The sequence below is a fragment of the Hordeum vulgare genome, chromosome 7H, assembly GCF_904849725.1.
Source record: "Hordeum vulgare subsp. vulgare chromosome 7H, MorexV3_pseudomolecules_assembly, whole genome shotgun sequence".
Taxonomy (NCBI): Eukaryota; Viridiplantae; Streptophyta; class Magnoliopsida; order Poales; family Poaceae; genus Hordeum; species Hordeum vulgare.
This window is the reverse complement of record NC_058524.1, coordinates 307,945,748-308,017,836: the sequence shown is the minus strand read 5'-3', so window position 1 is coordinate 308,017,836 and position 72,089 is coordinate 307,945,748. Positions and strand designations below refer to the sequence as shown.

The 72,089-nt window shown below is 43.9% G+C and overlaps 3 protein-coding genes and 1 pseudogene across 3 annotated transcripts; 2 read left to right on the top strand and 2 right to left on the bottom strand.

Annotated features, from left to right (window-relative positions):
* Positions 1-34,726: 34,726 nt before the first annotated feature.
* LOC123408802 lies at positions 34,727-39,278 on the bottom strand. The gene is made up of 9 exons (XM_045101847.1): positions 39,137-39,278; positions 38,295-38,626; positions 38,150-38,227; positions 36,999-38,000; positions 36,437-36,498; positions 36,255-36,340; positions 35,471-35,567; positions 35,092-35,382; positions 34,727-34,967 (listed from the first exon to the last, which is right to left on the bottom strand). The coding sequence occupies exons 1-9, from the start codon at positions 39,276-39,278 to the stop codon at positions 34,931-34,933; spliced, it is 2,127 nt and encodes a 708-aa protein (XP_044957782.1). The 3' UTR covers positions 34,727-34,930.
* Positions 39,279-40,154: 876 nt separating this feature from the next.
* Positions 40,155-42,144, top strand: LOC123408801 (annotated as a pseudogene).
* Positions 42,145-52,274: 10,130 nt separating this feature from the next.
* Positions 52,275-52,757, top strand: LOC123410677 (nucleosome assembly protein 1;1-like). Its single transcript, XM_045103616.1, has 2 exons — positions 52,275-52,502; positions 52,609-52,757. The coding sequence occupies exons 1-2, from the start codon at positions 52,377-52,379 to the stop codon at positions 52,726-52,728; spliced, it is 246 nt and encodes an 81-aa protein (XP_044959551.1). The 5' UTR covers positions 52,275-52,376; the 3' UTR covers positions 52,729-52,757.
* An 8,771-nt stretch (positions 52,758-61,528) lies between these two features.
* On the bottom strand, positions 61,529-62,197 carry LOC123410676. Its single transcript, XM_045103615.1, has one exon. The coding sequence runs from the start codon at positions 62,080-62,082 to the stop codon at positions 61,588-61,590; it is 495 nt and encodes a 164-aa protein (XP_044959550.1). The 5' UTR covers positions 62,083-62,197; the 3' UTR covers positions 61,529-61,587.
* Positions 62,198-72,089: the final 9,892 nt, after the last annotated feature.

Here is a 72,089-nt window from a genome sequence, read left to right as displayed (position 1 = left end):
GATCGTGCAAGGCGAGGGCCAGTTGCAAATGCGCATCATCAGCATTGCATCGGCATCCCGTTGCCGCTCGTTTTCAAAACTTGCATCCGTTAGTAGTTGCCGGTTCTCGACGTTGTCCGTTCTGAGTCCGACCGCACTCGCACGCGCCCGCGGCACCGTCGAAACCCTGTTTTAAAAGTGTGCGTAAAACTTTCTCTGATCGGGTTGAGATTTGACGTGCGGTCTTATTTTAATATAGGTAGGCCGCCTGTCAAATTTCGTCGCGATCGAAGTTCGTCTGGTAACCGAACGGTCGAGCGTAGCGGCACCGTATTCGGTCTACCGTCGGACGTGTGTCGGTGTTTTAAAATTTGTTGTCGCGCCGCCCATTCTATCTCTCGTCTCCGGATATCCCCTCTACACGTCTTCGTAACCGTTCTTGCGTTCGGGATCGTCCGAATCCGACCGCACGGTTGGATCCGGAACGCAATTCCGGGTTACCCTAGCCCCCTCATTTGCTATATATAGACCCATCCTCCTATTATTTAGACAGCCAACCCCCTGCCTCGGGATCCGCACACCTACCCCTCAAACCCTAGCCTCCCACCAGCCTCCAGCCGCCATGGGCCCGCCCAGGCCCATCTGGAGCCCGCCGGGCCCGAAGCCGGAACCGAGCGCGCCGCCGCCCCGATCCTCGTTCCCTGTAGCCCCGCGCATCCTGCCCGATCTCTCTTCCCGTGCTCCACCCCGCCTCATCACCGGCACCGTGCGCCCTGGCCGTCCTGGGCAGGTCCTCCTCCTCCTCCGCTGCTGGCAGTCCACCGGAGGCCGCCGGGACCAAGCCCCGCCGGATCCAAGGTCGGCCTTGCCGGATCCGACATCCGCTGTGCCGCCACCGGGCACCTTCGCCGCCGGGACCCCTCGTGCGCTGCGCCGCCCCACCGCCCGCAGCTCTGGCCGCAACCGCCTCCAGCTCCAGCCGCTACCCTCACCGGCGCAATCCCCCGCGCCAGATCCCTGCGCCGCCGCCCGTGACACGCTCGGGAGCAGGGCGACGAGAGGATTGACGAGGTGCCAGCGCCAACCGCTCGCGAGATGGGCACCGCACCGGACGAGGCCAGCTCGGCCCACCCCCGCGTCAGCGCCGCCTCGGCCACTCCGCCCCAAGCCGGACTGCCTCCCCGAGCCCATCACCAGGCCGGCATGAGCTAGGCCCAAGGTGAGCCCTGCCTCTATCCGGCGCCCGTGGCACGATTTAGCACTTGCGCCCAAGCTCATGTTGGGCCCTATTCAGATTAGGCATGTTAGCTTCTTTTTTTAGGATTTCGGTTTTAATTAGTTTCAGGAAAATGTTAGATAATAAAACGAGCTTAGATTCCAAACCGTGCGTCGGATCGCGATGGTTTAAATATGAAACTTGTGTAGTTTTCCGTGTAGAATATTATTTTACAACTTGCATGCATATTTGAAGTAGTTGGACTTAATGTACGACTAGATTTGCGTGTTGTCCTAATAGGGGATTATCCCGTATTTATTTTTGCGCGCGTTCGGTTTTTTCATATCTCGTAGGTAAAATGCCCATGTTTTAGGAACCTATTTTCCATGTATTTTAGAACGGTCATTTGTATTTTTACGTGTAGGCATTTACCGCTAGTTTATTTCCCCGTATATAGGTTATTTTCCCGCATTTATGTGTGGCTTTATTATTGTTGTGCAATCCCACATATTTTATATGTTTTCGGGGTAGTTCGCGCGATATTTTGCCATGTTGCCCTCTTTGACGGAGTTGTCAACTAGAGAGTTGTTCTTTGATGTTTAGTCTAGCGGCTAGTATTTTTAGTTGCAATAGAAATGCATGTTTAGGTGTGGTTTGCTTGCTCTCAAGTTGCTAGAAATAGTGCTGATTTGGAGGAGCTGAAATATTTCTAAGTCTGGAATCTGTTATATTTTGTTGCTGTCTTGTCTTGCTTCTATCTTGTGATCTGTAGCTCTTTTGAGGTTGGTCCAATGGAGTTAGTTGTAAACCTTGTGTTTCTATAGCATGCTGTGAATTTTCATGCCATTTGGAGTCCTGTAGCTTATGGTTTTGCTGCTGTCAATATTGCTTCAGATCGAAAACTGCACTTTCATGAGGTGTTATTTTCACCAAGTCTGAAATAGTGTGTGAGATGCCATTTTGTGTCTTCTTTCCCTAGTGATGCATGATGACATGCTAGTTGTTGTTAGTTGTTTGTAGTAGTGCTTCTTGCCCTCTTTCGTGTCATGCCTTGCTTGAGTTTATCGGAGTTGTGTAGCCCGTAGTTGTGGGGTGTAGAAAATGCTATTTGGCTGATTTTGGCAGATTGTAGTGATTTCTTGTTTTGCTCGTATCTTTTGAACCGTAGCTCCGTTTTGATCGAGTCCTACATGAAACCCTCTTAGAATCTCGTGTAGTATATTTTTCTCTTGCAGGTTGTATGTTTTGAAGTGCTCGTAGCCATCGTTGCACACATATTGCATTCATGCCATCATATCTTGTGGTGCTTGTAACTTTTGATCCGTAGCTCCGTTGGAGATGTTCTCTATGTGTAGATTGCTTGAAATGATGCGTAGAATCACGTGAACCTATTTTTTTTGCTGTTTAACAACTAATTAAATGTGTTAGTTCAGATCTGGACAGAATTGTAAATTAACATGTGAGGTCGTTTCGGAGGTGCTATATGTCATTCCCGACCTCATTTAAAATGCCTAGATAGGTAGTTTAATTGTGCTTCACCTCTTGCCATGTTTAACCACATTTAATATTGCCGTGTATCTAATCGGGATAGAACTAAATAAATAAACATGGAGTTTCATCAAGATGCAACTCGTTGCATATTGAACTTCACTTAATGTGTAGTGTTGGATTGTGTGAATTGGCATGCCGTGACTTGCATGTATTCAGCTGCTCATGCATCATTTGTGTTGTGCATCGTGTGGTGAATTCCGTGTGATGATTTGTGTTTCCGGTTTGCTTCGTGTCGATAGAGTTCCGCAGCGTGCCGTATTGTGAGGACCCGTTCGACTACGTCGGTTCGTCTGCTTCACGGAGGCATTCTTCTTCCAAGCGGGATCTCAGACAAGATGACCATTTCCCCAGATACCATTACTATCATTAAACATCTATCAGGCAAGTTCAGGAAAAGCTCCGTTCGAGATTCTCTATGGCAGGAAGTTCGTACCCTGCTCAATTGTTCAGAGACTGGTGAGCGTCAGATTCTTGGGAATGACATGATTGAAGAAGCTGAAGAGATGTGTCGTGTCATTCGGGATAATCTCAAAGCAGCGCAGTCCCGTAAGAAGACCTACTACGATAGCAAGCATGGTGACATGGCTTATCAGCTCGATGACTTCGTCTATCTTAAAGTGTCTCCTATGAAGGGCACTCAGCGCTTTGCCATCAAAGGAAAGCTTGCTCCTCATTTTGTTGGGCCTTTCAAAATTGTTGGCAAGAGAGGCGACCTTGCATATCAATTAGAGCTCCCATCAAACTTCGCAAATGTGCATGCCGTGTTCCATGTCTCTCAGCTCCTGAGATGCTTCAAGACCCCCGAGCGCACAGTTGATCTTCAGGATATCGACCTTCAACCCGACCTATCCTACCGTGAGCATCTAGTTGCAGTTCTTGAGACGACTGAGCGCAAGACCCGCAATAAGTCAATCAAGTTTCTCAAGGTGCAATGGTCACATCATTCCGATAAAGAGGCCACTTAGGAACGCGAGGATCACCTCCGTTCCGAATTTCCAGAGTTCTTTCAATCCTAGATCTCGGGTCGAGATCTTCTTGTAGTGTGGGAGAGTTTGTAACACCCCAGATGTAATCCTTGCCATAATTGGATCATATCCTATGTTGTGGAACCATGTTTTGAATGTTATAAAGTCATCATTTCATGTGGTTCATTTCATGTCATCATCTTGGCATCATGGCATCATTCTTTCTTTTGCATTGTTTCATTCTTATTGGTTTGCTAGCTTGCTTGTGGTGGTGTGTGATGATGTGGAGGTTACCCAAACAATGCTTTCAAACAACATTGCTTTTCTAGCTATGTTAAAGCCTTTCCCCCCTTTGCATTTCAAAACTTGTGTGTCAAACCTTGAGTGAATCTGTTTTAAAAATGTTAAAGTTTCAAAGAATTAACTTGTGGTTGAGGGGGTGATTGACTTGTTGTTTTTAAGCTCTAAGTCAATTGGGATTTTTAATAAAACAATATATTAATTCCTGATTTTAGGTATAATATAATTGCTCCAAAAATCAGGTTTGCATTTTATTTAAATAGGGCATAAATCCCTCATGCCCTAGGTGTTTTTATTTTATTTTCAAAAACCCTGTGTTGCTCTGGGTATTTCCTTTGCTGTTTTGGTTATTTAAAAAGGCAAAACCCTTTCTTTCTGTTTTAGCCGGCTCTAGAGAGAAGCCCAGGTGGGCCGGCCTACTCCTCCTCCACCTGGGCCTCGTCCTTGTCTTTCTTTGCTAGCGCAGCCCATTCCCCTTTCCTTCTCCTCCCCTCCTCACGCCGTTCCTTCTTTCTTCTGTCAGACAGGAGTGTGAGAGCGCGAGAGAGATCGACAGCATCGACGTCGTGAGTACACGGACGTCGAGGGGCTATAAAGCCTCGTCAGCCATGCCCCCTCCTCCTAGGGTTCCACACCTCCCTCTCCTCCGCCGCCAGCCCCCTTCTTCTCCCTCCTTCTTCTCCCTCTTCAGGTAGGTTCAGAGAGAGCATGGAGGGGTTCAGGTTCATAGATCTTCAGAGAAGCCTGGGTCGTCGCAGGCTCTTCCCCTCGTCGCCGGCAAATCCCCGTGGAGGCCAAGATGGGAACAAGGATGCAGGAGGCATCCCCGTTCCATTCCCGTCGCTAAAGGGGCTGCTCCCCCTCCCCTGCGTCTCCTCCACGACGACATCGCCGAAGAAGAGCTTTGGGTCGTCGCAAGCGTTCCTCCCCTTCTTCCTCTTCTCGGTAGCAAGCCCTTCTCTGAGCACACCAGGGTGAGCAGCTCCTCGCCCTCCTTCCTCTTCCCCTCGCCGTAGAGTCTCCGGATGCGCGTAGCCGTCGCCGTAGTCCTTTGCTGCCGCCGTCGTCGCCGTAGTTAGGTGTGTCGTCGTGCCATCACCGTGGGCCTCCTCCTAGGGAGCTATCCCCAGGAATGGAACCCCCAGGGTTCCCTCTTCCCCCGCGAGGCAACCGTCGTAGATTTTGGTCGCCGGAGAGCCATCGGAGAGCTTGCCCTGTTTCGGCCGCCTCCGTGGTAGGATAGAAGCAGAGGGGCTTCTCAATAGAGCACGCGCCCCCTCTCTGGTAAGAATACTTACCGTAGCACACTAGCAGCCTTGCGTGCGCGAGTGTAGGGTGTCGTGGGTTCGATCCCCCGCAGGCGCCTTTCTTTTTTCCTTGTTTTCGTCAGTAGCAGTACCGCGCCAGAGAAGCTTAGACTGCTTCTTTCCCACTCTTTGTCAAGCGCCGAAGCAGTAGCAGAGTGGTGTAACGAGGGGGTTCTGGGTTCGGTCCACACCCAACCCCCCTTTTTTGCTTTCATTTTCTTTATTTCACTCTTTTGTGTGGTTCTTTCTACATTATGTGGTGTGTTGATGTTGTGTAGTATTTTTAGGCCTTGTGTGTGTGTGTACACATGAGTGTGTGTGTGTGCACATGAGTGTATGTGTGTACACATGTGAGTGTGTGTGTGCATGAGGGTGCACATACACATGTGCAAGAGGGCCTAGCCCCTCATGTTGCACCTAGTCATGTAGTGTATGTGTGAGTGTATGCAATTGAGTGTGTGTGTGTGAGCACATGTATGTGTGTGTGTGCTCATGTATGTGAGTGTGTGTGCATGGGTGCATATGCACTTATGCATGAGGGCCTAACCCCTCATGCTTGCCAATATGTAAGTGGTGTTGTTGTGAATAGTGCTTGTGTGTGTGCATGTGTAGGTGTAGATGTTGCAATATGTGCTAGTTTTACATGTGATGTTAGTCATTTGTAGTTATTGGATTCTAGGTGATATTTTCGATCTAGCTTTGTGCCTTGTAGTTACATGCAAGTACCCATGTATTATATATGATTTTGGGGTAGAATCATCCCAGGAATCCATTGGTGCAATCAGATTTCACTTTAGAGCAATTTCATAAAACTGTTATTTTCTGATATGATGCCATGTTTAGTGCCTTGTATTACGTGGTGCCTAGACCCTTTGTGGATGAATCCTTGGTGGAATGGTAGTGGGTGAACCCCTCTACAACATGGGGCCTTTGTTTTGTTCTTAGGAATTTGTATGCATGTATTGTGCCGTGTCAAAGTGGACACTTGGCTGAAACTGACAGATTTGTGAAACCTTGTGATTTTGACTAAGTCTGGGAGCCTGATGTTATTTTCTTCCCCTGTTGTCTTGTGTGAATTAGCTCCTGTGTTGGGAATCATCCCATGCAACAAACTAAAGTTTGTAAGCTTTTTTGTTGTTTAGCTCCCTGTTAAATTTCATGCTTATACACTTCCTGTAGATATCATTTTGGAGGCTGCCAAAATGCTTCAGAGCATAAGCAGATGGTGAAATGGTGTGGTGTGTTCCCATGCACCACCCCACTTATATTTTATTGCTTGATCATGTGACAACCTGGTAACACCAGGGAGTGCCCATTGGAGTGTGTTTGTGGCTGATTTGATCCGTAGGTCTCCATATCTTGTTTTGTAGTTTCCGGTTGATCCGTGGCTCCGTTCTCTACGTTCTTTATATGTTTTTGCATATTTTTCTTGTGATGCACATGTTCATGCCATATTCATGCATGTCAAGATAACTTAATATGTGGTTCTGTCCATAATTCAATTAACTCAACTAATGCATATCAAAGTGACTAGTATAGTGATGCATGCCTCCTTATTCACACATGCATCATATTCCTTGTTGCGTTATGTTGTGTTGGTGTTCATTGGCTGCTATCTTATCTTGGGTAGCATCGGGATCGGAGATCGAGTACGTGGATTCTGGAGAGTACGTGCATGAAGATCAACAACAGTTCCAAGTTGAAGACGTCACATGCAAGATGACCGTGACCTTGACACCGTATCTAGCTTTGTTATGCTTAGAATCACGTTTCCTTTGTTACATGCTCACTGCCTACCACTTGATATAAATGCCACTTTTCTTTGCCATGAACCCCAAACACTTCCGTCTCCTAGCAAATGTTGTTTGGCTAAGTAGGCTTCCTCAACCTCTAATGAGTAGCTTTGCTAGTTGCAGGGGCCAGCTGTCTCATGTGATAACATGAGTATTTTGATATCATTATGTTTAAACTGTTATTAAATTAATGCACCTATATAGTTGGTAAATGACGGAAGGCCTAGCCTTTTGCGGGGTGATTTGTTTCGTTATTGCCGCCTTAGTTTTGGTTACCGGTGTGTGATTCCATAACTGATCGCTCCTAACACGGTCGGGGTTGTTATGGGGACCCCCTTGATAAATCGTGTAGCGTTAAGGCTTGTCTGGCAGGACCCAACATTGGTTTTAATCTGCTAATCACCTAATAATAATTGCATAGGGAATAGCTACCCAGAGGTTTCTAATCAACCCCCGGGCTAGTGCTCCTCATGAGTGTTGGTCCACCCACCTAGCAGTCGGCGATGCCACCTCGTGGCAACCTGAGGCATTTGGTTATCGTCCACTATGCATAGACGGTTTTGTCCTGAGAACGAGATACACGGCTCCTATCGGGTCGTCGACACACCGGGAGGTCCTGCTAGAGTTGTCTTACCTTAGCGACATATCTTGCTTATAGGGATTCCGGTGAAACTTTGGGTCTCCTCAAAGTTGAGGTTTTCCACTAAGGAATCCAAGGAGATCACGAGTTTCGTGACAGAGGATTACTTTGCGGCCCGTGGCAGTTTGTGATGGACTAGTGGGCGCACCCCTGCAGGGTTTAATCTTTCGGAAAGCCGTGCCCGCAGTTATGTGGCAAATGCGGATATTTTTTAACATCCGGTTCTAGAGAACTTGAAGTAACTCTAATCAAACTGCCCACTGTGTGCGTAACCGTGACCGTCTCCTTCGGAGATCGCTCTTCGATCGAGAACATGGTGGGGTTATGTTTGATGTAGGTAGGTGTTCAGGATCACTTAGTGATCAATCTAGTCTTCGATCGCTCGCGTAGACCACCATATGAATACTCTGATCAACGTAAGGTAGCCACCATATATGCTTAGGTTGTTGCAAAACCATACACTAAACCTTCCTCACCTAATAACTTGGCTAGATTCAGTACCAAGGTCATTATATTGCTGAGTCCCCGTGGCTCACAGATTACTACGAACGCCAACAGGTACAGGTACGCGCGACGCAGGAGATCCTGATGACAACCAGTTGAAGTGGGAGTTCGATGAGGAATGTGGCCGTCTGTATGTGAAGTATCCGGAAGACTGAGACCGTGGTCGTGATCGTGGGTCAACATACGGGATGTTTTTTAGTTCATCTGTTTTTTGTTTAAGTCCATAGCTGGACCTTCTGCTACTCTGAATAATGTGTGTCTGTAAGCTATATGCTATATTCTTAACAGAAGGCAAGTGTATGCCCTACTTGTTACTCTTTTAATTATGTATTGTGATGATTATCTTGTTTGCGAAACGCATAGATGCGCCCCTTTCCCCTTTTGAGGCCTCGCCCCCAAATAAGGAAAGGGTCGCATCTGAGTCGTTCAGTCCGGTTTATGTCATACTCTCGCATATATGTGGTGGCATTGTTTTATTTAGATCCCCACATTTTATATATGTTTTAGGGGTATAAAAATCCATAGAATTTATCTGTGCATTTAATTTTGTCTTTTGAGCAAGTTAGAGTGCATGATATTTTTCCATGTTGACCTTTTGTTTATTTTGTGTGATTTATTCCATGCATGATATGAATTACTTGTGAACATGAGATATGCCCTTGGACATGTGTGCTAGCCCCTGGTAATTTTGGTCGCTATAGAAATCCATGTTTAGGTGTTGTTTTCTTCTTGCCAACATGCTAGAAAATAGTGTTGATTTGAGATGCTGAAATATTAAGTGTGGAATCCGTAAGATTTTGTCGCTATCTTTCCATGAGTTTTACTAGTGATCTACAACCCCTTTGGGGTTGGTGCAATGGAGTTATTTGTAGCGCTTAAGATTCTCTCTCATCCTATTAAGTTTCATGCCAATCGGTGCCCTGTAGCATATAGTTTTACTGCTGTCAATATGACATCTCGTTAAAAACTGCATTGTCAAAACTGTTATTTTCACTAAGTCCGAAACTGTGTGCAATTTGCCATTTTGCAAGTTCTTTCCCTAATGATCCATGCTTCCATGCTACTTGCATTTGGTATAGTGTTGTTGTGCATCTTGCCCACTACTTTCACGTGTCTTGCTTGAGCACTTTAGAATTATGTAGCTTGTTGTTCTGGGATGTAGTAAATGCCATGTTGTTGTTTTTGGCAGATTGTAGCTATATCTTGTTTTGCTTGTAATGGTTGAACCGTTGCTCCGTTTGGATCATGTCATATATGAAACTTGCTTAGAATCTCATGTAGTTTCATTATATCTTAATTCCTTCATGGTTTGGAATGCTTGTGACTGTCATTTGCATACATATTGCTTTCATGGTATCATATCTTGCGGTGATCATATCTTTTGAATTGTAGTTCCGTTTGCAATGATCTCTATATGTAAATCGACGGGAATGATGCGTAGAATCACGCGAATATCTTTTTTCTGTTGTTTAACAAACATTAAAACGTGTTAGTTCAGATGTGGACAGATTTCTTAATTAACGTCTGGGGTCATTTCAGAGATGCTATAAGTTGTTTCCGACCTCATTTAAAATGTCTAGATAGGTAGTTTAATTATGCTTCACCTCTTGTCATGTTTAACAACATTTAATATTGATGTGTACCTAAATGGAAGTGAACTAAGTAATTGAAATGTGGAGTTTCGTCAATATGCAACTCGTTGCATATTGAGCTTCATTAATGTGTAGTGTTCTGATTATTGTAAATTGTCGCGCCGTGCCTTGCATAATTAAACCGGACATGCATCATATGTGTTTTGCATCATGTCTCGAATATGTGTGGTGTTATCGTGTGTTGATTGTTATTCCGTTTGTTTCCTCTCGATAGAGTACCGAACCGCTTCAGAGTGTGAGGATTCGTACGACTACATTGGTTCGTCTGCTTCACGGAATCGTTCTTCTAGTTGCTTTCATGTGAAAACACGGGTTCCTTGTTATATCACCATATTAATGCTATTTAATTTAATGCACCTATATACTTGGTAAAAGGTGGAAGGCTCGACCTTTCTAGCTTGGTGTTTTGTTCCATCTTTGCCACCCTAGTTTCGGTTACCGGTCTTATATTCCATAATTGAGCGCTCCTAACACGCTCGGGGTTGTTATAGGGACCCCCTTGATAATTCTTCTTAGATTGAATCTGTTCAGGCAAGGCCCAACTTTGGTACTATATTTGCCTAATTAACTAATGGTCTGCATACGGTTTAATCACCCTGTGGATAATTAGTAAACCCCCGGGCCAGTGCTCCACATGAGTGTTGGTCAAAACTAGAGTTGTGTGTGGGGGCAACCCAGGGCAACTCGGGAGATCTCTATCAGGCCACTGTACACTTTGCTCATCCGGTCGTATCCTGAGAACAAGATACGCGACTCCTATCGGTTTCGTCGACACGTCGTGTGGCCTTGGTGGACTTGTTTTATCTTTTACAAAATATCTTGTGCATCGGGATTTCGGTGATGCTTTGGGCTATCTCAGAGTTGAGGTTGTCCTCTAAGGAATCCGAGGAGATCACGAGTTTCGTGATCGAGGCTTTCTATGCAACTTGTGGTAATTTGTGATGGACTAGTTGGAGCACCCTTCTAGGGTTAAATATTTCGGAAAACCGTGCCCGCGGTTATGTGGAAACTTGGAAATTTTGTTTAACATACGGTTCTAGATAGCTTGAAGTAAGCTTAATTAAAATATGCCAACTTTGTGCGTAATCGTGACTGTCTATTTCGTGAGTTCCTTCTCCGACTAAGGACACAGTGGGGTTATGTCTGATGTAAGTAGGTGTTCAGGATCATTCATTTGATCATTAGTAATTCACGTCCGTTATGCGTAGATCACCCCCTCTTTTGTTCTTGTACTCGTAAGTTAGCCACCTCAAATAAATGCTTAGTCGCTTACTGCAGCCTCACCACTTAACCATACTTCACCCATTAAGCTTTGCTAGTCTAGATACCTTTGGAAATGAGATTGTTGAGTCCCCTGTGGCTCACAAATTACTACAACACATAGTTGCAGGTACATGTAAAGTGATATTAAAACATGAGCGTGACGATTGTGCTATTGGAGTTTCTTCTTCTTCTTCAATGATCTAGGTTGGGTTCCAGGCTGGCAGCCTGAGATAGCAAGGATGGACGTCGTTCTTTGATCGTTTATTTTCGTCCATAGTCGTACCCTGCTCTTTTTCATGATGACTGTATATTGTTGTATTGATGTGAACTTGATGTAGCTTGTGGCGAGTGTAAGCCAATTCCATATACTCATATGTTCATTACATGTACTTGTAACGATATCCGTTCTTGCAAAATAACGAGATGCGCTTCTATCCCTCTCGAGACCCTCGTGCCAAAATATGGATAGGATCACATCTTGGGTGTGACAAGTTTGTATGAGAGCAGTACCGACCTAGGATCCCCCTTGATTGATCAAACTTGACCGAGTCAAGTCTAGTGAAAAACTACTTTGAGTCCAGTTATATAGGAGAGTAGGATTCTTTTTACTCCTCTTCTATGCTCTGGTGAGGTTTACGACTTAGGAATTTTAATTCTCCTCCTCTTCTCACTCAAAATTAAAAAAATAGGATCACGCGGATATTTTTGGAATCTATATGATGTTGATGTGACGGAGTTCTTTCTTGGTGCCTCTTGTCTGACTTGATTTCTTCTGGGGAGCTGAGCTCTAGGGGATTCTTGTGCACACTATTATCATTCAGATTTCTTAGTATCTCAGGACGGAGTATGTTCGAAATTGCTTCAATACTAGTAGTGGCGAGAGGAGTCCGGCATCCCCAGTACTGGTGGAGAGCGTCCGAATGTAGTGCCATACTTAGTATCGTTGTGTTTTCAAGGGTCTGAGATAGATGAGCTCAGAGATCTCTGGTTATGTGTGGACGGATGTGATACACTGGACGTGTTAGTGTTATTGCTAGGAATTGAGTGATGGATTTCACTCCTTGTATCCGTGGACCCGATTGCATGGCCAAAAATTTCGGGAGTTCTTAGGTGGGAATTCAAGTAGTTACTTATAGTACAATCTTCCAACAGATGCATGATGTGAGGTTGGGGTTCGACATCTAGTGGAATACCACAAAAATATTGGACGAAATCTCTGTCATGAATTTGTCCTGGCTTGTGTTGTAATCCTCATCCTTTGTTTGTTGGAATATAGTAATTCGAGTTGCTTCGGTGTCAAGTGGTGTTTTCATATCTTTTCAAAGTGGTGTTCTCATATTTTCATTTGTATCGGTGTAATATCTCTCTTCCTAATCAATTGTTTTTACGGTGTTTCTTTTCAGTGGACCCATAACCCACAGGTTTTCCCAGGATCTTGTCTCGCTCTTCTAATCTTTTCCGGATATCTCAAGCTCTTTTAATATATGACGTAAGTATGGATTCCATCAATCATATACCTTCTCCAAGATCAATCTGAATTATTTTCATCATTGGCTCAACTTAAAGATTCAAGATTCTTGTTGGAGAACCCCAAGTATTCTTTGTCTTGCATAATCAAGTGCAATTCTCCCTACTTTATCCTTTGATGTGGTGTTATAGCATTCCTGTTAGTGGAGGATTCTCGAAGAGAATTTGTTTGAAGAATGAGATAGTTAAACCCACCAATTCGTTCAATCATGAGATATTTCAACCCATGATTTCTTCATTGAGCTATCTTGGTTTAGACTTCACCTAAATCTTTGTCTAACGATTGTTGCTATTATGGTGATTATAGTTGATCCAAGTTCTCAATGTATCCTCTTGGTGTAAGAAGTTGTGCATGTCTTGTTTCTCCCAATCAATCCTTGTTTCTGTTAGTGGCTGGTTGTCACCTCATTATTTTGAAATGGTTCCATAAACCCACAAAAAGCTTGTTCTTCTAGTTGTTGGTTTCCAACAACTCCATTCTGCCCTTCTTGTAGGATTTTCTTCAATTCAAATGTGGTAGAAGTGTCTTTTCTTCTGTGTCCTATTCATTCCAATGATCTAGTTTCTATTCTCTTGTTTCCGGAGTTGTTGTGAGGTTGCTTTGTTTGGGCCATTCATCTGAGTTTGTCAAGATCGTATTCTTTCCTTGCTTCTCATTTTAGTTGTTTTGTTGTGAATCTTTTCAAGATCCTTCCAACTTACCAAAATTTGCCCTATTTACTACAAAAGTGATGCCAAAATTTTGTTTGGATTCTGCTTGTTCTTCATGTCATTCTTAATCTCGTTGCAACCTTCAAGGGTCGTTGGTTTCACTCGTTTGTCAAGAAGAAACTAACCCTTACCATTTGCTCTTTCTCTCCCTCTTCCCCTTTTCATTCTTAGATCTCAGGGCAAGATCTCTTGTTAGTGTAGGAGAGTTGCAACAGCCCGAGATCGACGCTCCAGAAGATTCCCCTTCTAGTCCATTGTCGTTTTTTGATTATTTTAATTGTCGCATCCATCATCGCATCATTCGCATCATATGCATTGCATCGGACCTCCGTTACCGCCAGTTTTCACAACTCGCATCCGTTATTAGTTGCCAGTTCTCTCTTTTATCGACGTTGACTGTTTTGAGACCAACCACACTCGCACGCGCCCGCGACATCATTAAAATATTGTTTTTAAAAGTGTGTATAAAATATTTTGGATTGGGTTGAAACTTAGCTTGCCTTCTTGTTTTAATGTAGGTAGGCCGCCTTCCAAATTTCGTCGCAATCGGAGTTATTTTGATACCCGAACGGTCGACCGTAGCGGCACCGTCATCGGTTTATCATCGCATGTTTTTCGGTGTTAAAAATCTTGTGTCGGGCCGCAAATCCCCCTCTCTTCTCGGCTCAACCTATTCTACACAGCCCAACACCCCCACCTAGCCTACCCCTCAATTTCGAACCGTCCGATCGAGATCCGACGGCCCAAAAACATTGCAAAACCCCCTAACCTAGCCCCCTCCCTATATAAACACCACTTCCCTACCCTAAATTGATCTTCCCCTCCTCCCACCTAAAAATCCGCGCCCACCACCTTGCAGCCGCCACTTGTCACCGTCACCTCCACTAGCGCCGCTAGCCGCAGCCAACCAGGGGCTGCCACGCGCCCCTGGCCGCCCCCAACCGCCATCAGCCCGCCGCAACCCGCGTGTGGCCCTCCGAGGCCCGAACCGGCCCGAGCATGCCCTCGCTCGCCCTACCTACCCCCGAGCGCGCCCGAGCTAGGGCTCCCGAAGCCCCACAGCCGATCCCTCCTTCGGTGGCCGTTCGCCGGAGCTCTACAGCCGCCGGAGCGTCGTCACGTCCCAGCCCGCTCGCAGCCCTGCCGCCCTCCACCGCATGGTGCCGCTCCGTTGTGTGGCCGCCACCGTCGGTGCTCGCGGACCTATCGCGCCGCTGACTCTTCAATCCCAATCGGATCGGGAGGAGGAGAGCGCGTGTTGCCCCGCGTTGACCCGTCGCCGGCCCCGAGCGCCGCGTGGGCCAGGCCGAGTAGCCGGCCCAAGCCAGCTCCGGATCTTCCCTCGCGCAGGCCCAGCCATCAGCCTCCTCTAGCAGGGCGCACCGAGGCCCAGTACAGCCGCTCCACCAGATCCGGCCCGAGGCCATGATGTCAGCTGCCAGACCCGCCTATCCAACACCCCGTGCGTTGTTTTACTATCTAACGCACATAGTTTCGACCTGTGGTATTTTTTTAACGATCCGCGCTTTTATCACTTACCATGTCATTTCATAATTTCATAAAAATTGCATGTTTTAAAATGCTTATACCCTTTCAACCGTGCATCGGATCGAAATAAGTTATATATGTAAAATGTGTATAATTTCATGTAGAATCGCAGTATCATGTTTTCGCAAATGATAGAGATGTTTAACATGTTGTTTTCTATGATGTTGTATAATTGTCGTCTTTTGCATCGCACATAATTATTTTAGCATGCATCCGAAGTAGTCAAACCCAATAGAAAAAATGTGTATGTTGTTTGCAACACATTTTCATGCATGGTAAAAATAGTCATCTCGCTGTTTTCATGTAGGTGGCATAAATAGTGTGCTATGTCCGGTTTATGCCATATTCTCGCATATATGTGGTGGCATTGGTTTTATTTAGAACCACTCATTTTATATATGTTTTCTGGGAAGAAAAATCCATAGAATTTATCTATGCATTTAGTTTTGTCTTTTGAGCAAGTTAGAGTGCATGATATTTTGCCATGTTGCCCTTTTGTTTATTTTTTGTAATTTCTTCCGTGCATGATATGAATTACTTGTGAACATGAGATATGCCCTTGTACATGTGTGCTAGCCCCTGATAATTTTGGCTGCTATAGAAATCCATGTTTAGGTATTGTTTTCTTGTTGCTAACATGATAGAAAATTGTGCTGATTTGAGATGTTGAGATATTTCTAAGTCTGGAATCTGTAAGATTTTGTTGCTGTCTTGCCATTAGTTTCGATAGTGATCTACAACCCATTTGGGGTTGGTGCAATTGATTTAGTTGTAGTGCTTAAGATTCTCTAGCATGCTGTTAAGTTTCATGCCAATCGGTGCCCTGTAGCACATAGTTTTACTGTTGTCAATATGCCATCTCGTTAAAAACTGCACTGTCAAAACTGTTATTTTCACTAAGTCTGAAACTATGTGCAACTTGCCATTTTGTGAGTTCTTTTCCTAGTGATCCATGCTTCCATGATACTTTCCTTTAGTAGAGTGTTGTTGTGCATCTTGCCCACTAATGTCACGTGTCTTGCTTGAGCACTTTAGAATTATGTAGTTTGTTGTTTTGGGGTGTAGTAAATGCCATGTTGCTGTTTTTGGCAGATTGTAGTTATATCTTGTTTTGCTTGTAATGGTTGTACCGTTGCTCCGTTTGGATCGTGTCATATATGAAACTTGCTTAGAATCTCATGTAGTTTCTTTATATCTTGCTGCCTTCATGGTTTGGAATGCTTGTGACTGTCATTTGCATACATATTGCATTCATGGCATCATATCTTGCGGTGATCATATCTTTTAAACCGTAGTTCCATTTGCGATGATCTCTATATGTAAATCGACGAGAATGACGCGTAGAATCACTTGAACCTATTTATTTTGTTGTTTAACAAACATTAAAACATGTTAGTTCAGATCTGGATAGATTTCTTAATTAATGTGTGGGGTCATTTCGGAGATGCTATAAGTTGTTTCCGACCTCATTTAAAATGCCTAGATAGGTAGTTTAATTTTGCTTCACCTCCAGTCATGTTTAACAACATTTAATATAGATGTGTACCTAAACGGGAGTGAACTAAGTAATTCAAATGTGGAGTTTCGTCAATATGCAACTCGTTGCATATTGAGCTACACTTAATGTGTAGTGTTTTGATTGTTGTGAATTGTCGTGTTGTGCCTTGCATAATTAAACCAGACGTGCATCATGTCTTGAATATGTGTGATGTTATCGTGTGTTGATTGTTGTTCCAGTTTGTTTCCTCTCAATAGAGTTCTGAACCGCTTCGGAGTGCGAGGATTCGTACGACTACATTGGTTCATCTGCTTCACGGAATCGTTCTTCTTCCTAGCGGAATCACAGGCAAGATGAACATTTCCCTAGATACCGTTACTATCAATGCCATGCTATTTGTCTCGTTTCTTTCGTCATGTCTCGCTGCCTACCACCTATTAAATGTCAGCCTCCCAACATTGCTATGAAAACGTGTAACCTTTCCACAACATAGCAAACCACCGTTTGGCTATGTTACCGCTTGCTTAACCATTTTATAGCGTCGCTTGTTGCAGGTGTAGTTGCTTCCATGTGAAAACATGTGTTCCTTGTTATATCACCATATTAATGCTATTTAATTTAATGCACCTATATACTTGGTAAAAGGTGGAAGGCTCGGCCTTTCTAGCCTGGTGTTTTGTTCCATCTTTGCCGTCCTAGTTTCGGCTACCGGTGTTATATTCCATAATTAAGTGCTCCTAACACGCTCTGGGTTATTATGGGGACCCCCTTGATAATTCGTCTTAAGTTAAAACTGGTGAGGCAAGGCCCAACTTTGATACTATATTTGCCTAATTAACTAATGGACCACATAGGGTTTTATCACCCCATGGATAACTAATCAACCCCCGGGCCAATGCTCCTCGTGACTGTTGGTCCAAAATAGAGTCGTGTGCGGGGCCAACCTGGGGCAACTCGGGAGATCTTTATCAGGCCACTGTACGCTATGCTCATCCGGTCGTGTCCTGAGAACGAGATACGCGGCTCCTATCGGGTTCATCGAAACGTCGGGCGGCCTTGCTGGACTTGTTTTATCTTTTACAAAATATCTTGTGTATCGGGATTCCGGTGATGCTTTGGGTTATCTCAGAGTTGAGGTTTTCCTCTAAGGAATCCGAGAAGATCACGAGTTTCGTGATCGAGGCTTTCTATGCGGCTTGTGGTAATTTGTGATGGACTAGTTGGAGCACCCTTCTAGGGTTAAATCTTTTGGAAAGCCGTGCCCGTGGTTATGTGGCAACATGGAAATTTTGTTTAACATACAGTTCTAGATAACTTGAAGTAAGCTTAACTAAAATATGCCAACTTTGTGCGTAACAGTGACTGTCTATTTCGTGAGTTCCTTCTCCGACTAAGGACATAATGGGCTTATGTCTGACGTAAGTAGGTGTTCAGGATCATTCATTTGATCATTATTAATTGACGTCCGTTATGCGTAGATCACCCCCCTCTTTTGTTCTTGTACTCGTAAGTTATCCACCTCAAATAAATGCTTAGTCGCTTGTTGCAGCCTCACCAATTAACCATACCTCACCCATTAAGCTTTGCTAGTGTTGATACCTTCGGAAATGAGATTGTTGAGTCCCCTGTGTCTCACATATTACTACAACACCAGTTGAGGTACATGTAAAGTGATATTAAGACGTGAGCGCGATGATTGTGCTATTGGAGTTTCTTCTTCTTCTTCAACGATCTAGGTTGGGTTCTAGGCCGGCAGCCTTGGATAGCAAGGATGGACATCGTTCTTTTATCATTTATTTTCGTTCGTAGTCGGACCCTCCTCTTCTTCATGATGATTGTATATTGTTGTATTGATGTGAACTTGATGTAGCTTGTGGCGAGTGTAAGCCAATTCCATATACTCATCTATTCAGTACATGTATTTGTAACGATATCCATTCTTGCAAAACGACGAGATGCGCTTCTATCCTTGTCGAGGCCCCCGTGCCAAAATAAGGATAGGATCGCATCTTGAGCGTGACATCATGATCCTCGTGCTGTTTGAGCGTGAGTTCTTCTAGGGTTTGAGGTTTGGGCATGACATCATGATCCTCGCGCTGTTTGAGCGTGAGTTCTTCTAGGGTTTATGGCAAGGGCGCCGACGAGAGAGGCGGTGGAGGCGACAAAGACATCGCCGCCGGGATCGACGAGGAAGCTGATACCAAGTTGTCACATGCTGGTGGGTTTGAGTGGAGGTTGTAGTCGTTAGATACGGAGGCCAAGGGCGAACCCCTCGTCGGCCTATCGCGGAAGAAGGAGATGAGGAGAGGCGCCGGGGCGTAGGAGCATAAGGGTGAGAGATTAGATTATTTCTGCTCATGTTTATCGATCCAAGGGCTGAATATATAAAGCCTGATTACAAGATCACATTACACACTCCTACTCAAATTGGGTGTTGGCAGGGTAACCTTCTTCGAGACTAAACCTTTTCAAGTAGTACCCACACTCCTACTTTAACTAGGACTCCATAATTAAATAGGATAGCTTAGGCTGGTGCAGGCCCGGACCTCGTAGGGCCCTTGCTGCACCTATAGGGCTCGCCCCACATGACATGTGGTTATTAGTGCTAATATGCAGCCGTATCCAAGTGCTAATGCCCCGTAGATTGTACAGTAATTAGTTAGTAGTATTAAGGCCCAAGCTCAATTGTTGGTGGCTCTGTATGTCCAAAGCCCAATGGGAGACCATGCACACGTTGTTTAGCCATTCAGAGGTGAGTTGTGTGCGTGTCTGTGCCTCTGCGGATAGGTTAGATCTATTCGACGCCACCGGTCGTCGCTATTCGATGTCGCCTCGCTGCTAGCCGCTACTCCAGTTGCATGGATGCTACATAAGGTCACCACCGCGATGGTGTCATGCTAGGAGTGACGCCGCTATTGCTGCCTCTTTTCCAGTTATCGATACTACAGAAGTTCTAGTCGAATTTGGTAATATGGGTATTTTAGTTAGTATGGGTAACACGTTAGTGTAATAATAGCGTGAAAATGTTGGACAATATGAATAATTTGGGTAGTATGGGTATTTCGGGCTTTCCAGACTAGAATCCGAACCCTAACCCGAAAATGAATAGTCAAGAAATGAGAACCGAACCCTTACCCGATACCCGAATTACCCGACAATACGGGTCATTTGGTTGGGTTTGGGTTCGAGTAACCAAACGCCCAGGGTGATCAGAGCCTGCCTTAGGTGTTTAAACTTATCCATGATGATGACAGTGATGTGACGTTTCCTGGAAGGAATATTCCAAGAATTCTGGACACAGTCAAGGAATCCATCCATCTCCACCCAATAGTTTTCAAACCGAAACAGGTTACATTTGGGAATGAAAGTGTTTATTGTCACACCACAGGGGACATGATCAGGTGCAGATTTGGCTAAAGGAACAACCTGTGTCAATGGATAGGAGGATATCCAATTGGCAGAAGTGAAGAACTAGTCTAATTGTTCCAGCACAGGTGAATCTTGCATATTGGACCAAGTGAAAGACCTGCCCTTGAGTGGTAGTTCTAGTAGACCCAGATGACCAATAATCTCATTAAAGATAAACATATCATTCACATCAGCACCAGGAAGATTTCTATTAGAGGGTGAGCGAATAAAGTTGAAATCTCCAAGAAGGAGCCAATTATCATTGACAGAGATATTTAGGTTATACAACCAGTTGACAAGCTGATCTCTAGCCTCTCCTTGGCAAGTACCATAAACATTGACGAGGGTCCAAGTTTCAGAAATATGATTTGAGGTGAATGACACAATTAAACCAAAGGGTTGAGATTCAATCAAGGTGCCCGTTAAAATGGAGGAATTCCAGAGGGTGATCAATCCACCAGGGGCACCACGCGATGGACTATAAGCAAATTGATCAAACCTTTTGGGGCAAAAACTTCTGACAGTCTGAAAATCAATATGTTGCATTTTTGTTTCCTGGAGGCAAACAACCGAATCCAAACTTCCATCTATTTTGTTACGAACTGCCCTTTGCCGTGAGTCTGAATTTAAACCACACACATTCCAGCAAAGGACCCGCCAATTTCTTGTAGATCGACTATCCATAGCAACAAGATTTAATAACAAAGGTGCAGTTACATAATAACTGATACAACCATAGTTCAAAGAGTTGTGACATACATCAAGCAGTATCACACTACTAGGAAAAGGGCTATAGATGATATAGACACTAATGGCGCACTAGACAAGTAGTGTGCCACTACTATATAGTAGTGGCGCACCATGTGCAGGTGTGCCATTAGTGTGATGGATACTAATGGCGCACCACACACTCGGTGCGCCACTACTATATTTTTTTTTTGCAAAACTACTAATGGCACACCACCAGCTGGTGCGCCATTAGTAACCAGGGTTACTAATGGCGCATCTGTAGGTGGCGCGCCATTACTATAATTTTTTTTTGTTTGCAAAACTACTAATGGCGCACGACCAGCTGGTGCGCCATTAGTAACCAGGGTTACTAATGGCGCATTTGTAGGTGGTGCGCCACTACTATATTTTTTTGCAGAACTACTAATGGCCACCGCTCCACCGCCGCCGCCGACCCCCGCACCCTCCCCCGCTCCACCGCCGCCGCCGACCCCCCGCACCCTCCTCGCTCCACCGCCGCCGATGACCCCCCGCACCCTCCCCGGCCCGCTCCACCGCCGCCGCCGACCCCCCGCACCCTCCCCCGCTCCACCGCCACCGACGACCCCCCGCACCCTCCCCCGCTCCACCGCCGCAGACGACCCCCCGCACCCTCCCCTGTGTCCTCGCTCGGTTCCCCCGAACAGAATCGGCCGAGCGCACCACCCACCCCCTCCCCCCCCGAGCGCCATTGCTATCCAAAAAAATAATATTACTAATGGCGCACCTCTTTGGGGTGCGCCATTGCTATCCAAAAAAAAGATTACTAAGGGCGCACCTCTGTGAAATGAGCCATTGCTATATAAATTTTTTTTACAAATGGCGCATTGCATGGGATGCGCCATTGCTATAAAAAAGAATCTAATGGCGCAACGCTCCGGGGTGCACCATTGCTAACCGGCAGTGCCTGCCCCGGATCCCGTCCCCCGGATCCGCCCCGGATCCCGTCCCCCAGCCCCCCCCCCCCCGCTCCGTTGTGCCTGCGCGCAGCCAGCGCGCAGCCCCGGATCCCGTCCTCCAGATCCGCCCGCCTCTCCGGCCCAAGCTCTCCAGGAGGAGGAGGAGCATCCGTCCTCGGGCAGCGGGATGGAGGGTCACGGAGGAGGAGCACTGCTGCGGGAATCGCTGGGCCGGAGCCAGGCGGCCACGAACGCCGTCGTCTCCATCCTCGGCTCCTTCGACAGCCGCCTCTCCGCGCTCGACGCTGCCATGCGCCCCATCCAGCTCCACACCCACGTCGTCTGCACCGCCCACGAGAACATCGACCGCACCCTCCGCTCCATTACTTGTAGCCATCTCTCGACGCTTCGGCGCCTCCCACCTCGGCGCCCCCGCCTCAGCCGCCAGGACCTTCGCCGCGTCCCGCCGACAAGGATTCGGTGAGTTCCCAGTACCTTGGGTGATGATTGCTCGGCGATCTTTTCTCCAAAATCTCGCTCGTCTTGTGAGATTTGGCGCGTCTGGGTGTTCTTTATGCCGTTCTTGGCATGTTTCTTGTGCCCAGCTGGTGGGGATTTAGAGTTCTTGGTTGTAGGATCTCGGGCACCCCATTTGTGCTGGAGCTGGAAAGAACTTTTTACAAGTAATGCTCTGCCATTTTGCAGGATGAAGGACGGGACGATGAGGATTGGCAGGAGGTGGAAGATGATGAGGTGAAAATTTGTGTTCCCTTGCTGCTAGTTCACTTGAGTTGTCTGTCCAATTGCTCTGAACCTAGAGGATTGAAGGATGCGATGTGTCCTCATTGTCCCCTAGCATCTTCCTCATGTGCAAATGCAGACCTCTTTCAGCAGCAGCTTCTCCATATTTTGACACCTCTTATGCTCCACCTATCCTGCACATTTTCCTGGCTCTTTCATGAAGACCTAGAAATGGAAAAATCTGCTAAAAAACAATTCTCCTTGCCTATAAACAATATGATGTTTTTTATCTATTTCAGGTCGTCTTTTGAATTACATCAGATTGATCTTTGCTATTTATGGGCAATGTGCCAGAAGCCAATCTCTAAAAGAAATATGTATGGGCCATATGATTTTTATTTTTCTACGTATTTAATATTTGTAATGTCAATATATCATATAAAATCATTTTCCCTATGCAGAAGTAGGCCGGTTTATGCAAGTTTTCTTCGAATTTTCTGTATCCAAGCATGTTCTAACATGTAGAAATACCTGGCTTACAACTACAACCGCAGAGAAATAGCATAACAAATTCTGTCTTTTTTCATTGATCATGGTTCATATTCTTGCATCATTCTACTTTTAAGAAAAGGTACACAAGAAGCCCTCAGCTAGTTTGTGATCCAATTAGGACACTTTTGTGTGTGCAGGACAACCCCAACAATCAGTGTTCCCCATTCTATTTGGCAGCGTTTATCTTGAAGAACGGATGAGCCATATAACCTAAGTTGCTGGAGTGTGAGAACTATTAAGATGATTTTAGTTGATAAAGATCACCATGCACGGCTGTACAATGCGCACAACATCATCATGCACACGGGGATGGCAGCCCATAGCTCTACCTCCATGGAAAATGTGCAGGTGAGAGATAACTAATTTATGTGTGTGCTCAGTTGAAGCACGACAATCCAGAAACAACAGCATGAGGTGATGAGTTTTTCAGCTTTGTACTTCTAAATTTGCAAGTCTATTGTATACTGAGCATACCCATTTTGTTCCAACTTCACGTACTCCGGCGCGTCAACAACAACTTTGCTTCCTCCTGCTTGGGCAAGTGTTTTATCAACTTGCTTTTTTGTAGAAAGTGATATCTACTTTTTATTTCTTGCACAACATAATTTGTGGGGTTTTCATAGGGTATGCAAACTTATAATCAGAAAATAAGTGATATCTACTTTTTAGAATGCTGCTACGGAGATCCTAACTGAAGACCAGCCATTTTGGTGGCTACGCTCACTCCATCAGTTATATTATTTAAATCTACTATTGTATTTAGCTCTAAAAAGGTCGAGCGATATGCGATGGAGATACACTGTGCTCAATGCATCTACCTATCTGCTATTTTGCTGTATTTTCTTAAGTGTAGCAGAGGAAAAACTTTTGCCATATCAGTTCACTTTGTTCTAGAATGTTAGTACCCAAATCAACGATTTTCTAGCTCCTCTGCTCTTGCCTATAACTTATTAATCATATTTTGGATCTTAGTTTAGCAGAAGAAAACTTTTCTATGATGGATTAACTGTGCCCATTGTCTGCATACAGAAAATTGTTGTATTCGTAGAAGAGAAAGAAAATATCATCAGTTTTTGCAACACTTACACAAACATTATATAACACCATTTCAGCACCAATTTAATACTAAAGGTTACACAGCCATATGTAATGTATGCCAAGATAGCAATCACAGAACAATATCATATAGATTGCTTTTGCCTCTCTGCTTCATAATGCTAACATAGGGCAATTGAGTTTTTTTTGCTTAAAGTAGGCTGAAAATTGGTTTTCTTGGTTCAACTCAGCATGTTTGTGATATGCGGGTATGTCAGCTGTTCTCATTCCTCCTTTTTCATTTAGATCATTTTTCTCCACCAATTCACATTTTTATGTTCCCGTGTAGTATACACTCTATTTAATTGTTTTATAGCACTGTCAGTACTTTGCACTAGACAAAAATATAAACCGCACACTGAACAAACAAGGGCTGAAGAAATATGTTTATAGCACAACTAGCACATAGCACAACTAGCACTGATCTTCGTCCAAAGAGATTAAAACGACGTATGATCTTTGTCCAATGTATAACTTGAACTAAAAGCACTTCTCGTGTGACAGAACTTGTAAAGCTGTAGCCCTATTTTACTAGGATCAAGGGAAAACTATGGATTATGGTTGCACAACTGAAAACACAACGCAGACTTTAGTTTGTGCAGTTGTGGTGATCATATCCATGATTCAATGGTATAATTATACTTGTAGCTATAGTTGTTTAAGTCAAAGAGATTTCAAATAAGTAACATTTGTAAGCTAATTTTATAGTTGAGCATGTTTCTTTTACCAGTGCTGCATGGAAGTTTGGCACTACTGTAATTATGCAACATGATATTACTTAAATGTTAGGTTCCGGATGTTACCTGAATCTCTGCAGTGTTGCTATAGCTCCCTTGCATGGAATCTGTGTCGCTATATGTTCTGGTCAGTCCTTCACCTTCTATCATCCTCTGATACTCGCCGATGTCATTCATTATCTAACACCACCATACCATTGCTATTACCACCACTACCATTGAAGAATCCTAATTTTGATGCCTCTGTGTTGTAACTCGGGATCATTGCTCCTGTTTGTGGATACAGGGCACTATCCAGGCTCATGTACCCTCTGGTTAGTGCCGTCGTGAGGCACTCTTCATCACACCCTGGAGCAAGAGGCATCGAGATAGGCGTAGTGCTGCTCATTTGCATTGCCAGCAAGGGTTCATCTATGCTCTGGGAAGCCGTGGTTGGCCGAATTGCTCTATGCTAACCTCTCCATTAGCAGCTTGATAGTATCCTGGTGCTGCAAGTGTCTCATTGATTCGGGGAATGAGCTTGGTATCAGGACATACGTTTTGCTCTTCCTCAAGTAGGGCTGAGAGTGTAGAGTCAAAGCAGGGTAACAGGGAGAAGGCCATTTCTAGGATGTCATATATGGATGCCATGGAATTTTGGATGTATGGATGCTATGGAACTATATGTATATATGGATGCTATGGAATTTTGGATGTATGGATGCTATGGAATTTTGATATATGGATCATGAAATTTGTTATGCAACTTTGCATATATGTTATGTGTTGTGTATCAGTAAAACTATTAGGCACATATTATGTATTATATATATATGTTATGTGTTGTTGAATTTGTGGTTTTGAAACAAAACATATGTATGCTAGAATACCAGATACTAATGGAGCACCATGGGCTATACTAATGGCACACCTGGGAGGCATACTAATGGCGCACATGGGAGACATACTAATGGCGCACCTCGGAGGCATACTAATGGCGCACCTCAGAGGCATACTAATGGCACACCTGGGAGGCATACTAATGGCGTACCTGAGAGGCATACTAATGGCGCACCTGGGAGGCATACTAATGGCGCACCTGAGAGGCATACTAATGGCGCACCTGGGAGACATACTAATGGCACACCGTGAGCAATACTAATGGCGCACTGCCTGGTGCACCATTAGTATAACAGATACTAATGGCGCACTTGTGGTGCGCCATTAGTAAAAAATCTAATGGCGTGATGCTAGTGGCGCACCTATAGTGCGCAATTAGTAGCCAAAATAGGTGCGCCATTAGCAAGCCTTTTCCTAGTAGTGTCATGATAAAGGAAACAACAAATAAAGCGTAGGGACATAAACACTTGTCTAATCATCATTGGGCAGAGGCTTGGAAACAACAGGATCTTCCATAAGTCGATCCTCAGAGAGCTTCTCAGGAGCGATGCCAAGGCTTTGGCCAACAACTTGGATCACCCGAACTGGGTCGCCGGTGGGATGGGCTCCTCCTGTGATGGTGGCGGAGCCGCCTGAACCTCCGGTACTGCCATGGGTTTAGCGTGTGGCTTTCTCTTCTTGGGCACGTGCATCGGAAGCTCCTGCAAAATAGGTTTGAAGCCATCCTGCTTGACCGATCCTCTGGTGCATCTGCGGACCGATGAGTCCACAATTGGAGTGGCCTTCTTGCGTCGCACCTTCTTTGTGGTAGCTGGAGATTCAAAGGAGAAAAGATCCCCTGATGGTGCAAAGATGTTGTCAGTTGGTGGCATTACATCAGAGCTGGGGTAGGAGTGTAGTCCTTGTAAACAATGCTGGGCTCCCCACGGTCTTCATCAAATCCAATTGACTAGGAGCGCTCGGGGAGCACAAGAGGCATAGCCGCTGTCATCTAGAGGTGACGAGGGATATGCAGTGAACTGAACACCCCCATCAGAGCTTCAAAAGACCTTGCCCATGAGACAACCGGCGGCAACGGAGGACCATAAGCAACACGGACTGCTCCAATCATCAGATTGACTGGCCTAAAGATAGGCTGCTGATAAGGAACAATTGCTAGTGGATTGAACTCCTCAGGAGCATCAACGACAACATCATCCTCATTGAGGGCATGATCAGCAGTGGCAACATTGGCAGGGACATCATCAACATCGACAACATTGGTAGTGACATCATCAGCAGCTTCAGCATTTTCTGGCTGGGGGTCCACGACCACAATCTCCTGGACGGAATTAGAAGATGTTGCTTGATCGATGACCATGGACTCTTGATCCTGTTCAGGTGCGGCCGGTTCGGCATCAGGAGCTTCAGCGTGCCAACCCCAACCTCCCTCTTCCGGCTGAACTCGAGGCTCTAGCATTGGAGGTGGTGGCGGCACATCGTTCCACCCTAGAGCAGGGTAGGGTGGCATAGCAAAGAGCAGATTATCCTGCTCAAGCTGACCTGGCATCGGGTGGGGGTTGCCATTGAGGGGCATGCAGTCTTCATCGTTGGCATCTGCTCCGCAAAGGCCGCACCCAGGATGAATAGCGGCGCAGACCAAGAAACCCTTACTCCACCCCAAGCAGCATATTCAGAAAAAGTAACACTGCGAGGAACTAGAAAATCGTCCGGGAACGATGCAAACACAATGGAGCGGACAAGATATGGATCATCACTAACCCAATAGTGGAATTCACCAAACGTGTTCACCGCAACACGAAGATCATCAGTGTTACGGAAATCAAGTGGCACGCCCAAACACATCAGGCATCCCTGACGAAACCCAGCAGCACCATGAAAACCTGCGCCCTCATTGTGCCGCATGAATCTAACGAAAGAGTCATTCCCCAAGTCCCGAGGAACCATCTGAACAACAGCAAAGCTCTCTCCAGCATCTCTAAGCTCAAATAAACCTACCCCCGCAATCCAAGGCTGTGCGGAGCAGACATGGAAACCCCGGTTGTGCAAAAGATCAACAACATCCTGTCGTACCTGACCAACTTTATGAGCGGGTGGGGCATGCATCACCTCTGCGATGACGAACTGTTCATGTCTGCGGGCAATGGGGATCACCGGAGTGATGAACGTCCTTGGCAGGCGGTTGGGGCCAATGTCGATGATGTGATGGCCCGGAGGGACATACCGCTCACGGTCCAACTCAAAGTTGGCCATGTCAGGAAGCATAACAGGAGGAGGTGGTATCAATGGCGGTGTCTCAGATGGAGTCCTGGGAGATGATGAGTGCGCTGAGACACGGGAGAACTGTTTGGCAGGTTGCGCGGTTTCCCCAAGATCAGCAGAGGTTCCCAAGAAATCGGCGACAGGGGAGGTGGTGGGGCTCTTACATTTCCAAGTAAGACAATTATCACGCATAAAAGAAGCACAGTTAGATTTCGTATGGCCCACCCTGCCGCAAGAAGAGCATATCAGCGAAGTCGTGTAGTTGGAAGGTAGATGCCCACGATTCAAATAGATCGTGCAAGAAAATATCTCGTGAACCATGCCATTAATTAAATTGTCGAAGAGCCGACGGGCCTCTTGCGAGGAAGGTATATCTGGCCCGTTTGAAGTTGAAGCTAGTGACGGCCCATGATGATCAGAGAAAGCCCCACTGACTAAGCCATCAGACGACGCTAGTTTGAAAGAACCCGAAATCCCGCCCAAAGGGGAGGGGGAAACAGTATCTGCACGAAGAGAGGAAGAAATCCCGTTCATTCCGCTGATATGATTTTGAATGTCGGACAACGCGGAGGATGACACCGGCTAAGAAACTATCCCGAAAGTAATGTGAGGCGTCGCTGTCGTCCATCGGAGTTCAGCCGGCGGTGGTGCACTAATAATAACACGCTCTTGCTGAGGAATAGAATAGCCAGCATTTTGAAGTGTCGTAAGCTCATCTTGGGTGACAGGACACCTGTAACCTTTGCAAACCTCATATTGTTGAAGAGTTGCGGAAGATAGTTTCTTGCGTGTAGATGATCCAGATTTAAAAGAGGACTTGAGAGGTCTGGAATGCAGTGCTATCAGACCTAATGTTGCCCTCCTCTTAGACGGGCTAACCAAAATCCATTCAGCATCACACTGTTTCCTCCATAGGGTAAATTCACGACACCAATTCGGACCACCATTGCCCTAGAGATGAAAGAAACACTTAAAACTGCATCATTTATAAGAAGGCAAGGCCAGAATATGAAAACCAAAGTGCTTGCAAGAAACCCTGAACAAGAAAACCGAGTCCGTGACTTTAGTGACCACAAGATCAATGGTCGAACCCCCGATGGCAGACTCAAGCGTTGCAGCTACAGAATCCTCAGATAAACGGAAAACGTGTCGGCCAAAAGAGACCACCATGATGAAAGGCCGACGATGATCCATCGGGTGCACAGAAAAACCAGAGTGATCGAACACATCATCCGCAAAAGCCGCACCAGGTGAAAAATCCAGATCCAACGTGGAGCCACCCATGCAGGCCATGATGAAGAACACGTACAGGATCGTGAGAGTTCACCTGAGTTGATGAGCGGGGAGAGAGAGATGCACGCCGGCTAGAAATCCAGATCGCCATGGAGTCGCCAGTGTAGGAGGTGGGAGGAGGGAGTCGCCTTCTCGGAGTAATTACCCTCCTATTTGCACAATTCAGGATCCTAGCATCTCTCGAGATATCAATACTTTGTCCATTACCAACCCGCCAGATATAACCATTTTTAAGCGAGTTTACTCCCGCCATTATACTTTGCCAAGTGAAAGAGGAGCCCTTTCTTAATTTTGCATTCATTAGATGTCTATCCGGGAAATATTTAGCTCTTAAAATAGATGCACATAAGGACTCGGGATAATCAATCAGGCGCATGCCTGTTTTGCTAGCAAAGCCAGATTGAAACAATGTATGTCTCTAAAACGCATACCACCTTGATTTTTTGGTACGCACATCTTCCACCATGCCATCCAATGCATTCTCTTCTTATTGTCCTCGTCACCCCACCAAAATTGCGACATCGCATCACTGATTCCTTTACAAATTTTTTAGGAATTTGAAAGACGGACATGGCATAAGCTGGGATAGCTTGTACAACAGATTTGAGCAATATTTCCTTTCCTCCCGCAGATAACAATTTTTCTTTCCATCCACTAATTTTCATAATAATTCAATCGATCAGGAACTGGAAACAATCACTTTTATCCATCCCCACATTCGCAGGCAAACCCAAGTATTTATCATTTAATGCTTCAGTCATAATATTGAGGATTGTACAAATTTGCACCTTGCCTTCCACCTTTGTATCAGAGCTAAAGAAAATACTAGATTTTTGAGGACTTACCCTTTGCCCTAAGTAGGCACAGTAAGAATTCAAGGCTGAATTTAAAGCCTCCACATTCATAGCATTTGCTTTCATAAGAATCAAGGAGTCATCTGCGAATAGAAGGTTTGAAATCGCTGGTGCATCTTTACTGACCTTTATTCCAGATGTTCTTCTATTTTCCTCTGTGTTTTCTAAGAGAGCAGTTAGTACCTCCGTACATAATAAAAATAGATAAGGAGAGAGGGAATCTCCTTGTCTCAGTCCTCTATTGGGTTTAAAACTCACTGTTTCTTCCGTATTAAAACAAACCCGGTATTCCACAGATGAAACACATTGTATAATCAGATTTACCCAGTTCTCTTAAAAACCAAGCTTGAGCATAATTTCCTTCAGAAAAGGCCACTCAACTCGATCATACGCATTGTACATGTCCAATTTTATAGCGCATAGACCCTCTCTACCATTCTTTTTTTCTTTATTTTATGGAAACATTCATACGCCACTAGAATATTGTCAGTAATCATATGTCCGGGCACAAACACACTTTGGGTCGTGCTAATAATTTCTGAAAGGATAACCTTCAATCGTGTTGCAATCATTTTTGAGATTACTTTATAAACCACATTGCACAGACTAATAGGTCTAAACTGAGTAACCTTTTCTGGAGCATTAACCTTTGGAATCATAACTATTGCAGTATCATTCCAACCATCAGGTATAGAGCAAGTGTTTACCGCCTGAAGTACCTCTTTTGTCAGGTCATCCCCTAACATAGACCAGAATCTTTTATAGAAAACAGCATGCAGACCATCTGGTCCTGGTGCTTTTAAATCTCCAATATCAAATAATGCCTTTCGTACATCCTCTTTTGTAAAAGGAGCTAGAAGATCATTATTTATTTCATCCGTCACTTTCTTTTTCACCAGAGATATGACCTCCGGGTCCGGTTGTACAACTTCTGATTTGAATAGGTTTGTAAAATACCTCAAAATATGATTTTTCATATCCGTATCTTGTACCCATACACCATTCTCATCCATATTTTTTTTAAATGATCTATCTTCTTCCTAGCCGTTGCCGCATCTCTACTAATAAAAGCATGAGAGGGCATATCCAAATCACAATCTCAGCCGTCTAATCACTTAATCAAGGGTCTAAAAACATCGTTAACGAAATTAGACAGTTTTCGTTAGCGCTAATCAATCCCTTTGCTCGCACGCTCCACATCTCGCGGTCAGCGCCTCCTCCCCCGCTTGCCTGCCTCCTCCAACCTCCCGCCACCGCGCCGCCGCGACTCCTCCCCCTCCCCCCGCTCGCCCGACTCCTCCCCCCGCCACCGCGCCTCCTCCCCCGCTCGCCCGCCTTCTCCCCCGCTCGCCGCGCCTCCTCCCCCTGCTCGCCGCGCTGCGCCTCCTCCCCCTCGCTCGCACGCTCAACGTCTCGCGCCTCCTCCCTCAACGGTCGCGCACCCACCCTCCCACACCCTTTCTACCTAAGTCGGCCCCTAAATCGAGATCGGTCAGGAGATGCACATGGCGCTCCTGACCACACTGTGCTTCCTGATCGGCGTCGTCGTCAATGTGTTCGCGGTTGCGCATCGGGTGAGGAGGTCGCCGCGTGATATTGCACTGAGGTCAGCGACGGGGGACGCTCGACGTCGTCCTCCTCCTGTGCGTCCATGCCGCTCACCACGGGTGGTACCGCGCGCACCCTCTCGGCCTCTGCCACTGCAAATCCCACTACTTGTATCGATCTCCATGGCTCATGGTTGTCAGTACTCTGTTTGCCTATAGGAGAGGTGTTGCTGGAGCTCTATGTAGCCTTCAATGCAATTGTTTGGCCAACGGCCGCGTATCTTCGTAAGAGGAGGAGAGAGGGAGGAGAACGAGAGGCCTGGCGGTGGCTGAGGAGGTGCTCGCCAGCGAACGTGCTTCGACGGCCGTCTGGCGCGCGATGTTGAATCGGGGCGCTAGAGTTTCCATCCCGCCGCTCCACGACAAAAGGTTGACGGGGAGAAGCAATCGGCCGGCGATGGCTCGGATTATTGTTATGCGGCAACCATGGCTCGGGAGCGGGGAGTGGCTGATTTATCTCCTCCCCATTCCCTCGCCCTTCAAAGGTTCAAGATTTGGCGTCCTCTTCTCCTAGAAGCCGAGAATAAGGGGCCGATCCAGAAAACCAAGCCTGATGGATTGATTCTTCGTGAAGATCCGCGCATACACAAGAAGCAGACACACATCTGGATGGATTTGTGTTTGAGAAGCACACGCACAGAAGGAAACTACAAGCCGCCTGTGAAGACAGCTTCAGCCTCGCCGCCAAGGACGGAATCACGGAAAGGTCTGCTTCATCCGAACCGACCGCGAGGAGCACGCTCATGTACACACATACATATACCAAGATTGATACTGAGGATGAATGTTTTGTAAGTAACCTCTTTGCCCTGCCCCCTCTTATATTTACAGAAAATTAAACTGTGGTACACATGCGAGAATTCTCTGCTTCCCTCTGCTATACACATGTGGTAATTCATTATCACTAATTAAGAATCAAGAGTCGCTACATTCTTGAATATTGAGACTGTGTTAGTTGGTTGAGGTTAAACTTGATAAATGCAATTTAATTTTGTATTCCATCTGACAATTCAGTTGTATTATTGATTTTGACAGTTTTCAGGAATTTTAAGCCGTCTTTTGATTTTAGCTTCGTCAATCATTCTAAATTATTTAATGTTAGTATGAGATACATGTGTTCCCAAGATTAACCGTGAGAAATGTGTAGCTGACCACTTGGGTATGTTTGATTTCATTACTAGATGCAGCGACAACCACCATTGTTCGTGATCTATTCAAAGATACATTATTAGCAGTGCAACATCTCTACTGATTCAATCAAATAGTTTGGTTCTTACTAATACTAATAACAGTGCACATGCAACGCACGTGTCCACAAACATGAAGTTCAAGTGACTATAAAAATTTGAAATCATATTATTCGATGACCGCCTTATTATCTCTAAAGAAAAGAGGGAAGGGGGAATACAAACCTACCAATTATCTTTTCTGGATGTCATGTGAAGTTCGAGCACAAGAAGTAGAAATCACAATTGTATCGGTACATGTTAGAAATCACAATTATATCCTGACCTGACGCTCGTCTCATTCACCACCACCGCTGCTGCTCCTGCTGGATTTATCACAAGATGATTTAGAGCATCTCTAGTAGAACCCTCAAACCCCCAAACCCTTAAAAATAACCGCTTTTTTACAGTTTTCGTCCGAAAAATGGCGTAGACTAGAACCCTTAAACCCTTAAACCCGTAAATATTTTTAGAGGTCCAACCCTCAAACTAGTTTTGAGCCTGTAGAAGTGAGGGTTGGGAGGAGAAACTCCTCCCAACCCGCACTCCACTTCCCACCTCGCGCGGGAGGTAGTTGGTTCCCGTCCGCGCGAGGAAGTTGCCTCGGCCGCCGCCGCCCCGCCTCCACCCGCGCTCCGGCCGCCGCCCCGCGCTCCCTCCGCGCCCCGGCCGCCGCGCCCCCGCGCCCGCCCAGGCCGCCGTCGCGCCCCGGCCGCCGTCGCGCCCGCCGCGCCCGCCCCGGCCGCAGTCGCACCCCGCCCGCCCAGGCCGCCGTCGCGCCCCGCCCGCCCCGGACGCCGTCGCGCCGCGCCCGCCCCCCGCGCCTGCCCCGGCCGCCGCGCCAGCCGCCCCTCCCCTTCCCTCTCCCTGCCGCAGAAGGAGCTCGTCGCGGCGGCGCCACAGCAGCAGCAGCGCGAGAGCTCCAGCAGCCGGCGCGCGCGGTCTTGACTATATTTCGATTTTGAGGGTTGGATTTGAGGGTTCTAGTCTTTGCCCCTGTTTTTCAGCCCTTAAAAGTGTCAAAAATATGCAATTCTCAACCCTTAAAACTGGTTTTTGTTTTAAGGGTTTGAGGGTTCTACTAGAGATGCTCTTAGATATGTCAGTACGTTACGAAGGCAGAGAGAATCAGGAACGCCAATGGATGGATGGATCAGACATCAGAGTATTGATCAGTTGATGAACCTGCTGCGATGGGGGAGGCCGACGATGCAGTAGGAGAGGTCGGACGACGACGCGACGGAGGGGTACGACGCCATGTCGATCTCCTCGGCCTTCTGAGGCGACGACGGCACCGAGGCCGACTCCTTCTTCCTCCTCCCCACGCCGCCTCCGCTCCGCGCCTCGCGGTCTCCGCGGGAGAGAGACAGGAGCCTCTCGAACGTGTCCACCAGGTACCTGAATCGGCCCTCGCCATGCTCCGGGACGCCGACCATGGCCTCCTCGAGGGCCGCGCTCTTCCACGAGGCCGGCTCCCCGCGCCGCTGTCCTTGCCCGTGATCCTCCTCGACGACATCGCAGGGCGACAGGAGCCTCGCTCTGACCTTCTTCTTGCAGACCGTGCGCGGGGCGGGGGCATCGGCGAGCGGAGCGGCGGCCGTGCGCGGGGCGAGCGGCGCAGGGGCGTCGGCGGCCGTGTGCAGGGCGACGAGATCGGCGAGCGGAGCAGCGACGGCCGTGCGCGGGGCGAGCGGGGTGGCGGCAACGGCAAGCGGAGCGGCGGCTACGATCGTGCGCGGGGAGAGCGGGGCCGGAGGGGGCTTGCGGGAGCAGTTCGCGACCGATCGGGGCAGTATGTTTTTGTTAACGACGAGGGAGTTTTCGTTAGCGACAAGGATTTCATTAACATGATAATTAAGTCCGTTGATCAAGTGATTAGACGGCTCAGATTGCTAGTAGGATCTGCCCTCTCATGCTTTTAATAGTACAGATGAAAAAAAATCATATCCTATGAATCAAATGACATCTCTTTCCTTATAGGATTTGAGATGCCATGCATCTCAGTTCCTATGGTTATATTATTATACAACCAAAGGAGGACGAATTGTGCAAATCAATATACACACATGTAACCAGCAAAGGAAATTACAGTATCTGATTACCAAATATTCAACCACAAAAATAGTAGTGTGTCCCCACGCGCAACTTAATTGTTTCAGTACTGCAAACAGAGCTCCTCAAATCTGGCCAAGCTGCAGAAAACATTATCTGTATGCTCATTTTGAGTAAAATGTAGTTGAATGAAAAAAGGGGAAAGTAGAAGCAAAACAATATATCACTTAACTAAATGGGGAAAAGATCATCATGGTCACTGACCTTTTAAGGAGAGGCTTTGGATTGTAAGGGAATAAATCTTTCTTATGAAGATCTTCCAATGTTCTCTTGAACGAAAGGAGGCATACTTTAGCACTCAGGAAAAGTGGTTCTTTCCTCTTACTTTCCTTGTAATGAGCGGAACCTAACTTGGTGCCTTCCATTGAGCTACCAGTGAAACTATTTATATTTTTGAAGATTCTTTGCCTTTTACAGTTGAGTTTTTGTATCTGCGCCTCGTAAACTGAGTCGTCAACAAAAGCATCCCAACACCTGGATACCAGTCGTAGGCACCTGAGAATAGAGACATAGATATCACAATGGGGAGCCTACACGTGTCTGTCATTTGACTGTATCAGAAAGAAAATGGAAGCTAGCTGACCGTAATAGATATTGGGCATAATGCACACCTACATCTTTAGCTATGAGATAATCAACAAGTACAAAGTGATCATCATAGTGTAGCTGCAAAATAAATATAACAAACTATTAACGACTCAAATGGTATATTATACAGTCAAACAGGAGAATGGATTTGGATGTTCTATAGAAAAGAAACGACTAATGGGTCAGCAAAGGCAGGAATCCTAAATAACACATTTGGTAAGTCTCTTACAAATTGCCGAACAATCCATATGCTTGAAAGATCTAATAAAAAATATATTTATTTGTACTTACGTGCAAATTGCAACACATTCCTACAGTCTGAAGTTACGGACTATCCGTAATTTACCAATGCCTACAGTCTCACACTCACTTGGAAAACCAATATGCTTAAGTTGGGTACGAGATAGTAACAAGAGATGATTTACCTCTAGCTATGGTAGCTGATGTACACTTACTCGGACCTATTATCTTGATTGTTATTAGAGCCCTAATGAATTACTGCCAATTTACTCTATGAAGTGCAGTAACCAGAATTCCTCGGCCAAAAAATCATTATAGGATGGCATCTCCTATCCTGTACTGCATAAACTACTGGAAGTTTGTTGCTACATCTTTGATAACACAACACCAAGAAACCATGACAGTATGAAGCTATTTGCACAATCAAATGAACAAGAACTGATTGTCATAATACTGCTTTGCAAAGATCAATAAGCATCTAGCAACTCTAACAGAATAAGACGTATAACATGTTGACTGACTCAGCAATGAAAGCCATTGATGAAAAATATAAACTGGGTCAAAAATGGTGGAGAACAGTTTGGCACCAATCAGTTCAGACGTCCATTTAGTTTCCATCTTATCTCTGCAAATTTGGACAGAAGGTCATAACTATATAAACATACCTACAGTCTGGATAACTTTCCATTATGAAATGTTGCATGGTATATCTTCTGCTTACATTGCCAACGAAATAAGTGGAGCATCCAAAAGCTGCAAGAGAATGATGAATAACATATCGTCCTGCAATATGAAGGAGCATATGCCCAATACTATAAAAATTGCTCAAACACAAGGAATACATGTTAACACTAAAAAACAAAGCATTAAGAAGATAAAGGCTTCAGCATTTGGCCTGAAGTACAATTTACATTGTACAAACGGGGACAAGAGAGGAGAGGAACTGTATGTGAAAAGAAAAACATTAGCAAATCTGAGGTATAATGAGCATGATATCTGACTGATGCTCAAGATGTACTCAACATAGAAAGCAACTCCCTAGCAATGTGAACTAATATAGATCCAAATACTCTACTGTAAAGAAACAAACTACCTGCAAAAGGTGACAACAATCACTTATGAAGACAAACAGAAGCAGAAATGCATGAGTATGAAGATAAAACCCAAATTATCTAGTACCTACAAGACATAATGAAAATCGACCAACTCAAACAGAAGCTCGTTTTGCCATTGAACAATGAACAAAGTTAACAAGCTTTCTGGTATTTAGAGCAGAAGCATACCTCCTCCATATATAACTGCAGAAAGCATAAAACAATGTCTGTTGATGATTTTGAGTCCAAAATCTCGTCTAAGCAACATCTCTGAAACCAAACCGAGATTTCTGATAAGCCAAAATAGTTGCAATTATCAGTGCAGCCTTGCCCTTTGTGATCGCTCTTACATGAACAATTCAGTCTACTATCATTTCCACTGCAAGCCAAGAATATCGAACAACTAAGAAACAAATACATAGCCTGTCTTTGTAAGTGTCGGGTAGATTTATCCTGAAGCTCGCCCAAACCTACACCACTCAACAAAAATGGGGATCCTTCTAAACAATTCTCCAGTTTAGTGCTATGTTGGAACATAGGTTCATGGAGTAGACTCTGAAAGTGGTGTCGAAGTAATTTCAGCAAACAAACAATATGTGAGCAGTTCTGTTGTATGTGAGGCTTAAGCCTTATCATTAACATCTGCATTGAGAAAGCAATGGCTGATGAGTACTTGGTTACAGATTGTTTCACTTCGTAACAAAAGATTGTTGGATGTATGAAAACTACCAATATTTTGTGCTTTGAATACTGAGAGAGACTTTTTGGGATATGCTGTTGCTCTTGTAAGTAAGATGCTAATCTAGGAATGACATCTGCAAGTTTCACAAATACATCTCGTCGGTCCATGTCTTCCATGTCACTTTGCTCAACTAAAGAGCACAAGAGCTGGAGGAGACTGCCTGACACAATTCCAAACTGTGCAGAATCTTTACTCAAACTATGTCGGTCATCCGTGACAAGGCTTACAACTTTCCCCGCATTGAATTGGTAACCAGGATCCCAATGTAACTTCTGAATATGATAAATGGACAGGCAAATGAATTCATCTTTCAGTTCAGAGTCATTGAGTTTCAGAAGCTTCAGAATAATGTGTAGTACTCGAAAGAGGTCAAAAGGGACCAAAACATAAGCAACTGAAATCCGAAGCAATACCTGATCCGATGCGCACCCTTGCTCCCAATCGTCCACCTTGTCGTGGTCCCATCATCGAATTGCCTTATTTACCTATAGTACAATTAATAACGAACGGAAAGTCTAAAAAATCATGGGAAGAACGGGAGAACGGAAAATGTAAAGCAGCAGTAAATAAAATTCTAAAATCCAAGCTAGAGGATTACCCGGGAGAGCACGAGGAGTACGCACCGCTCTTCCTCCCGCGAGAGCTGCGGCCGCCGCGTCGCCAGCGATTCGGGTTCCTGCAAAGGAGGGCAGACAACGAAAGCGGCGTGAGAGGCTAGCTGGGATGCCGCAGTTACCAGATACGAGTGCCCGGCGTTGCTTACGAAGAGTAAGCAGGGAAGTGCGGCAGGCTCGCCAGAGTGGGGGATCGGACAGCGCCGCGGTGGCGGGGACAGCGGGGCACGCTGACGGGTGCGAGCGGCGGAACTGGCGGGGATGGGCCGATCCGGCGGTGCGGGGGAGAGCGCCGAGCGGCGGCTGCGCGAGGCAGGGGCAGGGCCGAGCGGGCGAGCGAGCGATGCGGGCGGAGGCGAGCGGCGACGGGCCGGGCGGGAGATGTGGACGGGTGCTAGCGGCGGGGGCAACGGCGGTTGCGCGAGGCGGGGGCGGACCGAGCGGCCTCTTGGCCTCTCCCACTGCAAATCCCACTACTTGAATCGATCTCCATGGCTCATGGTTGTCAGTACTCTGTTTGCCTGCAGGAGAGGTGTTGCCGGAGCTCTATGTGGCCTTCAATGCAATTGTTTGGCCAACGGTCGCGTATCTTCATAAGAGGAGGAGAGAGGGTGGAGAACGAGAGGCCTGGCGGTGGCTGAGGAGGTGCTCGCCGGTGAACGTGCTTCGACGGCCGTCTGGCGCGCGCGGTTGAATCGGGGCGCTAGAGTTTCCATGCCGCCGCTCCACGGCAGAAGGTTGACGGGGAGAAGCAATCGTTCGGCGATGGCTCGGATTATTGTTATGCGGCAACCACGGCTCGGGAGCGGGCAGTGGCTGATTTATCTCCTCCCCATTCCCTCGCCCTTCAAAGGTTCAAGATTTGGCGTCCTCTTCTCCTAGACGCCGAGAATAAGGGGCCGATCCAGAAAACTAAGCCTGATGGATTGATTCTTCGTGAAGATCCACGCATACACAAGAAGCAGACACACATCTGGATGGATTTGTCTTTGAGAAGCACACGCACACATGGAAACTAGAAGCCGCCTGCGAAGACAGCTTCAGCCTCGCCGCCAAGGACGGAATCATGGAAAGGTCTGCTTCATCCGAACCGACCGCGAGGACCACGCTCATGTACACACATACATATACCAAGATTGATACTGAGGATGAATGTTTTGTAAGTAACCTCTTTGCCCTGCCCCCTCTTATATTTACAGAAAATTCAAGTGTGGTACACATGTGAGAATGCTCTGCTTCCCTCTGTTATACACATGTGGTAATTCATTATCACTAATTAAGAATCAAAAGCCACTACATTCTTGAATATTGAGACTGTGTTAGTTGGTTGAGGTTAAACTAGATAAATGCAATTTAATTTTGTATTCCATCTGACAATTCAGTTGTATTATTGATTTTGACAGTTTTCAGGAATTTTAAGCCGTATTTTGATTTTAGCTTCGTCAACCATTCTGAATTATTTAATGTTAGTATGAGATACATGTGTTCCCAAGATTAACCATGAGAAATGTGTAGCTGACCACTTGGGTATGTTTGATTTCATTACTAGATGCAGCGACAACCACCATTGTTCGTGATCTATTCAAAGATACATTATTAGCAGTGCAACATCTCTACTGATTCAATCAAATAGTTTGGTTCTTACTAATATTTAAGCCAGCTTCATTTTTAGCCTGCTCGGTTTTTGGGTGCATGTCTTTAATAGAACAAGAAATTGATTTTAGGTGCTAAAATAAACATTGAAGGCTACTTCTTCATGGCAACTATTTGTAGAAAGCAATCCCGGTGGAGATCCCGACTATCGATGTGAAGCCAGGGTGGAAGAAGGACATGGAGATCACCTTCCTAAAAGGAAGGATCTGATTTTTCCGATACAGTTATGTGTTTCAAAAATTTATTGGGATGCTATTTTTATATTAACTCTATCGTCTATGAAGTTATATTTACAGATATTTCATTTTTCGCATAAGAAGACGCACCTTTTTTTGTTTTAAAATATTTTCTGGAGTAATTTTTTTGATTAAACTGCATGATGTTTCATGTGTGTGAATTGCATTTTAGCTAAAAAATAGATAACAAGGTGGAGAGGATATGAATGGTTGTGACTTCAAGAGTCGTACGGGGAGCCGACTTGATGAGATTGAGGGGAAGTTTTTTGAGGAAAGGGTCACCCTTGAAGCCAAGTACCAGAAGCTGTATGAACCATTGTACGCTAAGGTACGCTTACTCCGTGTTTATAATGTTTCAGGTGAATATATGAAAAGATATAACTTCTGTCCATTTCCTTGTGTGCAAATTGTTCCATTGTTTTGCATGGTTTCAGAGGTACAACATTGTAAATGGAGTTGTGGAGGTTGATGGCGTTGCTCAAGAACCTACGAGTGAAAATGCTGTAGAGGGGGGAGATTCAGATTATGAAATCAAAGTTTGCACTGCCTCTTAGAGATCACCATTCTGATGTTTTGTTAACCTTTTTTCAGCTAAAGGAATACCAGATTTCTGGCTCACTGCTTTGAAATGAAATGAAGTGCTGAGTGAGGAGGTAATTCATAGCGTGATGTATTTGTAGGTGTTCTTAGCTCCTCCCTTAATACATTTCTAACTATGTACTTGCTTAATTCTAGATCCAAGAGCGTGATGAGCCTATTTTGAAATATCTAAAGGATATGAAGTGGTCTAGAATTGATGACCCTAAGGGTTTCAATCTTGAGTTTTTCTTTCATGCAAATCCTTTCCTCAAGAACTCTGTCCAAACAAAAACCTATCATATGTTTGATGAAGATGACCCGATTTTGGAGAAAGCAATCAAGTTAGTATTTCTTTACCTATTAGTTGTTGTTTCGTGTATAGGATTCTCATGTTCTATTGTAATTGATGATTGTATGTGCATTGGTTATTAGACTAACACATCATGTGTGCTGGAGGACTGAAATTGAGTGGTATCCTGGAAAAAATGTGACACAGAAGATTCTAAAGAAGAAACCCAAGAAAGGTTCAAAGAACACAAAGCCTATTACTAAAATTGAAGAGTAAGAGAGCTTCTTCAACTTTTTTAGCCCCCCACAAGTACTTGACAGATTATGTGTTTTGTTTAGAGGAATTTCTTTTGTACTTGACAGATTAGGAGCTGCTGTTAGGTTCCACTGAATCAGTTTTTAGCCCTTGTTTCGTAAGATGATGAGGACATTGATGAAGATGTCGTATGTTCAAGATTCATTGCTTATTTCACAGAGAGCAAACTATGCATTCTTCACAATTCATATTAAACTTTTTCATTCAATCTGTGATGTAGGCTGATGAACTTGAGGGTCGAATGGAGCATGATTATGACATTGGGTAAGTGTTGTTCATGTTCCGATGCATGTTTTTTAATGGGAACAAGAGACCATTGCCCTGCATATAATGCCATGTCTACACATCGAGCTGTGTATTTGGGTCTGGCACAAGGCCCATATTGCTGATTTTGTGTTGCTGTTGAAATTTAACTTTTAGGTCTACAATAAGGAATAAGATCATCCCTCATGCTATTTCTTGGTTTACCGGCGAGGCTGTGCAAGCTGAGGATTTTGATGATATGGAAGATGGTGATGAGGATGACGATGATGAAGAAGATGACAAGGATGAGGACAAGCACGAAGATGAGGATGAAGACGAGGAAGAGCTAAGCAAGCCAACGAAGAAGGTAATCTTATCTTGCAGCCATAGAAGCACCTATTTCTGCTCTCTGCAACATTACTCTGTTCAACTGACCTTGCGAATACATTTCTTTTGTATTTGACTGGGAAGGTGGCTGGCAAACCGAAGGTACAAACTCTACACTCATTTGAGAAATTGGTTATTTGCTTTCTATGTGCTGCTTGGGGAAACATGTGTGTCCCCTGTTTTTGGATCTGCCTTTGTACTTGACAGATTATGTGTTTTGTTTAGAGGAATTTCTTTTGTACTTGACAGATTAGGAGCTGCTGTTAGGTTCCACTGAATCAGTTTTTAGCCCTTGTTTCGTATATTTTGTAGAGGTTAGAGGAGTAATTAGTATTCTATGTTTCTCTAACGAGTGTGTGTCTGGATGAATACATATTGATATAGTAGATGAGCAATTACCATCTGGATGTGCACAAAATGTTCTCCGTTTTTAGCGAGTACATGTGGATGTGCATAAAGTGTTTTTTTAACGAGTATATGCGATACATAGAAAATGTATATGGTGGTTTCCATTTTGGAGTACCTGGCCAGTACATGGAGCTTATTTAATTTCCCATTATTATAGCTTTATCCGTATTGCTTGACAGATCATGAGCTGGTGCTATGTTCCACCAGATCGAATTTTTACTCATATTTCTTAGGCTCTGCAGAGGGTAGAGGGGTAATTAGCATTCTTTATTTTTCTAATGAGTGTATGTGAATTCATTCAGAGAGCAGAGGAACAGTTACCATTCTCTTTGTGTCTTAGTAAGTATATGCCGATGAACATCAAGTGTTCTCTGTTTTGCAATGGGTCATATGTTGATGCATAGAAAATGTATATGATGATTTCCATTCCGGCTTACATGGGTAGTACATGGAGCTCATTTAGTTTGTCCGAACAGTAATACTTATTCACAGATTTTCTTGCCTCAGAATTTATTAATCCAGTTATGGTATGGTTGCCTATTACTCCAGATGATTTTATATTAGCTACAGAGGACACGTATGTTGTGTTTCCTTTGCCTAGAGAGCACACTAAAATAATGTTTGTATCGATATCATTAACCGAAACATCATGATTCCATTTTTGATCAATCAATGGATCTGACTAATGTAGATATATTGTAAGAGATATTATTCACGTGCCATTGGTGCATGCTTTAATTGTCAACCACGGGCCCGGCGCCGAATCTGGCAAACACGGGTGCCACACCTCCAGCGATTAGGTAACTGATTCTACCTATCAATTGCATTTGCCATCTTGATTCATTCCAGTTTTGCGTCGCTCCGCTAACCCTAACATTGCAATCGTGTCTGTTTCGGGCCGGCGTGCATGAAGGGACTCCATCTGACTAGATGTCCAGAACACGGATGAGAAAAGTTCATCCTTAATGATAGAAGTCCGACCAAGAACTGTCAGTGTAATGAAGGATTTTTTGTTATTTTTGTGGTACTGGATTTTATACAAAATGACATGGATGGGCCAAAAATCAAGGGTATGTTATATAGCCCTTGTTCATACTTGGAACTCCAATCTGATGGATTCTGCTTGCTATTACGAAAGATAACGATACTATTCTTTATTGTATTACAGACTATCAAGACATTGGTGATTATATTAAACCAACATAGTTAGATTTCTTAGTTATGCTGAAGATTAGAAATCATGTCATGGTTCCTTGCCTGCTTATTTTGCACTATAATTGTTTTTTGACAATATGATGTGATCACACATCATTACAAGATTCTTTAATACTACCTTTGTAGAACTCTGGTCTAGGAGTATTCAGCCAACCGTGCTTTCAAACCAATAGAAAATGTGAGAGATAATATGTTGCTCGATACTGGTGAGGATAGTGCACTATTTTGCTTGATATTGAAGCATCAGATCTTGTTCTATGCAACTAAGACTATTTCTTGCCCCTAAAGCCGTGAAACTCAACGGATACATATGTGCTAGACTTTGATGAGAAGTTAATTTGTATATGGTAATTCTACCTTATAGGAATACCTACATTATTCCTAGACAAATGGAAGTCATATACTCCCTTTGTTCTTAAAAAATTATCTTGCTGGAAATAGTTTGATGGTTTCCAATGCAGACTAAAATTTGAGTTGATGTTGCTTTCTGCAATTATCTTAATCTCAACCATAAGATTGAGAGAGATCAGTAGACATTAGATCTTTGAGTAAAAAAATTTGTAAATTAGAACCTTTGGTGAATTGTAGAAAGCAAGATTTCATCGTTTGATATTGTAAATGACCTAGACTTGATGGCAACATAATTATTTTATGCCGACCTATTGAACTATGGAACAACATTCCTGAGCTTTAATATTTAGGTATAATAACAATCACATCCGATCTCCGAGTTGCCAGTTTCATCACCAGTACTGCCATTTTAAACAATCTAGGACCTAGACTTGACGATCACATAGTTATTTAGATTGGTGTACTGAGCCATTTTTTAACAGGCGCCAATTATATGCCAAGCTTTATATAGTTGGAAGCCGAAAACTTTACTGACAAAAAGCGTTGTCACTAGCAGTTATTTGTCCAATGAATGTGTGCATATCATTCACTTGTCTTGATGTGTGCATATAATAAAGTTAGTGTGGGACATTTTGTTCAAAATAAGGCATGCTTGGTTTTTGGAGCTGCATCCATCACCTAACAAAAAGAAGTCATATATCCACCTCACGGGTGTTTGTTTTGCACAATCTTATACATTAGGACTTTGTACTCCTTCAGAAACAACACCCTGGCAATATATTCTTGCTACTTTTCCTCATTTCATAACCGTAGTTTCGGTCACAAATGTTCGAAATATATGCTTGTTCACAGGTGATGAATTAGATGGAAAAAGCTGAAAGTAAGTGATTACTTGTTCATGTGTTGATCAAGTGATCATGTTTGGACTTGAATGATAAATATGGATGGAGCTATTTTTATTATTAAAGATTGTTTTTCAGTTGGAATTATTGTTGTAAATAATATATTTATGTGTGTGCAGTTTGTGATTCTATATTAATGATATTTAGATAGATCTGATTTGTTCCTTTATACTACCTCCGTCCGGAAATACTTGTCCTAGAGATGAATGTATCTAGACTTATTTTAATTGTAGATACATCCATTATATGTATTTTCAGGACAAGTATTTCCGGACGGAGGGAGTAGCATAAATGGACTTGAATTATATTGTAATTAATGAATATGCACAATGTACTTTAATTTGTTGAGATTTCAAATGAGGTTGCACGAATCAGAATGGAACTCTCATGTGGCTGACATAGCTTTTATGTTTTATTTTTAGATGAAATTTCTATATTTACTTACCTCAAGATATATTTGATTTCCTTTTTGTGTGTTGAGACAAGGAGCAAGCAAACTGTTGATTTTGCGAAGAACAATTGTCACTGAATTGTTGATTTTGATAAAAAAAACATATAGCCTGGAAACAAGAAAGATATTCTATGCGCTAAATGATGCAAGAAAAGATGATTCAGCCTGCAGATTAATGTCAAAGAGAACAGACTCGAGGTGGTTTTTCGGGCAACATTGACGATGGTTTTAGCAGCTAAATAGTGGCGAACATCAGCTGTCGTAATATTGTGAATATATATTATGATTAATTCTACCTTGAATATATGATTTAGGAAAGTCGTGTTCAGTACATATCTCATCAAGATTTAAATTCATACAGTATGTGAAATGTTTGCTAAATCCTTGCTTGTGGAAGACTACATATCACTATATGTAAACCTAAAATGTAAGCTTCATATATTCAAATATTGTTTATTCATTAAATTTCAACAAAACGTGTGTTACACGTGCAAGCTTATCATCTTACTAATAAAAGCACGAGAGGGCAGATCCAAATCACAATCTCAGCCCTCTAATCACTTAATCAAGGGTCTAAAAACATCGTTAACGAAAGTAGACAGTTTTCGTTAGCGCTAATCAATCCCTTCGCTCGCACGCTCCACATCTCGCGGTCAGCGCCTCCTCCCCCGCTCGCCCGCCTCCTCCAACCTCCCGCCACCGCGCCGCCGCGACTCCTCCCCCCTCCCCCCGCTCGCCCGACTCCTCCCCCCGCCACCGCGCCTCCTCCCCCGCTCGCCCGCCTTCTCCCCCGCTCGCCGCGCCTCCTCCCCCCGCTCGCCGCGCCGCGCCTCCTCCCCCTCGCTCGCACGCTCCACGTCTCGCGCCTCCTCCCTCAACGGTCGCGCACCCACCCTCCCACACCCTTTCTACCTAAGTGTGACAGCCCGAGACCGACGTCCAGAAGATTCCCCCTTTTATTTCCGTTTCCGTCTTGTGATTAGTTTTATTTGTCGCATCATCATCGCATCATGCATGTCATCATTTCTCTTGGGTGCTTGTCTTGGTGTCTAGTTGCACCTTGGTGATTGTGAGTGTGAGTTCTTTGTGAGTGTGCCTTTGTGTTTGTTGTGTGATTGGGTGCCTAGGATTCTTCTAAAAACCCATTGTTGCACCAAAGCTCCAAAAACCCCTTCTTCCAATTTATTTAGTGGCTGAGTCTAAAGTCTCTATTTGGGGCCTAATAAAATGTTCCTCCTCTTTTAAAAATATTCCTATTATTTATGGGGCAACCCTCTGGTTTTAACTATTTTTTTCTCCTTTTGTGTTATTTAAAACACCAGCGCCTAATTTTATATAAAAAGGGTTTTATTTTTATTCTTCAAAAAAAAGACCCCAATCTATTTTTATAGTTGGAGCATGTTTTAAGGAGCCCAAAAGTATTTTTGTTTTAGTTAAACTCTTTTTCTTTTGGTTGTGGTTTCCTTTTTTTTTAAACCGGCTATTTTTTTGTGCAAGACATTTTCTTTTAGAGGGACAGGAGGCCCACTGGGGCCAAGGCCCAGCAGACCCCCTGCCCTAGCGAGCCTTGCCCGACCTCCTCGTCGCTCTCCCTCGCGTCCTCCCGAGCGCCGTCGCCTCCCGTGCTCGATCCCCTCCTCGTCATCCCCGTCCCAGCATCGTCTTCCTCCCCATGTCGCGCCGCCATAGACCACCAGTCCCCGTCGCCGCCTCCCTCTCCTGCGCCTCGGTCTCCCGAGCCCCCTGCCCCGCGCTGCTAGCTCCGGTCCGCCGTGCTCTTCCCTCCCCTCGCGCCGCGCTGGCCTGGACCTCGCCGCCCGAGCCGCCCAGCTCCTCTCGCCGGAGTCCCGCGCGCCGCCTCTTCCTCGCCGCCGGGATCCCCTCGCCCTAGCTCCGCCGAGCCGTCTCGCCGCGGTGCCTCGCCTCCCCACGCGAGCTCCTCGCCGCCGCGCTCGCCAGCTGCACCGCCTCCGGCAGCGCCGTGCGCCGCCGTTCCCCGTCGGTGCCCTGTTTGCACCGTGCCGCCTTGGTCCCGTGCCGAGTTGCCGCCGCTGCTGCCTTGCTGTGTAGCTGCTTGCTTGCTGCAGCCGCTGTGGCGTTGCCTGCATTGCTGCTCTTGCTTGTTGGCATGCTTGCTGCTTGCTGCTGTGATGGTCGCTGCTGCCTGTAGCTTTGCTGCTTGCTGCCCGTGCCGCTGCTAGCTAGCTTGCTTGCTTGCCTGTAGCTGCTCCTGCTAGCTAGCTTGCGCCGCTGTTGCCTGATGTTGTGTTTGCCTGCTGTGCTGCCATGTTGCTAGTAGCTGGTGCATGTTGTTGCTGCTCCTGCCACCGTTCCCCGCCGAGTGCTCGCGAATGGAACATTGTCGTTGCTTCCTGCGTGTTGCTGTAGCTGTTGCTATTAGCTGCTAGATAGCTGCTTGCGTGGCCTTGCTATCTCATGCTTGCTAGTTGCTTGCTGTTGTCGTAGCTTAGTGCGTTGCTGGCCGTTGCTTAGTTGATGTTGCTCTTGCTGCCAGGTGCTAGTTGCTGCTGTTACCGAGGTAGAGTGTTGGTGCTTGCTTATGTTGCCCTCGCCGCGTAGACCATCCCCGCCTACCATGAGTCGTCGACAAGATCGACGACAACGGCGTCCGCGACGACCCCCGGAACGGGTTCGACTACCGTCGCCGAAGACCATGACCCAACGCCAAAGGCCCTGTGCCGACGAGGAGAACCGTGTACAACTACCGTCGACGAGACCGTGTACGACTACTTCCACGACGACCGTTGGTCCGCTACGACCCGAACCGCTTCGAATAGCACGCTTCGAAGGTATACCGATGGGACGTGTCGTGTAACGAATGCATGTGTTGTATGAGATGAATATATGTATGCACCGTTTGTTGCCCGTTGCACGTGCACCTCTTTTGTTGTGCCCGACATATGGGAACCCGATATACGGGATCACCCCATCTTTATTTACCGTTCCCGCACACGCTCCCTATTCGTTGGCACGTTATCTCGACGAGTTATCGGGATAGGAACATTGTCGTGGCATTGTTTCCGATTTGCCGCCATGGTTCCCTCTCGCTCGCCGTGGCGACATATGCTTCTTACCCTTCTTGCCGTGATGTAATGAACTTGCATGCATAATGCATTCATGGCATAATATATTGTGTTGCATGTCTCTTGTGTCGTAGCTCCGTACTAAGTCCCGTGTGTTAGCCGTCTAGGATGCCATGTAGAACCGTCGCTTCACCCCTTGCCATGTTAACAACGTTTAATATTGCCGTGTAAATAATCGGGAGTGAATTAATTAATTAATCGTGGAGTTTCGTCGATATGCAACCCGTGGCATATCGAGCTTCACTTAATGTGTAGAGTTTGCGTGAGATGAATTGCCATGCCATCCCTTGCATCAATGAACTGATCATGCATCATAGTAGGTTATGCATCATGTTGTGCACCGTGTGGTGAATATTTGTGTTCATGTTTGTTTCCGGTTTGCCCGTCTCGATAGAGTTCCGCAAGCGTGTCGGAATGTGAGGACCCGTTCGACTACGTTGGTTTGCCGACTCCACCGAGTTGTTCTTCTTCCAAGTGGGATCTCAGGCAAGATGACCATTTCCCCAGATACCATTACTATCATTGCCATGCTAGTTTTATCGCTTCTATCGCTATGTCTCGTTGCCTACCACCATGAAACCTTCAACCTGTTCAACCTAGCAAACCACTGATTGGCTATGTTACTGCTTGCTTAACCCTGTGTTAGCGTTGCTAGTTGCAGGTGCAGTTGCTTCCATGTGAAAACATGGGTTCCTTGTTATATCACCATATTAAATGCTATTTAATTTAATGCAGCTATATACTTGGTAAAAGGTGGAAGGCTCGGCCTTTCTAGCCTGGTGTTTTGTTCCACCTTTGCCCCCTTAGTTTTTAGTTACCGGTGTGATGTTCCATAATTGAGCGCTCCTAACACGATCGGGGTTGTTATGGGGACCCCATTGGTAATTCGTTTTAGATTAAAGCTGGTCTGGCAAGGCCCAACATTGGTACTACATTTGCCTAATCACCTAATAAAATTGCATAGGGACTTTCCGGACCCCGAGCATAATTTAATCAACCCCCCGGGCCAGTGCTCCGCATGAGTGTTGGTCCACCCACCTAGCAGTCGGCGGTGCCACCTCGGGGCAACTCGAGGTTTGTCTACCGTCCACTATGCATAGACGATGTGTCCTGAGAACGAGATACACGGCTCCTATCGGGTTCGTCGACACACCAGATGGCCTTGCTGGATTAGTTTTACCTTTGACGAGATATCTTGTGCATCGGGATTCCAGTCATGCTTTGGGTAATCTCATAGTTGAGGTTTTCCACTAGGGAATCCGACGAGATCGTGAGCTTCGTGATTGAGGATTTCTATGCAGTTTGTGGTAATTTGTGATGGACTAGTTGGAGCACCCCTGCAGGTTTAAATCTTTTCAGAAAGTCGTGCCTGCGGTTATGTGGCAACGTGAAAACTTTGTTTAACACTGGTTCTAGATAACTTGAAGTTAACTTAATTAAAATATGCCAACTGTGTGCGTAACCGTGACTGTCTCTTTCGTGAGATCTTTCTCCGATCGAGGACACGGTGGGGTTATGTCTGACGTAGGTAGGTGTCCAGGATCATTCATTTGATCATCAGTAGTTCACGTCCGTTATTCGTAGATCTTCCCCCTCTTATTTCTTGTACTCGTAAGTTTAGCCACCAAATATATGCTTAGCCGCTGGTGCAACCTCATCACTGAACCATGCCTCACCTAATAAGCTTTGCTAGTCTTGATACCTTTGGAAATGAGATTGCTGAGTCCCCTCTGGCTCACAGATTACTACAACACCAGTTGCAGGTACATGTAAAGGTTACTTGACGCGAGCGCGTTGATTGTTCATTTGGAGTTGCTTCTTCTTCTTCTTCTTCATCGATCTAGGATGGGTTCCAGGCCGGCAGCCTGGGATAGCAAGGATGGACGTCGTTCTTCTTTTCTCGTTTGTTTTCGTCCGTAGTCGGACCCTTCTCTTACTCTTGATGATTATGTAATGTACTGATGTGACTCTGATGTAGCTTGTGGCGAGTGTAAGCCAATTCTATATATATATATATATATATATATATATATATATATATATATATATATATATATATATATATATATATATATATATATATATATATATATCTTCTTTTCAGTACATGTACTTGTAACGATATCCATTCTTGCAACACGAAGAGATGCGCTTCTATCCCTGACGAGGTCTTCGTGCCAAATTGAGGATAGGGTCGCATCTTGGGCGTGACACTAAGTCAGCCCCTAAATCGAGATCGGTCAGGAGATGCACATGGCGCTCCTGACCACACCGTGCTTCCAGATCGGCGTTGTCGTCAATGTGTTCGCGGCTGCGCATCGGGTGAGGAGGTCGCTGTGTGATATTGCGCCGAGGTCAGCGACGGGGGACGCTCGCCGTCGTCCTCCTCCTGTGCGTCCATGGCGCTCACCACGGGTGGTACCGCGTGCACCCTCTTGGCCTCTCCCACTGCAAATCCCACTACTTGAATCGATCTCCATGGCTCATGGTTGTCAGTACTCTGTTTGCCTGCAGGAGAGGTGTTGCCGGAGCTCTATGTGGCCTTCAATGCAATTGTTTGGCCAACGGTCGCGTATCTTCATAAGAGGAGGAGAGAGGGTGGAGAACGAGAGGCCTGGCGGTGGCTGAGGAGGTGCTCGCCGGTGAACGTGCTTCGACGGCCGTCTGGCGCGCGCGGTTGAATCGGGGCGCTAGAGTTTCCATGCCGCCGCTCCACGGCAGAAGGTTGACGGGGAGAAGCAATCGTTCGGCGATGGCTCGGATTATTGTTATGCGGCAACCACGGCTCGGGAGCGGGCAGTGGCTGATTTATCTCCTCCCCATTCCCTCGCCCTTCAAAGGTTCAAGATTTGGCGTCCTCTTCTCCTAGACGCCGAGAATAAGGGGCCGATCCAGAAAACTAAGCCTGATGGATTGATTCTTCGTGAAGATCCACGCATACACAAGAAGCAGACACACATCTGGATGGATTTGTCTTTGAGAAGCACACGCACACATGGAAACTAGAAGCCGCCTGCGAAGACAGCTTCAGCCTCGCCGCCAAGGACGGAATCATGGAAAGGTCTGCTTCATCCGAACCGACCGCGAGGACCACGCTCATGTACACACATACATATACCAAGATTGATACTGAGGATGAATGTTTTGTAAGTAACCTCTTTGCCCTGCCCCCTCTTATATTTACAGAAAATTCAAGTGTGGTACACATGTGAGAATGCTCTGCTTCCCTCTGTTATACACATGTGGTAATTCATTATCACTAATTAAGAATCAAAAGCCACTACATTCTTGAATATTGAGACTGTGTTAGTTGGTTGAGGTTAAACTAGATAAATGCAATTTAATTTTGTATTCCATCTGACAATTCAGTTGTATTATTGATTTTGACAGTTTTCAGGAATTTTAAGCCGTATTTTGATTTTAGCTTCGTCAACCATTCTGAATTATTTAATGTTAGTATGAGATACATGTGTTCCCAAGATTAACCATGAGAAATGTGTAGCTGACCACTTGGGTATGTTTGATTTCATTACTAGATGCAGCGACAACCACCATTGTTCGTGATCTATTCAAAGATACATTATTAGCAGTGCAACATCTCTACTGATTCAATCAAATAGTTTGGTTCTTACTAATATTTAAGCCAGCTTCATTTTTAGCCTGCTCGGTTTTTGGGTGCATGTCTTTAATAGAACAAGAAATTGATTTTAGGTGCTAAAATAAACATTGAAGGCTACTTCTTCATGGCAACTATTTGTAGAAAGCAATCCCGGTGGAGATCCCGACTATCGATGTGAAGCCAGGGTGGAAGAAGGACATGGAGATCACCTTCCTAAAAGGAAGGATCTGATTTTTCCGATACAGTTATGTGTTTCAAAAATTTATTGGGATGCTATTTTTATATTAACTCTATCGTCTATGAAGTTATATTTACAGATATTTCATTTTTCGCATAAGAAGACGCACCTTTTTTTGTTTTAAAATATTTTCTGGAGTAATTTTTTTGATTAAACTGCATGATGTTTCATGTGTGTGAATTGCATTTTAGCTAAAAAATAGATAACAAGGTGGAGAGGATATGAATGGTTGTGACTTCAAGAGTCGTACGGGGAGCCGACTTGATGAGATTGAGGGGAAGTTTTTTGAGGAAAGGGTCACCCTTGAAGCCAAGTACCAGAAGCTGTATGAACCATTGTACGCTAAGGTACGCTTACTCCGTGTTTATAATGTTTCAGGTGAATATATGAAAAGATATAACTTCTGTCCATTTCCTTGTGTGCAAATTGTTCCATTGTTTTGCATGGTTTCAGAGGTACAACATTGTAAATGGAGTTGTGGAGGTTGATGGCGTTGCTCAAGAACCTACGAGTGAAAATGCTGTAGAGGGGGGAGATTCAGATTATGAAATCAAAGTTTGCACTGCCTCTTAGAGATCACCATTCTGATGTTTTGTTAACCTTTTTTCAGCTAAAGGAATACCAGATTTCTGGCTCACTGCTTTGAAATGAAATGAAGTGCTGAGTGAGGAGGTAATTCATAGCGTGATGTATTTGTAGGTGTTCTTAGCTCCTCCCTTAATACATTTCTAACTATGTACTTGCTTAATTCTAGATCCAAGAGCGTGATGAGCCTATTTTGAAATATCTAAAGGATATGAAGTGGTCTAGAATTGATGACCCTAAGGGTTTCAATCTTGAGTTTTTCTTTCATGCAAATCCTTTCCTCAAGAACTCTGTCCAAACAAAAACCTATCATATGGTTGATGAAGATGACCCGATTTTGGAGAAAGCAATCAAGTTAGTATTTCTTTACCTATTAGTTGTTGTTTCGTGTATAGGATTCTCATGTTCTATTGTAATTGATGATTGTATGTGCATTGGTTATTAGACTAACACATCATGTGTGTTGGAGGACTGAAATTGAGTGGTATCCTGGAAAAAATGTGACACAGAAGATTCTAAAGAAGAAACCCAAGAAAGGTTCAAAGAACACAAAGCCTATTACTAAAACTGAAGAGTGAGAGAGCTTCTTCAACTTTTTCAGCCCCCCACAAGTAGCTGAAGATGATGAGGACATTGATGAAGATGCCGTATGTTCAAAATTCATTGCTTATTTCACAGAGAGCAAACTATGCATTCTTCACAATTCATACTAAACTTTTTCATTCAATCTGTGATGTAGGCTGATGAACTTCAGGGTCAAATGGAGCATGATTATGACATTGGGTAAGTGGTGTTCATGTTCCGATGCATGTTTTTTAATGGGAACAAGAGACCATTGCCCTGCATATAATGCCATGTCTACACATTGAGTTGTGTATTTGGGTCTGGCACAAGGCCCATATTGCTGATTTTGTGTTGCTGTTGAAATTTAACTTTTAGGTCTACAATAAGGGATAAGATCATCCCTCATGCTATTTCTTGGTTTACCGGCGAGGCTGTGCAAGCTGAGGATTTTGATGATATGGAAGATGGTGATGAGGATGACGATGATGAAGAAGATGACAAGGATGAGGACAAGCACGAAGATGAGGATGAAGACGAGGAATAGCTAAGCAAGCCAACGAAGAAGGTAATCTTATCTTGCAGCCATAGAAGCACCTATTTCCGCTCTCTGCAACATTACTCTGTTCAACTGACCTTGCTAGTACATTTCTTTTGTGTTTGACTGGGCAGGTGGCTGGCAAACCGAAGGTACAAACTCTACACTCATTTGAGAAATTGGTTGTACTTGACAGATTTTGTGTTTTGTTTAGAGGAATTTCTTTTGTACTTGACAGATTAGGAGCTGCTGTTAGGTTCCACTGAATCAGTTTTTAGCCCTTGTTTCGTATATTTTGCAGAGGTTAGAGGAGTAATTAGTCTTCTATGTTTCTCTAACGAGTGTGTGTCTGGATGAATACATATTGATATAGTAGATGAGCAATTACCATCTGGATGTGCACAAAATGTTCTCCGTTTTTAGCGAGTACATGTGGATGTGCATAAAGTGTTTTTTTAACGAGTATATGCGATACATAGAAAATGTATATGGTGGTTTCCATTTTGGATTACCTGGCCAGTACATGGAGCTTATTTAATTTCCCATTATTATAGCTTTATCCGTATTGCTTGACAGATCATGAGCTGGTGCTATGTTCCACCAGATCGAATTTTTACTCATATTTCTTAGGCTCTGCAGAGGGTAGAGGGGTAATTAGCATTCTTTATTTTTCTAATGAGTGTATGTGAATTCATTCAGAGAGCAGAGGAACAGTTACCATTCTCTTTGTGTCTTAGTAAGTATATGCCGATGAACATCAAGTGTTCTCTGTTTTGCAATGGGTCATATGTTGATGCATAGAAAATGTATATGATGATTTCCATTCTGGCTTACATGGGTAGTACATGGAGCTCATTTAGTTTGTCCGAACAGTAATACTTATTCACAGATTTTCTTGCCTCAGAATTTATTAATCCAGTTATGGTATGGTTGCCTATTACTCCAGATGATTTTATATTAGCTACAGAGGACACGTATGTTGTGTTTCCTTTGCCTAGAGAGCACACTAAAATAATGTTTGTATCGATATCATTAACCGAAACATCATGATTCCATTTTTGATCAATCAATGGATCTGACTAATGAAGATATATTGTAAGAGATATTATTCACGTGCCATTGGTGCATGCTTTAATTGTCAACCACGGGCCCGGCGCCGAATCTGGCAAACACGGGTGCCACACCTCCAGCGATTAGGTAACTGATTCTACCTATCAATTGCATTTGTCATCTTGATTCATTCCAGTTTTGCGTCGCTCCGCTAACCCTAACATTGCAATCGTATCTGTTTCGGGCCGGCGTGCATGAAGGGACTCCATCTGACTAGATGTCCAGAACACGGATGAGAAAAGTTCATCCTTAATGATAGAAGTCCGACCAAGAACTGTCAGTGTAATGAAGGATTTTTTGTTATTTTTGTGGTACTGGATTTTATACAAAATGACATGGATGGGCCAAAAATCAAGGGTATGTTATATAGCCCTTGTTCATACTTGGAACTCCAATCTGATGGATTCTGCTTGCTATTACTAAAGATAACGATACTATTCTTTATTGTATTACAGACTATCAAGACATTGGTGATTATATTAAACCAACATAGTTAGATTTCTTAGTTATGCTGAAGATTAGAAATCATGTCATGGTTCCTTGCCTGCTTATTTTGCACTGTAATTTTTTTTGACAATATGATGTGATCACACATCATTACAAGATTCTTTAATACTACCTTTGTAGAACTCTGGTCTAGGAGTATTCAGCCAACCGTGCTTTCAAACCAATAGAGAATGTGAGAGATAATATGTTGCTCGATACTGGTGAGGATAGTGCACTATTTTGCTTGATATTGAAGCATCAGATCTTGTTCTATGCAACTAAGACTATTTCTTGCCCCTAAAGCCATGAAACTCAACGAATACATATGTGCTAGACTTTGATGAGAACTTAATGTGTATATGGTAATTCTACCTTATAGGAATACCTACATTATTCCTAGACAAATGGAAGTCATATACTCCCTTTGTTCTTAAAAAATTATCTTGCTGGAAATAGTTTGGTGGTTTCCAATGCGGACTAAAATTTGAGTTGATGTTGCTTTCTGCAATTATCTTAATCTCAACCATAAGATTGAGAGAGATCAGTAGACATTAGATCTTTGAGTAAAATTTTTTGTAAATTAGAACCTTTGGTGAATTGTAGAAAGCAAGATTTCATCGTTTGATATTGTAAATGACCTAGACTTGATGGCAACATAATTATTTTACGCCGACCTATTGAACCATGGAACAACATTCCTGAGCTTTAATATTTTGGTATAATAACAATCACATCCGATCTCCGAGTTGCCAGTTTCATCACCAGTACTGCCATTTTAAACAATCTAGGACCTAGACTCGACGATCACATAGTTATTTAGATTGGTGTACTGAGCCATTTTTTAGCAGGCGCCAATTATATGCCAAGCTTTATATAGTTGGAAGCCGAAAACTTTAGTGACAAAAAGCGTTGTCACTAGCAGTTATTTGTCCAATGAATGTGTGCATATCATTCACTTGTCTTGATGTGTGCATATAATAAAGTTAGTGTGGGACATTTTGTTCAAAATAAGGCATGCTTGGTTTTTGGAGCTGCATCCATCACCTAACAAAAAGAAGTCATATATCCACCTCACGGGTGTTTGTTTTGCACAATCTTATACATTAGGACTTTGTACTCCTTCAGAAACAACACCCTGGCAATATATTCTTGCTACTTTTCCTCATTTCATAACCGTAGTTTCGGTCACAAATGTTCGAAATATATGCTTGTTCAGAGGTGATGAATCAGATGGAAAAAGCTGAAAGTAAGTGATTACTTGTTCATGTGTTGATCAAGTGATCATGTTTGGACTTGAATGATAAATATGGATGGAGCTATTTTTTTTATTAAAGATTGTTTTTCAGTTGGAATTATTGTTGTAAATAATATATTTATGTGTGTGCAGTTTGTGATTCTATATTCATGATATTTAGATAGATCTGATTTGTTCCTTTATACTACCTCCGTCCGGAAATACTTGTCCTAGAGATGAATGTATCTAGACTTATTTTAATTGTAGATACATCCATTATATGTATTTTCAGGACAAGTATTTCCGGACGGAGGGAGTAGCATAAATGGACTTGAATTATATTGTAATTAATGAATATGCACAATGTACTTTAATTTGTTGAGATTTCAAATGAGGTTGCAGGAATCAGAATGGAACTCTCATGTGGCTGACATAGCTTTTATGTTTTATTTTTAGATGAAATTTCTATATTTACTCACCTCAAGATATATTTGATTTCATTTTTGTGTGTTGAGACAAGGAGCAAGCAAACTGTTGATTTTGCGAAGAACAATTGTCACCGAATTGTTGATTTTGATAAAAAAAACATATAGCCTGGAAACAAGAAAGATATTCTATGCGCTAAATGATGCAGGAAAAGATGATTCAGCCTGCAGATTAATGTCAAAGAGAACAGACCGGAGGTGATGTTTCGGGCAACATTGGCGATGGTCTTAGCAGCTAAATAGTGGCGAACATCAGCTGTCGTAATATTGTGAAAATATATTATGATTAATTCTACCTTGAATATATGATTTAGGAAAGTCATGTTCAGTACATATCTCGTCAGGATTTAAATTCATACAGTATGTGAAATGTTTGCTAAATCCTTGCTTGTGCAAGACTACATATCACTATATGTAAACTTAAAATGTAAGCTTCATATATTCAAATATTGTTTATTCATTAAATTTCAACAAAACGTGTGTTACACGTGCAAGCTTACTAGTTATAGAAAAAAGAAGTGTTACGATCACCATGTAGCAGCCAGTTTGCACGTCCACGTTGTAACTAGTATATTTCTTCTTGTTCCAAAAGGTTTTTAATAAGAACTAGAATATCTTTTTGTCGTGCTTGATTTTCCACATTTATATGCCCCCTTCGCAATTTTTGTTGATCTTTTTGAGTTTTTTAATTCTAGTTTCGGTCCCTTGAGGACATCACGGTCCCAGGTATGTAAATCAGCATGGACTGCCCATGTACGTTCAGCAAGAGTCCGTCCAATGCCCAACATATTTGCTTTTTCCCATGCAGTACGTACAATTTCTACCACTGTTTCCTCCGCGAGCCAACGAGCTCCGAATTGTTTCACTCGTCTTACAGGTTGATTAAACATGTTTCTCTGGTAGTATACCGTATCCAAAATTAGAGGTCGATGATCCAATGAATATGTTCTTCGTTTATGATTGCAGTCGTGAGAAATTTATTTGCCCACTCCACATTACAAACGCCACGATCAAGTCTCTCCCTAATGTCACCTCTTCTCCAAGTGAAAGGATCACCGATATACTCCATATATTCTAATCCACATTCTCCAAGGCAGTTCCGAAATTCTCTCATCATTACATTAGAGCATGGTTAATAGTATATTCGACTGCTGACTATAAGTAATCTTATAGCCCATCTTATAGTTAGCTTATACAATAGTTAGCTATAAAAGAGTACTATTTTATCATATATGATCCACCTTTCATTCTCACAAAGCACCTAGGAGCACGTGCTAGAGCTGACTCTTCACGAAGAGCCCGCTTTCCTTTCTCTCCTCTGCTCTCTCATCCAACTAAGCAAAAATATAGTATTTTAATCCTTACAGCCTGCTGACTGTACCTTATTATACTTGCTCTTAGGCCTCACGTTTCCTCCTTTTTTCCGAAGACAATAGAATTTCATTGAAATCTCCTAACACTACCTATGGATGGACACCTTCACTATACAGATCGTGAATATCCTCCCAAGAACGATTACGCTTATTCCAATTCGGGTACCCATAAAAGCCCGTAAAACGCCACTGCACATCATTTTCATTCATGAAAAGAACATCAATAAAATGAGCTGACACCAAGGAAAAAAATAGCGCGCTATACAAAATAGCGTGGCCCCTCAAAATATGCTATTAGCGTGTTATAGCGCGCTATTAGCGAGACATTGTACACGGATCACTTTAGCGAGTCAATTCTCTACACGCTATAGAGCGCTATTAGCGGCGCTATAGCGTGCTAATTTTTTTCCGTGGCTGACACATAGTTCAAAGAAACTTTATTCGATTTATGATAAATTATAACAAAGCCACCGGCCCGATCATCACTTCCCACTACAAACATTGAATCAAAATTTAAGACACGACGTAGCTCATCGGCTTTACATTTATTCAAATGAGACTCCAAAAGGAAAATCAACTCCGCCTTAACACGACCTTGAAGATCCAAGAGCTCCCGAACTGCCGTGGGGAGAGCATGCCACGATGGTTCCAGTCTATGATTTTCATTTGGCCCGGCGGACCTCCTCCTGAGAGGCCGCCGATGCGCCATCATCTCCAATGGATTCCCTCCTCTGCTGCACGTAGACTTCTTCTTTCTCTTCTATTTATTTAGCCACATGTGAAGTAACACCATTTCCACCCCTCACAACTTCCACTCTCCCTTTACACATTCTCTTAGAAGAGATACTTGTGTCTCCATACAGTATGCGCTCATAGCTGTCCATCCTTTTTTCAAAGGAGAAATCTCCTTCACTGCCTGTTGGTAGTGCTTCGAAAAAATTCTTCCTTTTTTTACCTATTATATTTTTGCGCGCTTCGCCACACCTCTCAGATCCTCTGTTTCTCTTCCCCTTTCCTTTGAGCTTGACCTGCATGGTTTTATTTTTTGCACTGAACATGAATGCATTACCAGTATTTTCATTCGCTGTAGCTAGCCTTCCAGCCACGGCTCCCGAGAGTGCCTCCAGCACACCCGGTTTGAAGAGGAGGTTTTCTGGCTGCTCTTGAGCTTCAAATCCTGCAGCAGGCGCGCACACTGGTTTCTGCTGACTTTGAATCCCCTGGCTCTCCTGGTCAAAAAAGAACTGCCAAGATCCATCAGCTCTAGGGGTCAACTTGTAGTCTCCAGTTTCTTCCCCACGTACTTGTTCCTGACCCTCCTGGTCAGGCAGTACATGTTGAAAAGCAACTCCCCTCACCGCCAGAACAAGACCCTCCTGGCCTAGTCTAGCAGTGAGCTGTGGAGATGCAGCCCGGTCCACCTGACCAGGTGCAGCAGCAGATATAGCTTTCCTTTGCGTCATAGGATTTTGGCCCTCCTGGCCTAGCAACGACACACCTGCGTTTGATGCTCCTTTTTCCTCCAGCTCCATGCCCTCGTGGCCATGATTGGCCTGGACGAGCGGAACTGCGACCCAGTCCTCCTGACCAGGCACAACACCGGGGGGAGCTTGTTGTTGGGCAACAAGGGCCCGGCCCTCCTGGCCGAGCGAGATGCCCACCTGGGCTGTCATCGTGGACGTCTCAGCGCCCTTGTCCATCACCGTGAGATTCTTCACAACTTTGGTCACCTTGACCACCATTCCTTCTGTGGCTCTAGATAAGTTACTTTCTTTTGAAGCCATCACCGTGAGATTCTTCACAACTTTGGTCACCTTGACCACCATTCCTTCTGTGGCTCTAGATAAGTTACTTTCTTTTGAAGCGCCAAACATAGGAGCTCTCTTACTAGACACTTGACCCTTCCAATAAGCATCCACACTCAGGTTTTTTGGGAAAGAAGCAACTCTCCTATCCTTAGGGATCCTACAAAACCTCTCAGACATGTGTCCTACCAGCCCACAACACTCACAATACGATGGCCACTTTTCATATCTTACATCATACTGGATACTCTCATTGCTACCTAGGGGGGTGAATTCTACCTTATTTTTGAGCGGCTCATGTAATGGGATTTTAACACGCACACGTGTGTACTTTTCAACTATCATGTGGTTCCGATGAGAGACTGTAATCACCTCCCCAATTTGATCCCCTAAAGACCGACCGATACTCTCAGTTTTCAATTCGAACGGAAGGTCACGAACCTGAACCCATATAGCCATGACTCCAAGGTCGACATGGCCGGGGCACCCTTGCCATCAAACTCAGCAAAAATAATGTCGTCGCGCTTGTAATGCCATGGCTCGGCCATGAGGACGAACAACTTGTCCTCCTCGGAGGTGAAGTTGAGAACGAAACGTCCGTCCTTGCTAGCCACATCTTGAACAGTGACTGCGCCTTGCAGTTTCCATGCCGAACAAGCTCGAAGTTCATCCACGATGATTCGCGGGTTCACTTGGAAGGGCGATAGAAGACGCCCCACCACCAGGGATCCGCTAACAGCCCTTCTTGCTGCCTCCATGTCGATGATCAGCGGAGAACCACCCCCGGCGTGCGTCTCAGCATGCTCCTCCCCTCGTTGTCCGGCGTAGGAGGCAGAACAGGAGGTTCACCCCCCATGGAGTTCGCCGGTTCTCTTAGCTCCGACATTGGAGCCGGCACACACCCCAGGATCTCTCCCTTCTCTTTTATCCCCTCCCCACTCTTCTCCAAGTCTCCCCTCTCGGCCATATTGGAAGAGCCCGAGTGGTACAGAGAAGGAAAACTTCTATTATCCTCTATGGTATGAATTGAAGAAAGAAAACACCCCTCCCTGATGCTGAAATAGCTCTCATCCTCCTCCAAATTTGCAACAAACGGGACGAAATTTGTGCACTTAACGAAAAATAAAATGTCTTTAATGGGCAGTTTCCAAAAGACAATCCCCTTAATTTCTCCCTCATCCCTCAATCTACGGGCATTCTCAAATTCGTGCGTCCCATTCATCTCATTATTACCTCTGAAATAACTAAATTCTGATCAAACGTTACTCTTATTAAGGATACCTTTCAATCCCCTAATTACACCCTTTCCTCTAAAAGCACAAAGATCATCAATCTTTTGAGAGACGTTTCTTTCCTTGTTATAGAACAAAACAACCTTATCCTTATCAAGGAGGGAATTGCTCAAACCTATTTGTGTGTGGATCTCAAATCCGTCCAGATGCGAGGGCTTCACCTTCCCCGTTGGTTCCTCCAAAATCGACCAGGGATTTGCCATGGATTCCTTGCGCATGTCTGGTTTCTTCCCCATCCGATCGCCACCATTCACGCCTGGATTTCCGCTGAGGAGTTCATCTATCCGCCGCTTCATTTGTTCCCACACTTTCTTCTGATCCGGTGCCGCTCGGAGGATCCGCCTTGCCTCCGCCTTGAACATGCTCCAGTCCACCGCACCGGTGATCCCACCGTTGATGACCTCCTCTCTATCGGCCCCTCCTTCCGCCGGGCTGTCCATCGGACTCAACGCCTCCATTCCTCACTCTATCTCCGTCGCCGCCTGATCGCCAGGCGATCGCGGGAGCTATTTTTTTCTCTCTCTGTCGGTGCCCCCTCCTGTACCAGGGCCAACGAGTTATAAGGGCCCAAAAAAGAAGCGGGTTGTAAATTTATCGATTGGTGTAGCACGGGCTCCAACATCTTTTGTGAGAAAGAACTCTGGACCACATACTAGTATCTCTCCTTAATCTCTCCCTAATAATAAAGCAAATACGATTCTGGTCGTCCGTCTTGATAATCTTCCCTAATAATAAAGCACCTAACGCTTCTGCCGTCCGTCGTGGGTCATTTTACAGAAAAGCCCTCGCAGTTTCAGTTAATTAACCCGCAGTCCAACTTTAAGTTAAAACGAACCGTTTTCTGACGTTTTGCAGAAAAGTCCTCACAGTTTTAGATAATCAACCCGTGATCCATCTTTCAGTCAGAGACGAACCGTTTTTTTGCATTTTACAGAAAACTCCCTAATGTTTCAGATAATCAACCCGCCGTCCCTATTTAAGTCAGCCGAAACGTTTTTTGTCTAAAAAACCCTAACTTTTCAGTTAATCAATCCATATTTTATCTAAAACAAAATTATCCATATCTTTTAAACCGTAACTCCGATTTTAACATGTTATATATGAAATTTGATTGAAAAAATGTGTAGATTTTAAATAGGATGTTTTTTTTAACTGTTGAATACTTCTTAAATATTATTTTTGATGCAAACTTAATCTGTAGTGCACGATTTTTTTCTCTCTTTCTGACGACCATACGAATTGCAATAAATATCCATTAAACTAAAATCAAATTGAAAGGAAAGAAAACATCTTAACCACACATGCACACCTTTGAAAAATTTCATGGGGAGAAACAATATATTTCTCATCTTATTCCAAGTGATTGTACATTCAAACGCGTTTTCGTTGTGTGAGCACTGAGGCTATCGTCGACAACACAAATGTGATGCCATGTGAAAATATATTACGTTCAAAGCGTGTGTTATTTTCTCTTCCGTTGCAACGCACGGGCTTTTTGAAAATGTAAAGATTGCTTCAACTTGTGAATAAATTTAAAAAAAGAAACATTTTCTTGCATTTGTGTACAAAATTTCTTAATCAAGCGATGATATGTGAACATAATGTGTTCATCATCATTGGAGATTATGTTTTTTTTCTTCCGTGGCAACGCACGGGCCATTGCGCTAGTAATAATAAAGCAAATACGGTTTCTGGTCGTCCGTCATTTAAATTGCCTCCGAAGTTGGCTAAAATTACCCACCAATGTCACTCGTAAGTCAAAAACCGGTTCGTTTTTCGGATTTCTGAAATCGGCGCCGTTATTTGTTGTTATAGACACCTATACGTTAACAGAACAACAGTTGACCAGTGACGCGATGACTATCGGTTAAAGTCTCCACATGGGAGACCAGGGTTCGATCCCTGGTTCTCACCTGTGTTTTTCTCTTCTTTTCTTTACCTCTAAAGCATGGGCCGGGCCATGTGCAGGTCAGGGCGTCCTTGTTTTTGTTTTTAATTTCATTTTTGGTTTTTTCTTTTCTAAATTATTTCCAGATTTCAAAAGAACAAAATATCAAAAAGTTATGAGTATAAAAAATGTAGGAAAAAGGAAAAAATGTTTGTGTATTGGAAAAATATTTAGAAAGTCATAAAATATTCATGAGTTCGAAAATTGCTCACATATTATAAAACAAATCACGATTTCAAATAAATTGTAATGAAATACTAAATGTTTATGATTTTTTATAAAATCATCGAGTAATCAAAACATATTCGTGGATTTAAATAGCTTGTCCATCATCTTTTAGAAAACCTTCACAAAAATTAATACACATCCATAAATAATGAACAAAATTAATTGTCGCTTACGTAAAGGTTTTATTAGGAGATCTGTAAAGATTATTTTATGATTTTATTTAGACCCTTGCATATCAAAAAGTTGCGACTTTTACAAAAAATAGAAAAATGATAAACCATTTGTGAATTCAGAAAAATATTCGGAAAATCATAGAAAGTCATTAGTTCAGAAATTGCTCACACATTATAAAAAAATCACAAATTCAACTAAATTTTCATGAAATAAGAAATGTTCAAGTTTTGTAAAAATGATCCGGTATGCAAAGCATATTCAGGAATTTGAAAAACATCTCCATCAATTTTTAGAAAATGTTCGTAAAAATTAAAACACATCCGTAAATAATGAACAAATCAAATTGTTGCTTACATAAAGGTTTTATTACGAGATCTCTCGAGATCGTTTTATGATTTTATGTAGTCCCTCGCGTTAGGTAAAAAAAGATTTTCGTGTTTTGTACAACGCTGAGCCCCAACCAAATTGATACAACTTTTTATGAATTAGTTTTGTACACAATTATATTTATTCTCATACAAGAATACTGGTTATGGTAAGCATCGCTAAGCTAAGTTATGACGAGACACATCATTCATCATATAGCTCAGACAGGATTCGTACATGTAGTTTGCTCAGCTATAAAATATTATGTTGTGACGCCTTAAAAAATCAAGTCGCGATGAGCATCATATTTTTTGTTTATGAAATCATAATTTTTTATATCTACCACATCTATATAATCTAATAGTTTTTTCCGTTGCATCGCACGAGCATATTTGCTAGTAATATATAAGTACGATTAACTATTACTTCCTCCGTCTCAACATAAGTGACGCTCCTTTAACAGTAAGTCAGTATAAATTTTATACTAGTGCAACGACATTTATTTTGGGTCGGAGGGAGCATATGAGTGGCTATTAGTTTGACTTTAGGTGAGGTGGCAACGTCAAATAGTCGATTATTGACTATACTATTAACCATGCTCCAAAGAGCTTCTTCTGATAGTTTTCAAAGTTCCAACTATTACAAAACACTGCATTAAACCGACAATTAAGAACCTTACAATTCAAATAGCAAGTCCAAACTGGCATTGTGTTTCACCAAGTTGGCACTCGATCTATGTTCCACCCTCACGAGCTTCTCAAGTAGCTAGTCCTTGTCTTCTCGTTATTAAGATCCACACATATTTCTAGACCGGCAGTTTGACCAATGGAATACAAGTTATATTAGAAGGGTCGTGCGTGCTTTGCTGCGCCATTGAATTTGTTAGGATTTTTATTTTTTTTTACCCACTCTATTTTAAAAGATATGGTGTATTATTTTTTTTAAAAGTTAAACCTTATAAGTTTGATCATATTTATAGAAAAATATATCAAAATTCGTAATATCAAATCGGTGTTATAAGATTCATCATGAAATGAATTTTCATATCTTTTGTTTAATATTGTGGATGTTGATATCTTTGGCTCTGAACTTGGTAAAAATAAAAAAAAACTTTCCAAAAAACTAATAACCCTTATATTTTGAAACTGATGGAGTATTTAGTTTGGCCGGTGTGGGAGACAATGGAGTGTGTTTTACGTTAATTTATAATGATGTTATTTGGTGGGTCCTTCGCGGTGTGATTATGTGTTATTCGCTAATCAACCCATGTTTATGTGAAGATATTTTTTCATGGTTGGTTCCATATACTATATTGGTGCTATAGTATCACATGGTGGTGCTTTGTATTGGTGATAAGAGTCTGCGATGGGTTGATATGTTTTTATAAGTCAGTTATTGTTGATTGATTTGGAAAATCATTGTCCCGATCAAAATCTTAAACCAAATTCAAAATTGAATACCTGAATTGAATGAAAAGCTGTAAAATTGTGGAGCATATGGAATTAAAATAATTAAATAGGAGAGCTCTTTGAGAAATTGTTGACCCGGTGAAAATTAGGTGACCAAATTCTAAATTGAAGACTCAACTAATTTTGAAGATTTAAAAATTAGGAAGCATAGAGCATTGTATAAAAAATTAAATGAAAGGGTTTAGGAAATTGTTCACCCGGTCTAAATCGGATGACCAAATTCCAATTGGAGACTTCAATTGATTGTGACCCTCCAATCCTAGGGAGATTAGTCATATAGTTTATGTCATAAAAAATATACCATGAGACTCAATACTTGTGAATAATAATTCAATTATAATACTTTGTTGTGGCATATAACTCGTATTGGTTGGTTAAATTGCCGATCTAGGAATTCTAACCTCCCAAAAGTTCATATGACGATAGCCTAGCAAGATTCTCTAGATTTTTTCGAGAGAGATCACTGGAACTTATGCACCCATTGCTAATGGTACCCCCAATGAAGCATTGACCGAATTAAGCAGCAGATCCGGCAAGCCCGTCAATGTCGATACCAAATTATGAGGAAGGGACATGCCTTAGCAGCAGCACCGACAAGTACGGGATGCCTTTCAAAATCACGGTCATAAGGCACGGCGTCGTCCCTCCCGAGCCGCTCCTTGCACTCGTCGTCGTCGTCCCCGCTACCCGGAGGCGCGTCCGCGCCCCACGTTGAAGAAAGGCGGTAGCAGGAGGTGGTCCAGGTCTCGACCGCCACAACGTTCTTCGACATGTGAGGTGAGGAATGCGATATCGCCGAGAAAAGCAGCACCAACGACAAGCGGGAGCAGCCACCCGCAGCGCCGCCGACGGCTTGCCACCTTGGTCAGCGAGTGGGAGCCCATCTTGGGTGTTAGTGAGCCTCACTGGTCTTTCCGCACGGAGAATTGATTTTTAACCCCCTCCCCGAGCTCATGTGTCTTAGATCTTATGCCCCCTCTTCTCTTGCCGTCCCGTGAGACCCCCTCACGCGCGTTATCTCTTGTTTTGGCTGCTAAGAGAATGTGAAATTAACAAATTTGCAATTGCCAAATCTGCCCTCGTCCAGTTTTCCTTCCTTCCTTCCCACACAAGACACTGTTTGGACCGTTCCTCATTCCTCTCGCGAGCTAACCTAGCCGCCAGTCGCGATAGTCACTCCGCCCGTCGTCCCTCGTCCTGCTCCGCCGCGTTCCCCCCTCCTCCCCCTTCCCCCGCCTTTCATTGCTCGCCCAAGGTAAGGCAACCTCCCCCCTTCTATTTTCATAGATTTTGGCTTCTTTCTCTGGTACTGTTGCCGAATCGTTCAACCCGAGGTGTTGTGTGAGATTCACATGTGGATTTGAGTGAGAGGGGCTGGATTGACATAGGGGTGTCATGGATTTGAAAAGGTAACATCATATTCCTTTGTTCTAATTGATGTACACATGAGATTTGGTGCATTAAATATCTGAATTTTTTGTCTATATTGAATAGGGGACCTGTTGCAAATATGCCCTAGAGGCAATAATAAATTAGTTATTATTATATTTATTTGTTCATGATAATCATTTATTATCCATGCTATAATTGTATTGATTGGAAACTCAAATACATGTGTGGATACATAAACAAAACACTGTCCCTAGTAAGCCTCTAGTTGACTAGCTCATTGATCAAAGATGGTCAAGGTTTCCTGGCCATAGACAAGTGTTGTCACTTGATAACGGGATCACATCATTGGGAGAATGATGTTATGGACAAGACCCAAACTATAAACATAGCATATGATCGTGTCAGTTTATTGTTACTGTTTTCTGCATGTCAATGTATGTGTTCCTATGACCATGAGATCATGCAACTCCCAGACACCAAAGGAATACCTTGTGGGTTATGAAACGTCGCAACGTAACTCGGTGACTATAAAGATGCTCTACAGGTATCTCGAAAGGTGTGTGTTGGGTTGGCCGGGATCAAGACTGGGATTTGTCACTCCGTGTGACGGAGAGGTATCTCGGGGCCCACTCGGTAATACAACATCACAATAAGCCTTGCAAGAAATGTGACTGAGAAGTTAGTCATGGGATCTTGTATTACGAAACGAGTAAAGAGACTTGCCGGTAATGAGATTGAACTATGTACAGAGATACCGACGATCGAATCTCGGGCAAGTAACATACCGAAGGACAAAGGGAATAGCATACATGATTATATGAATCCTTGACATAGAGGTTAAACCGATAGAGATCTTCATAGAATATGTAGGAGCCAATATGGACATCCAGGTCCCTATTGGTTATTGACCGGGGAGTGTCTCAGGTCATGTCTGCATAGTTCTTGAACCCGTAGGGTCTGCACACTTAAGGTTCGGTGACGTTTTGGTATAGTTGAGTTATATGTGTTGGTGACCGAAGTTTTGTTCGGAGTCCCGAATGAGATCCCAGATGTCACGAGGAGTTTCGGAATGGTCCGGAAATGAAGATTGATATATAGGAAGTTGGTGTTTGGATTCCGGAAGATTTTCGGGCATTGCCAGCAGTGTACCCGGAGTGACAAATGGGTTCCGGGGGCCCACTGGGTGGGCCCACCACAACCCAAGGGGTCCACATGGGTTTATTGGATGCGCAATAAGGTATAATGGGCTGACAAAGTCATCCAAGGAAAGCCCATGAGGAAAAAGTGGAAAATCCAAAAGAGGTGGGAAAATAAGGAAGGAGTCCTAATCCAAGTGGGATTGGAGGAGGACTCCTCCCTTCCCCACTTCGGCCAACCGAAGGAGGCCTTCCTTGGCGCGCCAAGGCTGCCCCTCCCCTGATCCTATATATACTAGAGGTTTAGGGCTTTTGAGACACAACTTTGCCATGTGCTGCCCTCTTCGCTAGTTCGTAGTTCTTCCTCTAGATCGGTTTTTTGCAGAGCTCAGGCGGAGCCCTGCAGGAATAGATCATCACCATCACCGGCACACCGTCATGCTGCCGGAGAACTCATCTACTTCCCCGTCTCTCTTTCTGGATCAAGAAGGCGGAGATCGTCATCGAGTTGTACGCGTGTGGAACGCGGAGGTGCCGTCCGTTCAGCACTAGATCGGGACGGATCACGAGACGGTTCGTGGGACGAATCGTGAAGACGTACCACTACATCAACCGTGTTTATTAACGCTTCCGCTTAGCGATCTCAATGGTATGTGGATCCGATCTCCCTCTCGTAGATGATCAGCACCATGATAGGTCTTCGTGTGCGTAGGAAATTGTTTGTTTCCCATGCAACGTTCCCCAACAGTGGTATCAGAGCTAGGTTCATGGGTAGATGTAATCTCGAGCAGAACACAAAAGTTTTTGTGGGCATTGATGTTCGATTTGCTGCCCTCCTTGGTCTTTTCGCGATTTGGCGGTATTGTTGGATTGAAGCGGCCCGAACCAACCTTACTCGTACGCTTACGAGAGATCGGTTTCATCGACTAACATGAAACTTGTTGCATAAAAATGACTGGCGGGTGTCTGTTTGTTCAACTTTACTTGAATTGGATTTCACCGAGGCGGTCCTTGAACAGAGGTTAAATAGCAATTTGCACATCACCGTTGTGGCTTTGCGTCAGTAAGATGCAATCATACTAGATACCCATAACAGCCACGTAAAACATGCAACAATAAATAAGAGGACGTCTAACTTGTTTTTGCAGGGTATGCTTGTGATGTGATATGGCCAAAGACATGATGTGATATATTGGATGTATGTGATGACTATGTTGTAGTAGTTAATATCGACTTGCACTTCGATGCTATCGCAACCGGCAGGAGCCATAGGGTTGTCTTTAAACTAACGTTTGTGTTTGCAGATGCGTTTACTATATTGCTAGGTTGTAGCTTTAGTAGTAATAGCATAGATAGCATGACAACCTCGATGGCGGCACAATGATGGAGATCATGATGATGGAGATCATGGTGTGGCGCCGGTGACGATGAAGATCATGTCGGTGCTTTGGTGATGGAGATCAAGAAGCACAAGATCATGGCCATATCATGTCACTTATGAATTGCATGTGACGTTAATCCTTTTATGCACCTTATCTTGCTTAGAACGACGGTGGCATTATAAGGTGATCCCTCACTAAAATTTCAAGATAAAATTGTGTTCTCCCCGACTGTGCACCGTTCTGACAGTTCGTCGTTTCGAGACACCACGTGATGATCGGGTGTGATAGACTCAACGTTCACATACAACGGGTGCAAAATAGTTGCACACGCTGAACACTCGGGTTAAAGTTGACGAGCCTAACATGTGCACACATGGCCTCATAACACAAGGGACCGAAAGGTCGAGCATGAATCGTATAGTTGATATGATTAGCATAGAGATGTTTACCACTGAAACTACACTCAACTCACGTGATGATCGGATTTGAGTTAGTGGATTTGGATCATGCGCCACTCGAATGACTAGAGAGATGTCTATTTGAGTGGGAGTTCTTAAGTAATACGATTAATTGAACAAATTATCATGAACATAGTCAAAGGGTCTTTGCAAATTACCTTGTAGCTTGCGCTGTAGCTCTACTGTGTTTATATGTTCCTAGAGAAAATTTAGTTGAAAGATGATAGTAGCAATTTTGCGGACTGGGTCCGTGAACTGAGGATTGTCCTCATTGCTGCGCAGAAAGCTTATGTCCTTAATGCACCACTCGGTGTGTGCACCTCGAGCGTTGTCTGTGGATGTTGCGAACATCTGACATACACGTTTTGATGACTGCGTGATAGTTCAGTGCGTAATACTTAACGGCTTAGAAGTGAGGCGCCGAGGACGTTTTTTTGAACGTCACGGAACATATGAGATGTTCTGAGAGATGAAATTGGGATTTCATGCTCGTGCCCTTGTTCAGAGGTATGAGACCTCCGACAAGATTCTTTGTCTACAAAGTAAAGGAGAAAAGCTCGATCGTTGAGCATGTGCTCAGATTGTCTGAGTACAACAGTCGCTTGAATCAAGTGGTAGTTAATCTTCCAGATGAGATAGTGATGGTTCTCCAAAGTCACTGCCACCAAGCTACTAGTGCTTCATGATGAACTATAACATATCAAGGATAGATATGATGATCCTTGAGCGATTCACAATGTTTAACACTGTGAAAGTAGAAATCAAGGAGGAGCATCAATTGTTGATGGTTAGTAAGACCACTAGTTTCAAGAAGGGCAAGGGCTACAAGGGATACTTCATGAAACGGCAAACCAATTGTTGCTTAATGAAGAAACCCAAGGTTGAACCCAAACCCGAGACTGAGTGCTTCTGTTATGAGGGGAACGGTCACTGAGGCGGAACTACCCTAGATACTTGGTAGATGAGAAGGTTGGCAAAGTCGACTAAAGTATATAGGATATACCTGATATTGATGTGTACCTTACTAGTATTCCTAGTAGCACCAGGGTATTAGATACCGGTTCAGTTGCTAAGTGTTAGTAACTCGAAGTTATAGCTACGGATTAAAAGGATACTAGCAAGGGTGAGGTAACGATGTGTGTTGGAAGTAATTCTAATGTTGATATGATCAAACATCGCACGCTCCCTCTACAATCGGGATTGGTGTTAAACCTAAATGATTGTTATTTGATGTTTGCATTGAGCATGAACATGATTGGATCGTGTTTATTGCAATATGATTCTTCATTCAAAGAGAATAATGGTTATTCTATTTTCTTGAATAATTACCTTCAATGGTTTATTGTATCTCGATCGTAGTGATACACATGTTCATAATATTGATGCCAAAAGATACAAAGTAGTAATGATAGCACCACTTACTTGTGGCACTGCCACTTGATTCATGTCGGTATAAAATGCATGAAGAAGCTCCATGCTGATGGATCTTTGTACTCACTCATTTTTCAAAACGTTTGAGACATGCAAACCATACCTATTGGTATAAACGCATGAAGAAACTCCATGCAGATGGGTCGTTTGGACTCACTTGATTTTGAATCACTTGAGACATGCAAAACATACCACATGGGCAAGATGACTGAAGGCCTCATTTTCCAGTGAGATGGAACAAGAAAGTAACTTGTTGGAAGTAATACATTTTTGATGTGTGCAATCCAATGAGTGCTGAGGCATGCAGTGGATATCGTTATGTTCTTACTTCACTAACGATTTGAGTAGATACAGGAGTATTTACTTGATGAATCACAAGTCTGAAATATTGAAAAGTTCAAATCTATTTCAGAATGAAGATCGTCGTGACAAGAGGATAAACTGTCTATGATATGATCATAGAGATGAATATCTGAGTTGC

Bases quoted from the DNA above. Each gene is read 5' to 3' on its own strand.
- LOC123410677 (XM_045103616.1), top strand. From the start codon at position 52,377: ATGAATGGTTGTGACTTCAAGAGTCGTACGGGGAGCCGACTTGATGAG. The intron at 52,503-52,608 runs GTACGCTTACTC...GCATGGTTTCAG, and splicing joins ATGAACCATTGTACGCTAAG to AGGTACAACATTGTAAATGG.
- LOC123410676 (XM_045103615.1), bottom strand. From the start codon at position 62,082: ATGGAGGCGTTGAGTCCGATGGACAGCCCGGCGGAAGGAGGGGCCGAT.
- LOC123408802 (XM_045101847.1), bottom strand. From the start codon at position 39,278: ATGAGCGTGGTCCTCGCGGTCGGTTCGGATGAAGCAGACCTTTCCATG. The intron at 38,001-38,149 runs GTAATCCTCTAG...GACCACGACAAG, and splicing joins TACTCCTCGTGCTCTCCCGG to GTGGACGATTGGGAGCAAGG. The intron at 34,968-35,091 runs GTCAGTGACCAT...TGTTTTCTGCAG, and splicing joins CCAAAGCCTCTCCTTAAAAG to CTTGGCCAGATTTGAGGAGC.